The 60948-nt window shown below is 42.5% G+C and overlaps 2 protein-coding genes across 2 annotated transcripts in view; one reads left to right on the top strand and one right to left on the bottom strand.

Moving 5' to 3' along the window:
- The first annotated feature begins 7448 nt into the window (after positions 1 to 7448).
- On the top strand, positions 7449 to 28321 carry DLD (dihydrolipoamide dehydrogenase). Its single transcript, XM_070755157.1, has 14 exons — positions 7449 to 7723; positions 10993 to 11068; positions 11670 to 11749; positions 12975 to 13043; positions 14570 to 14639; positions 15354 to 15454; positions 17111 to 17254; positions 18620 to 18721; positions 20302 to 20492; positions 20677 to 20847; positions 23462 to 23651; positions 24995 to 25132; positions 25337 to 25426; positions 27929 to 28321. The coding sequence occupies exons 1-14, from the start codon at positions 7685 to 7687 to the stop codon at positions 27992 to 27994; spliced, it is 1527 nt and encodes a 508-aa protein (XP_070611258.1). The 5' UTR covers positions 7449 to 7684; the 3' UTR covers positions 27995 to 28321.
- Positions 28322 to 32575: 4254 nt separating this feature from the next.
- LAMB1 (laminin subunit beta 1) overlaps positions 32576 to 60948 on the bottom strand; it is an 87375-nt gene continuing 59002 nt past the window's right edge. The window contains exons 24-33 of the mRNA XM_070755150.1: positions 54964 to 55333; positions 51827 to 52011; positions 49962 to 50203; positions 43068 to 43271; positions 42192 to 42336; positions 41191 to 41398; positions 38812 to 38953; positions 36744 to 36920; positions 34225 to 34384; positions 32576 to 32971 (exon numbers count right to left, since the gene is read on the bottom strand). Of these exons, the coding sequence (XP_070611251.1) occupies positions 32838 to 32971; positions 34225 to 34384; positions 36744 to 36920; positions 38812 to 38953; positions 41191 to 41398; positions 42192 to 42336; positions 43068 to 43271; positions 49962 to 50203; positions 51827 to 52011; positions 54964 to 55333 (1967 nt within the window). The 3' untranslated portion in view covers positions 32576 to 32837. The remainder of the gene's footprint in view (positions 32972 to 34224; positions 34385 to 36743; positions 36921 to 38811; positions 38954 to 41190; positions 41399 to 42191; positions 42337 to 43067; positions 43272 to 49961; positions 50204 to 51826; positions 52012 to 54963; positions 55334 to 60948) is intronic.

Genomic DNA, 60948 nt, shown 5'->3' with positions numbered 1-60948 from the left:
TTCCTTTCTTTCCTTTCTTTCTTTCTCTCTCTCCCTTCCTTCCTTTCTTTCCTTTCTTTCTCTCTCTCTCTCTCTTTCTCCCTTCCTTCCTTTCTTTCCTTTCTTTCTTTCTCTCTCTCTCTCTTTCTCCCTTCCTTCCTTCCTTTCCTTTCTTTCTCTTTCTCCCTTCCTTCCTTCCTTCCTTTCTTTCTTTCCTTTCTTTCTGTCTCTCTTTCTCCCTTCCTTTCTTTCTCTTTCTCCCTTCCTTCCTTCCTCTCTCCCTTCCTTCCCTCTTTCTTTCTTTCTTTCTTTCTTTCTTTCTTTCTTTCTTTCTTTCTTTCTTTCTTTCTTTCTTTCTTTCTTTCTTTCTCTCTTTCGACTTATATGCTGCCCAGCTCCCAGTTACTGCTGTTGAGCTAAGTTTCACCTACTCTGTTTTTTTTTTAAACCTAAGTGTAAAAACCTTACTTTTTTTTCTCCATCGAATGTCACTTTGTTAGGTTACCAAATTATATTTCCCACGTCCGGCAGAAAAACATATTGGGAGAGTTAAGTTGAAGATGGAGGACGATGTGACTACATTGTTTGGTCTTCTGTGCTTATTGATCTCGCTGGTAGAAAAAAAATAATGATTAACGCTAATCGTCTGCTCAAATTTGTGGATTGATTACTACCGCCCAGTCTCAGTGCCTCTGCGACTTCTTTCGTCTTAATTGTTTCAGACAGGAAAGGAATGTAGATACCAGCACGAAGAAATCAGTTTGAAAATCTGGAGAGAAGGTTAAGTGGGAAGACAAAGCTAATTTAGTTGTCGTTTTCAGTGAGAGTCAAACAAGATGAAACACTCGATCAACTCTGGCTTAGTTGCATTTACTTGTACGCTTACTAAAAATAGCGGCTGAAAATAGCACAGGGCAAAGGGCTTTTAAGGGCTTAGCACAATTGTAACTTTAGTTACTAAATGAACTGTTGTACCTCGAAGACTAACTGTATAATAATTTTTTTCTCTGGCACTTTGAGATCTAGAGAATAAGGGAAACCAGCTTACAAAACTTTTGCCAGACCCATCCTCGAATACAGCTCATCTGTTTGGAACCCACATCGCATCTCAGACATTAACACCCTTGAAAATGTCCAAAGATACTTCACCAGAAGAGCCCTTCACTCCTCCACTCAAAACAGAATACCCTACAAGACTAGACTTTCAATCCTGGGCCTAGAAAGCTTAGAACTAAGACGCCTTAAACAAGATCTAAGTATTGCCCACAAGATCATATGCTGCAACGTCCTGCCTGTCGGCGACTACTTCAGCTTCAACTACAACAACACAAGAGCACACAACAGATTTAAACTTAATATTAACTGCTCCAAACTTGACTGTAAAAAATATGACTTCAGTAACCGAGTTGTCGAAGCGTGGAACTTATTACCGGACTCCATAGTATCATCCCCAAACCCCCAACACTTTACCCTTAGATTATCTACGGTTGACCTATCCAGATTCCTAAGAGGTGAGTAAGGGGTGAGTACAAGTGCACTAGAGTGCCTTCCGTCCCCTGTCCTATTGCTCTCCTATATCTCCTATACCTTTCTTCTATTCCTATATCTCTTCTTCTATTCTTTCATTGATATGTTCTATTACTATACCTTCTTTTCTATTATTTCTTAGATATATTTTACTATGAATATCTCCTCTATAACCCTCATCATGTATTTTACTATGTGTATATAGATATACTGTATACCCACTAAAACCCTCATTGTGTATTGGACAAAATAAAAAAATAAACAAAAATAAAAAAAATAATCTAATCCTACATAGCTTTTGCTCTGGAAATCTCACACTACTTAGCAGAGCATACAAAACTTTTGCCAGGCCCATCCTAGAATACAGCTCATCTGTTTGGAACCCATACCGCATCTCAGACATTAACACCCTCGAAAATGTCCAGAGATACTTCACCAGAAGAGCCCTTCACACCTCCACTTGAAACAGAATACCATATGAAACTAGACTTACAATCCTGGGCCTAGAAAACTTAGAACTAAGACGCCTTAAACATGATCTAAGTATTGCCCACAAGATTATATACTGCAGTGACTACTTCAGCTTCAACCACAACAACACAAGAGCACATAACAGATTCAAGCTCAATATTAACCGCTCCAAACTTGACTGTAAAAAATACGACTTTAATAATAGAGTTCTTGAAGTGTGGAACTCATTACCGGACTCTGTAGTATCATCCCCTAACCCCCAACATTTTACCCTTAGACTGTCCACGGTTGACCTCTCCAGATTCCTAAGAGGTCAGTAAGGGGCGTGCATAAGTGCACTAGAGTGCCTTCCGTCCCCTGTTCTATTGTCTCTCCTATATCCTATATATCTTCTCTTCTATCCCTATATATCTTTCTTCTATTCTCTCATTGATTATTTTATCCTATACTCTCTCTTCTATTCCTTCTCTAATTCTATTTCCTCGAAGGTGTCCTCTATTACCTTCATTGTGTTTTGGACAATAATACACAATGACCCAGGGGAAGAGCCTTCTCTGTGGTGGCCCCGGCCCTCTGGAACCAACTCCCCCCCAGACATTAGAATTGCCCCCACCCTCCTTGCCTATCGTAAGCTTCTTAAAACCCACCTCTGCCGCCAGGCATGGGGGAACTGAGATACTCTTTCCCCCTAGGCCTTTACAATTTTACGCATGGTATGTCTGTATGTATGTTTGATTTTATAATAAGGGTTTTTTAACTGTTTTAATATTAGATTGTTTATATGCTGTTTTTATTACTGTTGTTAGCCGCCCCGAGTCTACGGAGAAGGGCGGCATACAAATCCAATAAGTAAGTAAGTAAGTAAGTAAGTAAGTAAGTAAGTAAGTAAGTAAGTAAGTAAGTAAGTAAATAAGTAAATAAGTAAATAAGTAAACAAATAAACAAATAAACAAAAATAAAAAATAAAAAATAAATAAATAAGTTCTTATTCCTGTAGTATTTATGTGCCACTCGTGTATATAACCCAGGCAAAGTTCAGACATTTGGCTTTTACCTTTGAGACGCCTTATCGCTCAAGGGTTCATCATATCCATGGATGGTGGAATTAATGATAAGTGTAGGATCGGATCAGCTTGTCCCAGGGGTGAAATTCGAAGTGTTTCTCTACTGGTTCTGTTGGACATGGCTTGGTGGGCGTGGCAGTGGAAGGATACTGTGAAATCCCCATAATTCCCCATGATCAAGGAAATGGAGCCCCTCCCTTATGAAACCAGGTTGCAACGCCTTGGTCTCTTCAGCCTTGATAGAGGTGACTTGATCGAAGTGTATAAAATCATGCATGGGATAGAAAAGGTGGATAGAGAAAAATTATTTTCTCTATCACACAATACTAGGACGAGGGGGCCCTCCCTGAAGCTCATAGGAAGAAAGCAAGGACCAATCAAGGGAAATATTTCTTCACCCAGAGGGTCCTTGGTTTATGGAATTCACTTCCAGAAGAGGTTGTGACAGCTGTCAGCTTGGATTGCTTCAAGGCAGGATTAGACAGATTCATGGATACCAAGTGTATCGGTGGTTATTGAAATGGATGTCCAAGTGGCGCCTCTATGTTGGTTGAGGCAGGCAGGGTTCCCTTGAGTATCATTTGTTGGGGGGTCAAGGGAAAGGGAGGGTTTTACCTTCTTCTTCTTCTCAAGATTCCCATGGACAATTGGTGGGCCAATGTTTTGGCCTGATTCAGCATGGCTCTTCTTATGTTCTTATGCTCTTATTCCCTCTCCACTCCTGGGGAAGGATACTGCAATATCTCCATTCCCACCTAACTCTGGAGCCAGACAGAGATGGTATTTGCCAGTTCTCCGAACTACTCAAAATGTCCACTACCAGTTCTGTAGAACCTACTGGATTTCACCCCTGGCCTATCTCTTCTTTGCCAAGGCAAGGAGGGCAGATTGCAAAATAGATTCACCCAGCATCAACTTGTAAAAAAGAGCTGAAAATGTTGTAGCTCAGAATTCGACCATCATAACAAGATCATAAAAACTGGAAATGATCTCTATGATTTGGACTCCACCCAGCTGTAGGAATGCAGCTTTAGTTGAAATTGCACAACTAAACTTACAATCCTAGGTTTAGAAAGCTTAGAACTATGTCGCCTTAAACACGACCTAAGCACAGCCCATAAAACCATCTGCTGCAACATCCTGCCTGTCAACGACTACTTCAGCTTCAACCACAACAACACACGAGCACACAACGGATACAAACTTAAAGTAAACTTCTCTAAAGTCAATTGCAGGAAACACAACTTTAATAACCGAGTAGTTGATGCCTGGAACGCACTATTATTTATTATTATTATTATTTATTGGATTTGTATGCCGCCCCTCTCCGTAGACTCGGGGCGGCTAACAACAATGATAAAAACAGCATGTAACAATCCAATAATAAAACAACTAAAAACCCTTATTATAAAACCAAACATACACACAAACATACCATGCATAACTTGTAATGGCCTAGGGGGAAGGAATATCTCAACTCCCCCATGCCTGGCAGTATAAATGAGTCTTGAGTAGTTTACGAAAGACAGGGAGGATGTGGGCAGTTCTAATCTCCGGGGGGAGTTGGTTCCAGAGGCCGCCACAGAGAAGGCTCTTCCCCTGGGGCCCGCCACTACCTGACTCTATAGTATCATCACCTAACCCTCAAAACTTTACCCTTAGACTATCCACTCTTGATCTCTCCCGATTCCTAAGATGTCAGTAAGGGGCGTGCATAAGTGCACAAGAGTGCCTTCCGTCCCGTCATAATGTTTCTCTTTTACTTGTGTATATAAATATCATTATATCTCTGTATACCACCAATACATATTTGACAAAACAAATAAAATAAATAGAATGAAAAATGTAGACAGGAATGCAATGGGATAGGATAGGATAGGATGGGATGGGATGGGATGGGATGGGATTTATTGGCCAAGTGTGATTGGACACACAAGGAATTTGTCTTTGGTGCATATGCCCACAGTGTACATAAGAAGGGGAAAAAATACATTCATGAAGAATCAAAAGATATAAGAGTTAGTGATAGTCATAGGTTACTAAATAAGCAATCAAATCATACTAGGAAGTGGAATAAAACAATAAAAATTGTAAATACACAAGCAACAAGGTTATAGTCATAAACGGGAGGAGATAGGTAATAGGAAGCATGGGAAGAATAACAGTACTACAGCCTTACTAAATAGTTTGACAGTGCTGAGCGAAATATTTGTTTAGCAGAGTGATTGCGTTTGGGAAAAAACTGTTCTTGTGTCTAGTTATTCTGGTGGGCAGTGCCTTATAGCGTTGTTTTGAGGGTAGAAGTTGAAACTATTTATTTATTTATTTATTTATTTATTTATTTATTTATTTAGTTAGTTAGTTAGTTAGTTAGTTAGTTAGTTAGTTAGTTAGTTAGTCCAATACACAATACATATTGAAGAGGATAGATATGAAGTATTATATATAAAGAAAAGATATAAAAGTAGAGGAGAAGATATATGAAAGGAAGAAAAGATATACTGTATATGAGATAAGGAGATAATTTATGTCCAGGATGTGAGGGGGTCTGTATGTATTTTCACAGCCTTCTTTTTGACTCGTGCAGTTTATAGGTCCTGGCAACAATTATGGTAACTTTACAGTAAAGCTAATGTTAATGATAGAAACATAGATAGAAACATAGAAGTCTGACGGCAGAAAAAGACCTCATGGTCCATCTAGTCTGCCCTTATACTATTTTCTGTATTTTATCTTAGGATGGATATATGTTTATCCCAGGCATGTTTAAATTCAGTTACTGTGGATTTATCTACCACATCTGCTGGAAGTTTGTTCCAAGGATCTACTACTCTTTCAGTAAAATAATATTTTCTCATGTTGCTTTTGATCTTTCCCCCAACTAACTTCAGATTGTGTCCCCTTGTTCTTGTGTTCACTTTCCTATTAAAAACACTTCTCTCCTGGACCTTATTTAACCCTTTAATATATTTAAACGTTTCGATCATGTCCCCCCTTTTCCTTCTGTCCTCCAGACTATACAGATTGAGTTCATTAAGTCTTTCCTGATGATCATTTGGTTTCTTCCCTGGACTATCTTAAAGGACCGATAGCAACCTTTCTTACATGGAAAATCAGAACATCTCTTCTTCTGGCTGGACATCTGAACCACCAAGTGGAATTTGGAACAGGGACAGCAAAATCTACGCCGAACTGGTTTTAAACTGGTTGAAAGTCCCGGGAAAGGACTTAAATTAAATTACAGAGAAGAACCCTCTTCTCATTTATCAGAAAGGCCATCCAGGATTTCCCTAAGTGGCTTGAGACCCTCCATTATATAAATCCCCCCCTTTATTTTGGCTATAAAAGTGAACCACATCATAATTTCACCAGTTCTTTAAATAGGAGAAAACCAAAAAGAGGATTGAAAATAAGCAAGCAGTGCCATCTTGTGGAAGATGGCACCATCCACTATTAAGTGTAATATATTGTTGAGGTATAAAAATATAGATCTGGCTTTATTGTATAAAATAACACAAAAGAATCATCAGCAAAAGCAAAAGGTCTGTTTTATGGAGATTGGTGTAATGATGCCAAAAATATGCTTAGGAAGGAAGGAAGGAAGGAAGGAAGGAAGGGAGGGAGGGAGGGAGGGAGGGAGGGAGGGTGGGGGGAGAAGAAAAGGAAAAAATTGATGAAGGAAGGTAGGGATGAAGGAAGAGAGGTAGGGAAGAAGGGAAAGGAAGGAAGAAGAGGAGGGAGGGATGAAGGAAGGAAGAAAGAGATGGAGGGAAGAAGAAAAGGAAGAAAGGGGGATGAAGGAAGACAGAAGGAGGGAAGAAAGGAAGGGAGGGATTAAGGGGGAGAGAGAGGGAGGGAAGAAGGAAAAGAGAGAGATGAGAAGGATGGAAGGAAAGTAGAGAAAGGAAGAAAAGAAAAGAAGGGGAAGGAGGTTGAAAGACTGACAGGAGGAAAGAGGACAGAAAGAAGGAAAGGAAGGAACAAGGTGGAAGGAACGAAGGGAGGGAGGAAGAATGGAAGAGGAAAAAGGGGAAGGAAGGAAGGAAAAGGAGGACAAAGAGGAGAAAAGAAAGAGGTAAAATGAAAGGATGGAAGAGGAAGGAGAAAGAAAGAAAGAAAGAAAGAATGTAGGAAGGAAGGAAGGGAGAAAGAGATAGAGAGAGAAAGAAAGAAAGAAAGGAAGAAAGAGAGAGAAAGAAAGGAAGGGAGGGAGAAAGAGAGAGAGAAAGGAAGGAAGGAAGGGAGAAAGAGAGAGAAAGACAGAAAGGAAAGAAAGAAAGAAAGGAAAGAAAGACAGAAGGAAGGAAGGAAGGAAAGAGGATGAGGAGAAGGAAGGAAGGAAGGAAGGGGAAGGAGGTCAAAGGCAAGAAAGATAAAAGGAAAGAAGGAGGGAGGAAGAGGGAGGAAGGAGGGGAAAAAAGTGACAGGAAGAGACGAGGAGCAGCCGATTCTTTCGCCTAGAAGCGCCCTCTTTCACTTCCTGCCCCCTCTCATCACTTCCTTTTTCCGGTCTGGGGCCATCTCCGCCCCCCTTTCGCTCTGCCGCGCCTGCGCGAGTCCTCCGGGGCGTCCTTGGAGCCGCCGCTGCCAGGTTGGGGGTCTCCCCGAGAGACAAGGAGGCGCCGCCGCCCCCCGCCGCCGCCATGCAGAGTTGGAGCCGCGTCTGCTGCGCCCTGGCCCAGGTAGCGCCAGCGGGGAAGGGAAGCCGGAGGGGCCCCGGGGCCTGCGCATTCGCCCACTCGGGACACCCCCCCTCCTTCCCCGGACACGCGTGGGAGCTGCGGGGGGGGGGGGCTCTACAGAATTCGCTGAGCCCTGCAGAGTGGCCCCAACGGGCATTGCAAAGGGACTTCCAGAACTGCCCAGCCAATCTGGCCGAGGAAAGACGGAGTTGGAAGAAGGGGCTTGCGAGGTCATCTAGTCCAGGGGCTCTTCTATGAGTTATGGACTGCAACTCCCAGAATGCCTAAGCTAGCGTGATTGGCTCAGGAATTCTGGGAGTTGAAGTCCACAAGTCATAGAAGAGCCAACTTTGCCCACCTCCTGATCTAGTCCAACCCCTCTACCCAAGCAGGAGACAAGGGTAGGCAAAGTTGGCTCTTCCATGCCATGTGGACTTCAACTCCCAGGATTCCTGAGCCAATGATGCTAGCTCCGGAATTCTGGGAGTTGAAGTTCCACATGGCATAGAAGAGTCAACTTTGCCTACCCCTGCCTTAGACCAAACTTTGCAACTTTAAGACTCGGGGACTCCAACTCCCAAAATCCTCCAGCCAGCTATGATTTGTGGACTTCAACTCCCAGAATTCCTGAGCCCATCAGGCTAGCTTAGGAATTCTGGGAGTTGAAAGCTTAGGAATTCTGGGAGTTGAAGTCCATATGGCATAGAAGAGCCAACGTTCCTTACACCTGCTTTAGGTCAAACTTGGCAACTTGAAGACTTGTGGACTTCAACTCCCAGAATTCTCTAGGCACCTGGTTTGGGACACCTGCTTTTCGATAGGCAGAAGTCCCCAGCAATCCTGGTCATGATTGGCACAGCTGGCTGAATCCTACTACAATGACTAAACATCTGAACGGAGGCTTTATTTTATAGACTTTAAAATAATTTAATTTAATTTATTAGATTTGTGAGCTGCTCAATTCCTTTTGGACTCTATAGGAAGAATGTTGTGTAATGAAGATAAAGACTAGGGTAGAGGTCTTCAAACCTCTTTTTTGGGCATGGCTAGTTTGATGAGAAGAAGGACCAGGGGAGACATGATAGCAGTCTTCCAATATCTCAGGGGTTGCCACAAAGAAGAAGGAGTCAAGCTATTCTCCAAAGCACCTGAGGGTAGAACAAGAAGCAATGGGTGGAAACTAAACAAGGAGAGAAGCAACTTAGAACTAAGGAGACATTTCCTGACAGTTAGAACAATTAATCCGTGGAACAGCTTGCCTCCAGAAGTTGCGAATGCTCCAACACTGGAGGTTTTTAAGCAGATGTTGGATAACCATCTGTCTGAAGAAGTGTAGGGTTTCCTGCCTAAGCAAGGGGTTGGACTAGAAGACCTCCAAGGTCCCAACTTTGTTGTTGTTGTTGTTATAAACTTGGCAACTTGAAGACTTTTATCCCATGATGGGGGGAGAGAGGGGGAGGAAATAATTCTTTTCTCCCTCTCTCTCTCTCTCCCTTTCTTTCTTTCTTTCTTTCTTTCTGTCTTTCTGTCTTTCTTTCTCTCTTCTTTCTCTTTTCTTTCTTTCGCTCTCTCTCCCCTTTCTGTCTTTTTATCTTTTTTATCTCTCCTTTCTTTCTCTTTCCTTCCTTCTTCCTTCCTTCCTTCCTTCCTTTCTTTCTTTCTTTCTTTCTTTCTAATTTTACTTTGGCAGTCCTTTATTCTGTATACATCAAAATCAGACACGTGTCACTTTTACACAGTTTTATAAGGGGTGCTAAAGGCCAGTAGTACTAAAAGTCAGACCTCATACACCAATCACAATATATTTTGGGGGAAATGTTATTGCGTTTAGAGATGTTCTTAGATCACATGTCAAAGAAATACTGAAGGAACTGGCAATCAAATTGAACATTTAATGTAATTTATGCAATAAACGATGTGGCTTATGGGGCTTGAGTTTTGGTTCACCTTGAATTTCTTGAGAATTAATTTGAATGGTTAGCTTTCCCAGATAAAAGCTATAAGAATTGAATAGTTCTGCAGTTGTTGTTTTAAAAAAAATCAAGGCTCTCTGGTCTTTTTTCAGAATAGTATAATGTTTCATAATATTTTATGATCATATTATGATAAAACTAAGCTGGGCCTCCATAGGAACCTTTTATTTGCCTCTCCAAGGTTTGAGATAGTGGGAAATAATTAGCCCCGATAGCCTTTTTGATAATATTTTTCTGCTGTATAAACAAGATTTGAATGTGGCCTTGAGATTAATTGCAAGGACCAAGGTTTGTAAGGAAGAATTAGCTTATAAGATTTATTGGCACATAATAGACTTTGCTACTTGCAATCCCTAGTTGGGAGCAGGCTTAAGAATGGCTAATCGTTTCAGATTTTATTTTCAAACTTTTGTCTTAGTGGAATAAACAGAAATACGACTTAGGATAGAAGGAACAAGAATCAAGTTTTTTGCACAACTCTTCATATGGATATATTGTTCTCTTTGAGGGAATTTAGATACCAAAGAAGGCAAACGTTGAAGATATTTCCCTATTTAAGAGTTGTAAAGATTAATTAATTAATACAATTAATAAAATTTATAATCAACAAACGTCAAGAATACTAATACATGGGGACACAACTGATAAAATCCATATTATTATTATTATTATTATTATTATTATTATTATTATTATTAATTAGATTTGTCGACTGGCAGGCCCCAGGGGAAGAGCCTTCTCTGTGGCGGCCCCGGCCCTCTGGAATCAACTCCGCCCAGAGATTAGAACTGCCCCCACCCTCCTTGTCTTTCGTAAATTGCTTAAGACCCACCTATATCGCCAGGCATGGGGGAATTGAGACACCTCCCCCAGGCTTATAGAGTTTTATGTATAGTATGCTTGTGTTGTACGGCTGTTTTTAAATGATGGGTTTTTAGATGCTTTTTTTTAATTATTAGATTTGTTACACCATATATTGCTTTTATTATTGTTGTGAGCCGCCCCGAGTCTGCGGAGAGGGGGCATACAAATCTAATAAATAACAACAACAATAATAATAATTTAAAACCAATAAAGATATTAACTAAATAAATAAATATAAAAATATATTAAGAGTTGAAAAGAATAGAGGCAGACATATAAACTAAACTGAAAGATAAGGATTTAAAAAAAATGTCGTTAGAGTAAAATGAGTGACAGATAATTCTGTTGGGCCTTGTTGTAATCATTATAGAGCATCTTTATAAAGAATATAAACTTATTCTTCCCTCTTCTGTTTTTTTCCCTTCAAATTAGAGGGGTCATTTTAGCCGAATCCATCATGGCTTGCAAAGCATTTCAGCAGCTCCTGTGAGAACTTACGCCGATCAAGGTAAACAGTACATAGCTTTGAATTACATGGAAAAAATAAGATTTCTTTCTTCATAGAATCCACAGTTCTATCCAGGATGGGGATTAACTGCATTACTGTTAATTTGTTATATTAAATTTTCCTGGTCCATCTAGTCTGCCCTTATACTATTTCCTGTATTTTATCTTAGGATGGATGGATTGTACAATTCAATCATACCATACATAAACCATCATAGAAACATAGAATGTTGACGGCAGAAAAAGACCTCATGGTCCATCTAGTCTGCCCTTATACTATTTCCTGTTTTTATCTTAGGGTGGATATATGTTTATCCCAGGCATGTTTAAATTCAGCTACTGTGGATTTACCAACCACATCTGCTGGAAGTTTGTTCCAAGGATCTACTGCTCTTTCAGTAAAATAATATTTTCTCACGTTGCTTTTGATCTTTCCCCAACTCACCTCAGATTGTGTCCCCTTGTTCTTGGCTTCACGTTCCTATTAAAAACACTTCCCTCCTGAACCTTATTTAACCCTTTAACGTATTTAAATGTTTAAATATTTAATTTACAAAAGGTGTGATTGCTCTTCTAAAATTATGTTTGGGTCTTTTTGTCAGTTGATGCTGATGTGACGGTCATCGGCTCTGGCCCAGGAGGCTACGTTGCTGCCATCAAAGCTGCCCAACTTGGCTTTAAGGTGAGCAGAATCCCTAGGTAATGTCTCAATAGTTTGGAAAAGTTCGCCTGAAGTTCTTACCAACAAGCGAAAGAGTGGAAGATGAGTCACTTTGTGTGCAGGTAGGAAGTGGTTAAATATGATGGATCTTCAGTGATACCCAGATTATAATAGAATAGAATTCTTTATTGGCCAAGTGTGATTGGGGCCACAAGGAATTTGTCTTTGGTGCATATGCTCTCAGTGTACATAAAAGAAAATATAGATTATATTTATATATGTACTGCTCAAAAAAATAAAGGGAACACTCAAAGAACCCATCCTAGACCTGAATGAATGAAATATTCTCATTGAATACTTTGTTCTGTACAAAGTTGAATGTGTACAACAGCGTGTGAAATTGATTGTCAATCAGTGTTGCTTCCTAAGGGGACAATTTGATTTCACAGAAGTTTGATTTACCTGGAGTTATATTGTGCTTTTTGTGTTCCCTTTATTTTTTTTAGCAGTGTATTATCTCATATATACACTGCTCAAAAAAATAAAGGGAACGTTGAAATAGAAGGAAAGTGAATAGTTAAAGATTTGAGACCCAGGCAACAAAATTATTTGTCTCAGGGAGGTTATATTATATTAGTATAAAAATCTACCTAAAGAAGTGGCCTTCTCCGGGTCCCGTCAACTAAACAATGTCGTTTGGCGGGGCCCAGGGGAAGAACCTTCTCTGTGGCGGCCCCAGTCCTCTGGAACCAACTCCCCCCGGAGATTAGAATTGCCCCCACCCTCCTCGCCTTTCGTAAGCTTCTTAAAACCCACCTCTGCCGTCAGGCATGGGGGAACTGAGATATTCTTTCCCCCTAGGCCTTTACAATTTATGCATGGTATGTTTGTTTGTATGTATGTTTGGTTTTACAATAAGGGTTTTTTAGTTGTTTTAGTATTGGATTGTTACATGCTGTTTTTATTACTGTTGTTAGCTGCCCCGAATCTACGGAGAGGGGCGGCATACAAATCCAATAGATAGATAGATAGATAGATAGATAGATAGATAGATAGATAGATAGATAGATAGATAGATAGATAGATAGATTTAGATGCATAGATGTATTCACTTGGAAAAGAGTTAAGGTTAAACTTAAGTGAAGGGGATGTTTTTCTATCAATGCTTCTAAAAAATCCCAGAAGTGCATTTTCTGCAGCAAAACTAAACAGATATTTAGAATTAACTCTTGCTTTTAAATCCCAGACAGTCTGCGTGGAGAAGAATGAAACCCTGGGTGGGACCTGTTTGAATGTTGGGTGCATCCCTTCTAAGGTAGGTTCGTGATGAGTCTATCCTAGTGACTGCAAACCTTTCTTGGTTCATGTGCCAAAAGGGTGTGTGTGGCATGTGCTAGCGCACAGGCATGCGCCCACACCCATTCCTTCCACCCATGCATGCGCGCCCCCTATGCGACGCTTGCGCATGTGCACAATTCCTCCTTCGGTCCCTGTGCATATGCAGAGGCATCGCTGGAGTCTGGGACGGTGGAAAAACGGTGAAAAAAATGAAAAGTGAGTCCGTCTTTTGAAAAAAAAAAGGGGGGGCGTTTTTGCCTCCCCCCAAGCCCTCTGCACACCCTGGGATAAACATATATCCATCCTAATCTGTAGAGTCTGGAGGACAGAAGGAAAAGGGGGGACATGATTGAAACATTTAAATATGTCAAAGGGTTAAATAAGGTTCAGGAGGGAAGTGTTCTTCATAGGAAAGTGAACACAAGAACAAGGGGACACAATCTGAAGTTCGTTGGGGGAAAGATCAAAAGCAACATGAGAAAATATTACTTTACTGAAAGAGTAGTAGATCCTTGGAACAAACTTCCAGCAGACGTGGTTGATAAATCCACAGTAACTGAATTTAAACATGCCTGGGATAAACACATATCCATCCTAAGATAAAATACAGAAAATAGTATAAGGGCAGACTAGATGGATCATGAGGTCTTTTTCTGCCGTCAGTCTTCTATGTTTCTATGTTTATTTTAGCAGAAAGAGATCACCATGTTTAAGCCAACTTTAGTCAAATGTTGACATTCACAAAGAACTCATCACGAGACACCCCCTTATATAGCTACAAGGAGTGCCGAGTGCTCCTGGGGGCTCCCTTTTTGCAAAGGACGGCCTGCTTTTCGCCCATTGTTTTTTTTTCCACAAAAAGGGTGTTTGTGCCTCCCCCCCTGGAACACTCACAGGCCTCCCAAGCCTTCTGCCCACCCCATTTTTGCGAAAAACAGGCCCATTTTTCACAAAAATGGGACGCAAGGGCGGGGCTTCAAGGAGGCCAAAAATGGCTGAAGTTAGTTGGGGAAAAGATCAAAAGCAACATGAGAAAATATTATTTTACTGAAAGAGTAGCAGATGCTTGGAACAAACTTCCAGCAGACGTGGTTGGTAAATCCACAGTAACTGAATTTAAACATGCCTGGGATAAACATAGATCCATCCTAAGATAAAAATACAGGAAATAGTATAAGGGCAGACTAGATGGACCATGAGGTCTTTTTCTGCGGTCATTCTTCTATGTTTCTATGGCTGTATTTGGTGTATAAGACGCACCGACTTTTCCACCCTCTTTTAGGGAGGAAAAGGTGCATCTTATACTCCAAAAAAATTAAGATAAGACACCTCAAATATTAAAGGCAGAAGACTTCCCTTGAAGCTGTGAACATATAATCAGAGTTTTAAATAGTTTACCTGACTCTACAGGTGGTAGTTATTTTAGATGCTCCATTTTCTTTTAATGTGGCATTTTCGGAGCAGATTGTGTGTTTAATCGAAAACTGCTTTATATTATTACAGGCCTTGTTGAACAATTCACACCTGTACCATTTGGCTCATGGGAAAGATTTTGCTAGCAGGGGGATTGAAAGTGAGTACGCCGGACGAGTCTGTGGACTCGAAATTCTGCTAAATTTATTCCATTTGTTTATTTGTTTGTATCCGCCTTTCCCTCCTCCTCCTCCTCTTCTTTTTCTTCGACTATAGCAACCCTGTGAGGTGGCTTCGGCCAGTCACTTTCGGCCTTAGGAAGGAAGCAATGACAAAGCACTTTTGAAAGGAAATTGCCTAGAAAGTGACAGAAACCAATCAACCTTCCTTCCTTCCTTCCTTCCTTCCTTCCTTCCTTCCTTCCTTCTCTCCTTCCTTCCTTCCCTCCTTCCTTCCCTCCCTCCCTCCTTCCCTCCTTCCTTCCTTCCCTCCCTCCTTCCTTCCCTCCTCTTCCTTCCTCCCTCCCTTCCCTCCCTCCCTCCTTCCTTCCCTCCCTCCCTCCTTTCTTCCCTCCTCTTCCATCCTTCCCTTCCTTCTCTCCTTCCTTCTCTCCCTCCTCTCTTCCCTCCCTCCCTCCTTCCTTCCTTCCTTCCCTCCCCCCTCCCTCCTTCTTTCCCTCCTCTTCCTTCCTTCCCTCTTTCCTTCCTTCCCTCCCTCCTTCCTTCCTTCCCTCTTCCTTCCCTCCCTCCTTCCTCCCTCCCCCACCTGCTCGTTTATATTTCAATGTTTAATTCTTCGGTGAACTCCCTTTAAGAATGTGGGATGCCCAAGGATAACTCAGCTCCTTTCCAATTCATAATTTGTGTTTAAACAGTCACAGGTCTCCGGTTGAATTTAGAGAAAATGATGGAACAGAAGAGCGGTGCAGTGAAGGCTTTAACAGGAGGAATTGCCCACTTGTTTAAACAAAATAAGGTAACATTTTGGACAAAAAACAACACTGCTTTTATTTGCTCATCCCTAGCTGTTAGGTATTTTACACCTCTTGGGTCTGCTGGAGGAGGAGAGGGGCGGCATACAAATTTAATAAATAATAATAATAATAATAATAATAATAATAATAATAATAATAATAGGAAAAGGGAGATCCCTAGAAAATCCTTAGTAATTAGAACGGCTTAGAAAAAAACTAAAACAGATCGCTCTGATTTTTTCCCTATCAAATCCCTCCATAAATTATCAATTTTTTCAGAGTATAAGACGCACCTTATTTTTTTGGGAGGAAAATAGGGAAAAGAATCTGCTTACCAGGTATTCATCTGGCTAGCATCCTTAGCCAGCACATTATTTTATCCCCTGGTTAGGGCTTAAAAAAAACTTTATTCAGAGAGAGTAACAATGAAAGAGCTTGCAAGCCAGTAAGAGCTGGGAACATCGTTAGCACCTGGAAAGGAACATTCAGAGCAAGTAGAGCAAAGGAAAAAACCCTGGAAAGACTTAGGGCTAAGAAAACATTCTTCGAAGAGAGTAACAATGAAAGAGCTTGCAAGCTGGTAAGAACTCGGAACATCGTTAGCATCTGGAAAGAAACATGTAGAGCAATGGAAAAAAACCTGGAAAGACTTAGGGCTTGGGAAACATTCTTCATAGAGAGTAACAATGAAAGAGCTTGCAAGCCAGTAAGAGCTGGGAACATCATTAGCACCTGGAAAGAAGAGCAATGGAAAAAACCCTGCAAAGACTTAGGGCTTGGAAAACATTCTTAACTCCAAGATAACTCCTTCTTCCTTGCCGTTTAAAATCTGCTTTTCGTGATGTGTGCTTTTCTCAAATAAAGAATTTGATTTTATGATAAAATAAGTGACTTCTGAGTTGGTGGGTTGCTTCGAGGGCCGTGCACAGAACAGCACACATGCGCGGAACCAAAGAAATCACCAAGAAAAGTCGGTGAAATCTCTCACGCACGAAAATCCTCGTGGTGGGCATACAAATGCCCTTGAGACGAGGGAGGAAGCAAACCAGCAGCAATATATTTATTTATTTATTATTAGATTTGTATGCCACCTCTCTCCGAAGACTTGGGGTGGCTAACAACAATAAAAAAGACAATGTAACAAATCTAATATTAAAAAGTAATCTAAAAAACCCCAATTTAAGAGACCAATCGTACAAACAAGCATACCATGTATAAATTCTATAAGTCTAGGGGGAAGGGGAAAAAAAATTCAATTCTCCCATGCCTGATGACAGAGGTGGGTTTTAAGGAGCTTGCGAAAGGCAAGGAGGGTGGGGGCAACTCTGATATCTGGGGGGAGCTGGTTCCAGAGGATCGGGGCCGCCACAGAGAAGGTTCTTCTCCTGGGTCCCGCCAAATATAAGTCAGAACTCACCCCTCTGCAGGACATAAGCTGTTTCAAGGAAAGCTTCCTTTTGTAAATAATAATAATAATAATAATAATAATAATAATAATAATAATAATAATAATATATTAGATTTGTGTGCCGCCCCTCTCCGAGAACTTGGGGCGGCTCTCAATTGGCCGTTTTTATTTAAATGGCACTGGTGTTGATAACGAGAAATGGTTTCTTTGTTTTGTTGTTTTTAAAAAAAGGATTTTTCTTCCCTCTAAGGTAACCCACGTGCCTGGCTTTGGAAAAATAACTGGCAAAAACCAGGTCACCGCAACGAAAGGTGATGGCAGCACCCAGGTTATTAATACGAAGAACATCCTTATAGCGACAGGTTCCGAAGTGACCCCTTTCCAAGGAATTACGGTACGGCTCGAGTTTGAAGTTTGGCTGGCGTAATATTCTCCCGGAATATTATTGATGAGAAAATATTTTCCTAAACTACCACGTCTCTCTGAAGATAATATGATATGAAGATAGCATGATTTTTCATGGAGAATAAAATGGGATAGAATGCAGGATAGAATGGAATGGAATAGGATAGAATGCAGAATAGAATAGAATGCAGGATAGAATAGAATAGAATAGAATAGAATAGAATAGAATGCAGGATAGAATAGAATGCAGGATAGAATAGAATGCAGAATAGAATAGAATAGAATTTTTATTGGCCAAGTGTGATTGGACACACAAGGAATTTGTCTTGGTGCATATGCTCTCAGCGTACATAATAGAAAAAGATACATTTGTCAAGAATCATGTGGTACGACACTTAATGATTGTCATAGGGGTCAAATAAGCAATGAAGAAGCAATATTAATAAAAATCTTAGGATATAAGCAACAAGTTACAGTCATACAGTCAACATGGGAGGAAATGGGTGATAGGAATGATGAGAAAAACTAGTAGAATAGAAGTGCAGATTTAGTAGAAAGTCTGACAGTGTTGAGGGAATTATTTGTTTAGTAGAGTGATGGCGTAGAGTAGAATAGAATAGAATGCAGAGTAGAATAGAATAGAATGCAGGATAGAATAGAATAGAATGCAGGATAGAATAGAATAGAATGCAGGATAGAATAGAATAGAATGCAGGATAGAATAGAATAGAATGCAGGATAGAATAGAATAGAATGCAGGATAGAATAGAATGCAGGATAGAATAGAATGCAGGATAGAGTAGAATAGAATAGAAATAGAATAGAATGCAGAATAGAATAGAATGCAGGATAGAATAGAATAGAATGCAGGATAGAATAGAATAGAATGCAGGATAGTATAGAATAGAATGCAGGATAGAATAGAATAGAATGCAGGATAGAATAGAATAGAATGCAGGATAGAATAGAATAGAATGCAGGATAGAATAGAATGCAGGATAGAATAGAATGCAGGATAGAATAGAATAGAATGCAGAATAGAATAGAATGCAGGATAGAATAGAATGCAGGATAGAGTAGAATAGAATAGAAATAGAATAGAATGCAGAGTAGAATATAATAGAATGCAGAATAGAATAGAATAAGAAATGACTAGAATTGAATTGAATTGAATTTTATTGGCCAAGTGTGATTGGACACACAAGGAATTTGTCTTTGTACTTAGAAGAAAAAAATACATTTATCAAGAATCATGAAGTACAGCACTTAATGATTGTCATAGGGGTCAAATAAGCAATCAAATCATATTAGGAACCAGATCAATATAAATTGTAAGGATCCTCAATTTATTTAGATCGATGAAGACACCGTCGTATCGTCCACTGGCGCGCTGTCTTTGAAACAGGTTCCTGAAAAAATGGTGGTCATTGGTGCAGGAGTCATTGGTGTGGAACTGGTAAGAAATGGGCTCCCCCCCCCAAAAAAGTGCTTTTCAGTGTCTTTAATGGGATGCCACGGTGGTAAGTGGGACGAATCCACTATTAAAAGGATAACACCAATTTTAAAACCGCAGCACTGTTTACCTGCAGACTTTGGGAACTAAATTCCAGATTATTATCTAAAAATTGTGTGACACCAAAATACCAAAATATATCCCTGCCTTGTCAAAATGGAATTTGTCCTGAATTAAGGAATGAACAGCTCAAGAATGAACAGCTAGGGATGGGGGAGGAATCAAGCAAGGAATTAGCCTCAAATCACTGCGGTAACAGCACAGTAATAGGTTGAAGTTAACAGTAAAGAGTGAGTGCATAGTGTTTGAATTCATGCTTCTAGAGGCCTCTGGAGCTCGTTCATTTATATCCCACCTTTATTATTTTTTTATAAACAACACGAAAAAGGCAAATACATCCAATGCAGTGATTCTCAAGCTTTCTAATGCCGCGACCCCTTAATACAATTCCTCATATTGTGGTGACCCCCAACCATAAGCATAGCGCCAATTCTCCCAACAGAGCTTGAAGCTGATTGGCAGGAAGGTCAGAGGGACACGCCCACTGTAAACACCTGATTGGTTGGATTGTAAAAATATGTTCCAAGGCGCCAGAATAGAAGATTCAGTTCCTAACACCATGGGAAATTTGTCTTTTCCCACGGTCTAAGGCGACCCCCTATAATTCACCATCTCCCTGTGATTGGCCCAAAGTCACCCAATTGGCTTTCATGTCTAAGCAGGGTCTAGAACTCACCATCTCGTGTTGATTGGCCCATAGTTTCCGAGCTATCTTTTATGCCTAAGACAGGACTAGAATTCACAGTCTCCTGGTGATTGGCCCAAAGTCACCCAGTGGTCTTTCATGCGCAAAGTGAGAAGGTTGATGACTAAGTTGTCTGGCATAAAGTTTTGAAAATTTGGCATCGTATCATTAGATGGTGGGAAAATGAATTAGTCTCCTTCCACCTTGTATCACACAACATAAAAAGGGTTTGGATTTCAAATAATAATAATAATAATAATAATAATAATAATAATAATAATAATAATAATTTATTGGATTTGTATGCCGCCCCTCTCCGTAGACTCGGGGCGGCTAACAACAATAATAAAAACATCATGTACAATCCAATAATAAAACCAACTAAAACCCCTTATTATAAAACCAAACGTACACACAGACATACCATGCATAACTTGTAATGGCCTAGGGGGAAGGACTATCTCAACTCCCCCATGCCTGGCGGTATAAATGAGTCTTGAGTAGTTTACAAAAGACAGGGAGGGTGGGGGCAGTTCTGATCTCTGGGGGGAGTTGGTTCCAGAGGGCCGGGGCCGCCACAGAAAAGGCTCTTCCCCTGGAGCCGCCAAACGACATTGTTTAGTCGACGGGGCCCGGAGAAGGCCAACTCTGTGGGACCTTATCGGTCACTGGGATTCGTGAGGTATGTTGTAATTTCATGGCGGATGTTAAGCTTGGTTAGCGTCGAAGTTCGCTCACTGATTTTGGAAAGCTGTTTTGAAAAACCTGTCGATCGCAGGGTTCGGTTTGGCAACGTCTGGGTGCCGATGTGACAGCTGTGGAGTTCTTGGGCCACGTCGGCGGACTGGGCATTGATATGGAGATATCGAAGAACTTCCAACGGATTCTCCAGAAACAGGGACTTAAATTTAAACTCAACACGAAAGTAACGGGCGCCACCAGGAAACCGGACGGAAAGATTGATGTTGCGTAAGTATTCCGTCAGTAAATATACTGCTCAAAAAAATAGGCAGTATTCTTTTCCCTATTTTCCTCCCCAAAATATAAGGTGCGCCTTATATTCCAGTGTGTCTTATAGTCCGATAAATACGGTAAATTTTTGTTGTCATACGTTGAGGACTACCTGCACTGAATATGACCTTTTTTTCCTTAGAATTGAAGCCGCAGCCGGTGGCAAAGCAGAAGTAATCACTTGTGATGTCCTTCTGGTCTGTATTGGTCGCCGTCCCTTCACTAACAATCTTGGTCTGGAACAGGTGGGAATCGAACTAGATAACCGCGGAAGAATCCCAATCAACAACAGGTTCCAAACCAAAGTTCCAAAGTAAGTTGAAATAGTTAGCATTTTGGTTTATGTCAATTACTCCATTAAGCATGATTTAACTCTCCTTTTTTTAAAAAACCCAAACTAGTTCTAGTAAGCTTTGTTCAAATCAGGAATATTTTATTTCATTTATTTATTTTATTTATTCCATTTTTATGCCGCCCTTCTCCTTAGACTCAGGGCGGCTTACAACATGTTAGCAATAGCACTTTTGAACAGAGCCAGCCTATTTCCCCCACAATCTGGGTCCTCACTTTACCCACCTCGAAAGGATGGAAGGCTGAGTCAACCTTCAGCCGGTGATGAGATTTGAACCGCTGACCTTCAGATCTAGAGTCAGCTTCAGTGGCCTGCAGTACAGCACTCTACCTGCTGCGCCACCCAAATATATATACAGTAGTATCTCTAGATACGAGCTGCTCCACCTGCGAGTATTCCAAGTTATGAGCCGAGACGCGAGCGAAATTTCTGTTCGACACCCGAGCTCAAATTCGGGATACGAGCCGAGCTTCCACTAGGTGGCGCAAGAATCTCCTTGCTTCCAGTTATCTCGGCATGAAAAACAAAGTCTAAAGGCATTCGTTCAAGATGCGAGTTGATCGACTTACGAGCTCGGGTCTGGAACGAATTAGACTCGTATGTCGAGGTACCACTGTATAGTTGAATAATCAATTTTGTTTTTATTTTCCATCCCTTGGATTAACAAATAAAATTTGGGTCTAAATTCTATGAGAAAACAACATAGTTCAAATTTAAGTCATCTTTGCCTAAACACACACACACACACACACACACACACATATATATTTCGGGTTTTGCAGCAGCACGAAGCTTAAAACTTCAGCCTGATGATGGTGAATGTGATTTATATATTAATTCATTCTACAAAAAGCTGTCTTTCATGCCTAATAAGGCAGGACTAGAACTCACCGTCTTTTTGTGATTGGCCCAAACTCCTTCAACTTTCATTTCTAAGGCGGGGGTAGAGCTCAAAGTCTTCTTGCGATTGGCCCAAAATCCAGTGACTTTCATGTCTAAGGCGGGAGTAGAGCTCAAAGTCTTCTTGCGATTGGCCCAAAGTCATCAAGCCAGCTTTAGTGACTAAGGCGGGACTAGAACTCAAAGTCTCCTTGTGATTGGCACAAAGTCATCAAGCCAGCTTTAGTGACTAAGCCAGGATTAGAACTCAAGGCTTCCTTGTGATTGGCCCAAAGTCAACAAGCCAGCTTTTGTGGCTACGGTGGGATTACAATTCAACATCTCCCACTTTCTAGCATGGTGCCGTACCCAGTGGTGGGTTGCTCCCGGTTCAGACTTGTTGTAAGAACTGATAGCAGTGATAGGCTCCACCCACCAGCCCGGGATGCTTCTGCGCATGCTCGGAAACTTTGGCGCATGCGCAGAAGCGTCACACAAGCGCAAGTGCATTTGTGAATGGATAGTAAAGGGTTTTGGAACCCACCACTGACCTTAATCCCTAGACTTGTGATGGCAAAACTATGGCACACATGCCACCTGTGGCACGTGGAACATATCGGAGGGCACGTGAACCGTTGCCCTATGTCAGCTCCAGAGGTCTTGAAGAATTTAATTTAATTAATTTAATTTAATTTAAATTTAAAAAATTAATTTAATTTAATTTAAATTAAATTAAAAAAATTAATTTAATTTAATTTAATTCTTCAAGACCTCTGGAGCTGACATAGGGCAATGGTTCACGTGCCCTCCGATATGTTCCACGTGACACAGGTGGCAAGTTTTTAATTTAATTAATTTTAATTTTAATTTAATGTAATTTTATTTTAATTTAATTTAATTTTTAATTTAATGTAATTTGATTTAATTTAATTTTAATTTAATGTAATTCAATTTAATTTAAATTAATTTAATGTAATTTAAATTTAAATTTAATGTAATTTGATTTGATTTAATTTTAATTTAATTTAATTTAATTTAATTTATTCGATTTATAAGCCGCCCATCTCCAAACAGACTCTGAGCAGCATGAAACAAGAAAAGAGAAACAGGAAATGAGTGCGCAAGCTAACTAGCTGATTTTCGGTCTTGGGGAAGGCCGTTTTGCCGTCCGAAGGCTTCCCTGAAGCCCCAGAGTGCAAAAAAACAGCACAATGGGCAAACCGGAAGTTCAGAAAAACAGTCTTCCGGTTTGCCCGCTGTGCTGTTTTTTGCACTCCGGAGCCTTCAGGGAAGCTTCCTGAAGCCCCGGAGTGCGAAAAACAGCAAAATGGGCAAACCGGAAGTCTGTTTTTCTGGACTTCCGGTTTGGCTGTTTTTTTCCACTGTCCTAGGCTTCAAGTGAGGCCTGTGCGCATGTGCAGAGATGCGGATTGTGCACATGTGCAGGGGCAGCATGGGGTGTGCGCACATGCGTGGGGTGGAGAGAATGGGTGTGGGCACGTGTGAACCAAAAAAGGATCGCCTACCCCTAGCCCAGGGGTAGGCAAACTTGGCTCTTTTATGACTTGTGGACTTCAATTCCCAGAATCCCTGAGCCAATCATGCTAGCTCAGGAATTATGGGAGTTGAAGTCCGCCAACTTTGCCTACCCATGCCCTAAACCAAACCATCTTTGTTTTATTTTTTAACTTGGCAGCATTCATGCGATTGGAGACGTGGTCGCCGGCCCCATGCTCGCTCACAAAGCCGAAGACGAAGGGATTTTGTGCGTCGAGGGAATGGCTGGAGGCGCAGTTCACATCGACTACAACTGTGTGCCCTCCGTCATTTACACACACCCCGAAGTCGCCTGGGTTGGCAAGTCGGAAGAGCAGCTCAAAGAAGAGGTGCGCCTCGTAATTTTTCATTCTGCCGGCGGTGGTGGTAATTTGGGTAGGGTTGTTCATTCTGTTCAGTGCCGTCGTAACTTTGAACGGTCACTAAAGGAACTGCCGTAAGTCGAGGACCGCCTGTATTATTATTGGAAGATTTAGTCGTGTTTTTGTAACCTCTTTTGAGGGTAAGGTCAGATTTTGGATCAGTGGCTGTATCTGTTTTTGTCTTAAGAGCAGAGAGCAAAATTAGACCCTAGCTCAGTGCAAAATATATATATATATATTTTTAATTATTTATTCGATTTTTATGCCGCCCTTCTCCTTAGACTTAGGGCAGCTTACAACATGTTAGCAATAGCACTTTTTAACAGAGCCAGCATATTGCCCCCTACAATCCGGGTCCTCATTTGACCCACCTCGGAAGGATGGAAGGCTGAGTCAACCTTGAGCCGGTGATGAGATTTGAACCGCTGACCTTCGGATCTACAGTCAGCTTCAGTGGCCTGCAGTACAGCACTGTACCTGCTGCGCCACCCCGGCTCATTGGTTGTTGTTGAAAGTGAATGAATGTTTTTTAAAGTTCCGGGGGTTTTAGAGTAAGAACTTCTTACTCGGAGAGGGGCGGCACACAAATCTAATAAATTATTATTATTATTATTATTATTATTATTATTATTATTATTATTATTATTAATTATTTATTATTATTATTGGTCATTACCTATAAAGCCCTTCATGGCACCGGACCAGGGTATCTACGAGACCGCCTTCTGCCGCATGAATCCCAGCGACTGGTTAGGTCCCACAGAGTGGGCCTCCTCCGGGTCCCGTCAACAAAACAATGCCGCTTGGCGGGGCCCAGGGGAAAAGCCTTCTCTGTGGCGGCCCCGGCCCTGTGGAATCGACTCCCCCCAGAGAGTAGAATTGTCCCCACCCTCCTTGCCTTTCGTAAGCTCCTTAAATCCACCTCTGTCGTCAGGCATGGGGGAATTGAGACATTCTTTCCCCCTAAGCCTTTATAATTTATGCATGGTATGTTTGTTTGTATGGATGTTTAGTTTTATAATAAGGGTATTTTAGTTGTTTTTAGTATTGGATTTGCATGATGTTTTTTATTACTGTTGTTAGCCGCCCCGAGTCTACGGAGAGGGGCAGCATACAAATCCAATAAATAAATAAATAAATAAATATTATTATTAATTGTTATTATTGCTATTATTGTTATTATTATACTGTTTTTATTACATTGTGGGCTGCCCGGAGTCCTCGGAGAAGGGCGGCATACAAATCCAATTAGTAAACTAATAAACAAATAAATAAAATCCTGTGAATTTATAACGTTGGCTTGTTTTCAGGGAACGGAGTACAAGATTGGTAAATTCCCATTTGCGGCTAACAGCAGAGCCAAGACCAACGCTGACACAGATGGTCTGGTCAAGATCTTAAGTCACAAAACAACAGACCGGATGCTGGGAGCGCATATTCTAGGCGCAGTGAGTATGCCAAAGGATCCACTCATGTTGTAATATTGCGTAGCGTTGAGTAGTTTTACAGGGGGTGGACAAAAAGATGGAAACACTTGACTTTTTGGCATCATAATGTTTGGACATGTTCAAATCAATCAAAACTTGACATACTTTAATGTTTTTTTAAAATTCTGTTATTCTTATCAATCACTGCGATTATTTCTTCTCCAGGGTGCTGGTGAAATGGTTAATGAAGCCGCTCTGGCAATGGAATATGGTGCATCGTGCGAGGACGTAGCAAGAGTTTGCCATGCACATCCGGTAAGTTAGTACAACTTGCTCCGCCATGTTGACATTATGGGAATTTATTTAATTGGTCCCGCCTTTATTATGACTATAAATAAGTCGTGGCGGTAAATGAGTCCAGCTCATCTTCCTCCCCTTATTTGCCCCACAAAACAGTCCTGTGAGGTGGGTGGGACTTGGGGAGAGAGAGAGAGAGAAAGTGACTGGCCCAAAGTCATCCATTTGGCTTTAATGCCTAAGGAGGGACTAGAACTCGCCGTCTCCTGGTGATTGGCCCACTCAATTGGCTTTCATGGCTAAGGAGGGACTAGAACTCGCCGTCACCTGGTGATTGGCCCATTGAATTAGCTTTCATAGCTAAGGAGGGATTAGAACTCGCTGTCACCTGGTGATTGGCCCACTCAATTGGCTTTCATGGCTAAGGAGGGACTAGAACTCATGGTCACCTGGTGATTGGCCCATTGAATTGGCTTTCATGGCTAAGGAAGGACTAGAACTCACTGTCACCTGGTGATTGGTCCACTCAATTGGCTTTCATGGCTAAGGAGGGACTAGAACTCGCTGTCACCTGGTGATTGGCCCACTCAGTTGGCTTTCATGGCTAAGGAGGGACTAGAACTCACCGTCACCTGGTGATTGGCCCACTCAATTGGCTTTCATGGCTAAGGAGGGACTAGAACTTGCTGTCACCTGCTGATTGGCCCACTCAATTGGCTTTCATGTCTAAGGAGGGTCTAGAACTTGATGTATCCTGGTGATTGGCTTACTTAAGTGGCTTTCATGGCTAAAGAGAGATTAGAACTAGCTGCCTCCTGGTGATTGGCCCACTCAATTGGCTTTCATGGCTAAGGAGGGACTAGAACTTGATGTATCCTGGTGATTGGCCCAAAGTCGCCGAGCTGGCTTTCATACCTAAGGCAGGACTGGAACTCTAACCACTGCGCCACCCGGGCTCTAAGTTGTAGACAGTAGCAATAGCACTTAAGACTTATATACTGCTTCAGATTGCTTTTACAGCCCTCTCTAAGCAGTTTACAGAGTCAGCCTCTTGCCCCCAACAATCTGGGTCCTCATTTGACCCACCACGGAAGGATGGAAGGCTGAATCCATCTCGAACTGGTCAAGATCAAACTGCTGGCACTCGGCAGAGTTAGCCTGCAGTACCCCATTCTAACCACTGCGCCACGATGGCTGTTAGATCACAGGTGGCTCTCTATGAAAGTTCTTCATAATTTGTAATTGATGAAAATTCTACATTTCACAAAGGTGTTGGATTAAGGTGGTGCCGTGGATATTGCCTATCTGGACTTCAGCAAAGCTTTTGATACGGTTCCACATAAAGAGCTGATAGATAAATTAGTGAAAATTGAACTTAATCCCTGGATAGTTCAGTGGATTTCAAGCTGGCTGAAGCGTAGACATCAGAAAGTTATTGTTAATGGCGAGTATTCTGAGCAGAGACAGGTTACAAGTGGTGTGCCACAAGGATCTGTTCTGGGTCCTATTCTTTTTAATACATTTGTGAGTGACATAGGGGAAGGTTTGGTAGGGAAGGTTTGCCTATTTGCCGATGACTCTAAAGTGTGCAATAGGGTTGATATTCCTCGAGGGGTCTGTAATATGGTAAATGATTTAGCTTTACTAGATAAATGGTCAAAGCAATGGAAACTGCAGTTTAATGTTTCCAAATGTAAAATAATGCACTTGGGGAAAAGGAATCCTCAATCTGAGTATTGCATTGGCAGTTCTGTGTTAGCAAAAACTTCAGAAGAGAAGGATTTAGGGGTAGTGATTTCTGACAGTCTCAAAATGGGTGAACAGTGTGGTCGGGCGGTAGGAAAAGCAAGTAGGATGCTTGGCTGCATAGCTAGAGGTATAACAAGCAGGAAGAGGGAGATTGCGATCCCCTTATATAGAGCGCTGGTGAGACCACATTTGGAATACTGTGTTCAGTTCTGGAGACCTCACCTACAAAAAGATATTGACAAAATTGAATGGGTCCAAAGACGGGCTACAAGAATGGTGGAAGGTCTTAAGCATCAAATGTATCAGGAAAGACTTCATGGACTCAGTCTGTATAGTCTGGAGGACAGAAGGAAAAGGGGGGACATAATCGAAACATTTAAATATGTTAAAGGGTTAAATAAGGTCCAGGAGGGAAGTGTTTTTAATGGGGAAGTGAGCACAAGAACAAGGGGACACAATCTGAAGTTAGTTTGGGGAAAAATCAAAAGCAACGTGAGAAAATATTATTTCACTGAAAGAGTAGTAGATCCTTGGAACAAACTTCCAGCAGACGTGGTTGGTAAATCCACAGTCACTGAATTTAAACATGCCTGGGATCAACATATATCCATCGTAAGATAAAATACAGGAAATAGTATAAGGGCAGACTAGATGGACCATGAGGTCTTTTTCTGCCGTCAGTCTTCTATGTTTCTATTTTCGCTTCCTTTTCCTTTCTTGCATTCTCTCTCATTCATTTCTCAATTTGTTTTTTTTGTGTCTCCCCTACAGACCGTATCTGAAGCTTTCAGAGAAGCAAATCTAGCAGCTTCCTTTGGCAAAGCTATCAACTTTTGAAGTGAAGGCGCATCTACGGTGGTGTGAAAAGCACATTTTTTCCCCCCTCTGTGAAACCAACCGAAGATGGAAAACCAAGTCTTTGCAAGACTCCCGGGCCTTAATTAAGCGAACTTTTGTTCAAAAGAAAAAAAAGAGCCAAAATATTTAAACAAATGGGGTTTGGATTTAATTAACCAATAGCTGTATATTATATGATCAATACTATATTTGCATTATTCATTGTTCGTTCTTAAAAGTTTCATGGAAGAAAATAAACAGCTAGTTGTTGGAGTCATCTTAACGGTCCCATCATGTATTTCGTTCAAATATAATGTCTAATATTAACACCGTGTTGTTGCTTTGTCATTGTTGTGGAAATGGCACATCCTGACGATTTATTTTTGCACAGTGCAATTACCATTGAAGTGAAAGGGAGCGATAGACTTAAATTGGATTTATATATACACTGCTCAAAAAAATAAAGGGGACACTTAACACAATATAACTCCAAATAAATCAAACTTCTGTGAAATCAAACTGTCTACTTAGGAAGCAACACTGATTGACAATCAATTTCACCTGCTGTTGTGCACATTCAACTTTGTACAGAACAAAGTATTCCATGAGAATGTTTCATTCATTCAGATCTAGGATGTGTTATTTGAGAGTTTATTTTATATATACAGTGAACCCTCGAGTTTCGCGTGTTCAAGTATCGCGAAAGGGCTATTTCGCGAGTTTTCAACCAGGAAGTAAACTCCACCATCTGCGCATGCGTGCCCTTCCACGCATGCATAGATGGTGGAGTTTCCCCGCCGGGCAGAGGCTTCCCTGGGTCTTCCCCCTCTTGCCCCCGTAAGACCCCAGCGGCGGCGCGAGCAACGGCGTGGGCGGGCGGGCGGCACGCGCTTGGGGACATCCCAGCTCCGCTCCCCAGCTGGGGAAAGCGCGCGCGTTTGGGGACTCCCTAGATCCGCTCCCCAGCTGGGGAGCGGATATAGGGAGTCCCCAAACGCGCGCGCTTTCCCCAGCAACGCGCGCGCGGTGGGGACTCCCTAGATCCGCTCCCCAGCTGGGGAGCGGATCTAGGGAGTCCCCAAACGCGCGCGCTTTCCCCAGCAACGCGCGCGCTTTCCCCAGCAACGCGCGCGCGGTGGGGACTCCCTAGATCCGCTCCCCAGCTGGGGAGCGGATCTAGGGAGTCCCCAAATGCGCGCGCTTTCCCCAGCAACGTGCGCGCTTTCCCCAGCAACGCGCGCGCGGTGGGGACTCCCTAGATCCGCTCCCCAGCTGGGGAGCGGATCTAGGGAGTCCCCACCGCGCGCGCGTTGCTGGGGAAAGCGCGCGCGTTTGGGGACTCCCTAGATCCGCTCCCCAGCTGGGGAGCGGATCTAGGGAGTCCCCAAACGCGCGCGCACCCCAGGCGCGAGCAACGGGGTGGGCGGGCGAAGGGCGGGCGGCAGTGGAAGCAAAAACACCATCTGCGCAAGCGCAGATGGTGTTTTTACTTCCGCACCGCTACTTCGCTAAAAATCGATCATCGCGTGGGGTCCTGGAACGGAACCCTCGCGATGATCGAGGGTTCACTGTATATACACACCCCTTACTACTTCGCGGTTCATCTTTCACGGATTCGCTACTTCACGGGTTTTCAAAGGGGGCTTAAATCCATTAAATCCATTAAAAATTTTGAATCCATTAAAAATTCATAAAGTTCTTCTATAGTACTACTGCACTCTATTAAAGAAACTGGTAGGATGTCACATGATCGAAACATTTAAATATGTTAAAGGGTTAAATAAGGTCCAGGAGGGAAGTGTTTTTAATAGGAAAGTGAACACAAGAACAAGGGGGCACAAACTGAAGTTAGTTGGGGGAAAGATCAAAAGCAACATGAGAAAATATTGTTTGGCTGAAAGAGTAGTAGATCCTTGGAACAAACTTCCAGCAGACGTGGTAGATAAATCCACAGTCACTGAATTTAAACATGCCTGGGATAAACATATATCCATCCTAAGATAAAATACAGAAAATAGTATAAGGGCAGACTAGATGGACCATGAGGTCTTTTTCTGCCGTCAGACTTCTATGTTTCTATGTAGTTCCAGCTGAGAAACATTATAGAATGACTGTTTAATGCAAAGGGTGGGTTTTAAAAGTCCAAATACTAGTTAAATACATACAAAAATATCTTTACTTCACGGAAATTCGTTTTTCATGGGTGGTCTTGGAACACATCCCCAGCGAAAAAGGAGGGATCACACTCTATATATGAATATTTGAAACTTGATTCTTTTTATCTTTGATCACAATGTAGACTTTTAAACTTTTAAAATAGCCATGGACCTGTGCTATATCAGTAATCACTTGCAAACATTTTTAATAAGAGGGAACCCCTTTGTTTTAGTGACATTTTTTTAAAAATTACTAAGCTTTCATCAGTCCACTAAAATCCCCATTGAAGAAATGCTTGCTTTTATATAATGGGGATTTTAATGCTCTGATGACGTCAGTAGAAGACTGACGAAAGCTTAATAATTTTTAGTCGTTTTAAATTTTAAACGTTCTGGAGAGCGTGATGGCTATTGCCTCTACATTTATAACTATACCTGTAACTTATATTTTTAGGACAATTTGCTGTGTGTGTATGTGTGTATGGTGAAGCTTCTTGGTTTCCGAATTTTAAAACTATCATTAAAAATACAGAGGGAAAAACTTTTATGTTGGCTTGGGAATACAAAATGGTTTTATGTTTTATTATTCCCTGGGCAATGGTGGTGTCTGATAGCTTTTTTAATCTTCCCTTCCTGTAGATAAAGTACTATATAGTCAGATGGGTAGAGATTTTTTGTTGCTCATAACTGCCCCTGCCTTGTTTTGCACGAAGATTTAACTTAGAAAGGCACAAGAATTAGATATTTGTGTTTGATTCTTATATAAACGAGGAACTGTTCAAAACTCTGGGTTCATGTCGGCCACAGGAAAACAATATTCGGAAACAATAAAGATAAAATATGGACAATATACCCTTTTTTGAATGTAAAGGATAAACATTCTTTAGGGAACTGGAGACTAAAACATATGAGGAATGGTTACAGGATTTGCGTATATATCCTGCCCTGAGTCTTCGGAGAGGGGTGGCATACAAATATAATAATAATAATAATAATAATAATAATAATAATAATAATAATAATAATAATAATAATAATAATACAGTGGTACCTCGACATACGAGTCTAATTCGTTCCAGACCCGAGCTCGTATGTCGATCAACTCGCATCTCGAACGAATGCCTTTAGACTTTGTTTTTCGCGCCGAGATAACCGGAAGCAAGGAGATTCTTGCGCCACCTAGTGGAAGCTCGGCTCGTATCCCGAATTTGAGCTCGGTTGCTGAACAGAAATTTCGCTCGAGTCACGGCTCGTAACTTGGAATACTTGCATGTGGAGCAGCTCGTATCTAGAGGTACTACTGTAATAATAATAATAATAATAATAATAATAATAATAATAATAATTATTATTATTATTATTATTATTATTATTATTATTATTATTATTATTATGTCTACTTTATTGAAAAGGACTAATATTTGTGGGGCTGACACACAGAGGAGAGTGCTCAAACTATTTTCCAAAGAACCAAAAGGCAAGACAAGAAATGATGGATGGAAACTAACCAAGGAGAGATGAAACCTGGAATTAGGAGAAACTTCTTAAAAAATGAGGACAATTCATCAAGTGGAACAGCTTGCCACCAGACGTTGTGGAGGTTTTCAAGGAGAAACCGGACAACCACTGGTCTGAAAGTATAGTCATTTTTAAATATATTGGTTTAGAACACAATAATAAGAGTTGAAAGGGACCTTGGAGGTTGTCTAGTCCAACCCTCATTTATCTGAAATGGTAAAGTCTCCTGCTCGAGCAGGGGGTTGAACTAGAAGACCACCAAAGCCGCTTCCAACTCATTCTACGTTCTAAACCAATATATTTAAGAATAATGAGTACTTTTTTTTTTTAGAATCATGGGTTTAAAAATCAGTCGAGGTTGGATACCATTTTTTCTGTCCAGCTGGATCAATTATCAGAAAGAAAGACCCACACAGGCTCTTTCAAAAGTACCCGTAGGCAAAGTCTATTGGTAAAACAATTTCTGCAATAAAATGCAAGGAATTTCATGCTGGCTGTTTCTCTAATTAGCAGGAGATAAGGAGTCTTGGGATGCAAGCCTGATAGAGTCATAGATCTCCGCCAATGATATGTCTCCGGTAATTTAACTACAGTCACAGTTCAGGGATTTTAACAGCTTATGCCAGTGTTTCCCAACCTTGGCAACTTGAAGATATTTGGACTTCAACTCCCAGAATTCCCCAGCCAGCAAATGCTGGCTGGGGAATTCTGGGAGTTGAAGTCCAAATATCTTCAAGTTGCCAAGGTTGGGAAACACTGGTTTATGCAACGGGCAGGAATCGAAGTCTCCACCATGGTCATAGACATGAGATGGACATGAGATGGTTTCACTTATGTGCTGGATTATTCTTTTATCGAAAGGTTGGGCATCCTCGAATCAAAAATTAAAGTGGTGAAAACCCCCGTGTTTGATGCTTGGATTTTATTAGCAGAATCAAAAGGGTTAATGACTCTCTGGAATAATAAAAATAACATTGGAATGAAGCTAACTAGGGTTCAATGAGGCATATATACTTGGTTACAAAGTAAGTGTTTTATTTTACAAAACGAGAAAAACGCTGGTGTCGGGTTGGATTACGATAGGTTCCGTTTATCCGTTGAAGACCTATCTTCAAAGGAAATATATTCTCTTTGGTTCCCGTTCCCTGCTTTGTTTCTTCTTCCGATTTCTAACAGGTGCTATAAATCACAACCTTTTGACTAATGGCTTGCAACAGGCCCCTGACGGTGTCTTCCAGCTCCATGACTTGTTTAGCTTTGTCTTCCAGGATTTTTTGATTTTTTTCGTATGTGTCTTCCAATTCTGCAAGATGGAGAGAAGAAGGAACATTTTAGCAGGGTCACGTGTGGGATGGTGTTGTGGTTAGCTCTGGCCCAGCTCCTCCCCCAAGGAATGTGGAGGTGGATGTGGGGGAAACATCCACATGCCACAGGCCTGTTTTGCTCCTGATAGAATCTCCCGACGAAGGCTCCTCTGACCAAGGAAGTGTAAGTGATAGGGAAGAGGGGAGTTTGGCAGACAGCCCAGGAGGAGATCAATCTTCCTTATCATCCCTGGATTCTGAACAAGAACTTATGACAGACCCACACATGCGTAGAGTGATGCATAGGAGAGAACAACTGAAGGATTATTACAGGAGATAAGTGAGGCCACCTGTGGTTGGGTGGGGCTGCTGTAATTAGTGCTACAGATAAAAAGAGCAGAGTGCTGGTTTAGCCTCGTGGAAGTTTATCTGATTCATTGTTTCGTCAAGATCGTGGTTTTGCTATTTCCCTGTTCTAAGACTGTATGTGGACTTTCTGGACTTTGGAATTTGGACTCAATTTCCCAGTTACTGGGTGAGAAATTGGACTGCATTTAACCTGTGCCTTGTGTGTACCAGAAAATCCCTTTGCCATTTAAAAAGGGAGTTTTTTCTGCTTTTTTTTTCCTTTTAAATTTTTTAATTTTTTAAAATTAATCTATATTTTATTTCTTATTTTATTATTTTTTGTGACATCCTTTTGTTATAATTCTTGAATTGAAACGTATATGTTTCCCATATTTGTATTCTTTTTATTTCTTAAGAAATCTAGAGCTAATTCAGGAGAGCATGAAAAATACCGATACGGAAAACCCCTTATTATATTGTTATTATATTATATTGTTTATAATATAATATATTATAATATTATGTTGTTTATAAAAACATAGATTTATTTATAAAACATAACAAGGAAAGAAAGAGAGAGCGAGGTATCTCTCTAATTTTTTTTAAAACGTGTACATATTTGTATTTGCTTTTTTGTATGGTGTATTCTTTAATAAAAATTTAAAAACTAAAAAAAAAAAAAAAAAGCTTTTTCAAGCATGCAAATTAAATCTTTTCTCCCAATGTTTTGGCTTCATTAGAGAGAGAGAGGACAAAAACCTCCCAGCTCCCTTTCATGATGGATGTTTTGCATTGCCCAAAATGCCAGAAGGGAGAGAAAGAGGACTCTCCTATAATTAAAAAGTCTTTTTTTTTAAAGGAAGAAAGCAAGAAAACGGCAACACCTTCCCACCCAGTGCAATACCTTTGAGAAGCTTCAGTTTGCTGTTCGCTTGCTCTAACAAAACCTTCGCTTCGTTTTGCAGCTCCTCCGCTTTCTTTCTGGCGCTCGCGGACTCCCCTGTTTTCTTGGCAATTAAGCTTTCTACCGTTTTGTATTTCTCGTTCACGCTGTCGTCTAGGATCTATAGTGAGAGAGAGAGAAAAAAAGGTTTCCTGCCTAGGTTGGGGGTTGGACTAGAAGATCCCCAAGGCCCATTCCATTCCATTCTATTCTATTCTATTCCATTCTATTCTAATTTTCTATTCTATTCTGTTCTGTTCTATTCTATTCTTTCTCTTATTATTCATGTATTATTCTATTGTCTTCTATTCTATTCTATTTCATTGCATGCACAGAAACTATTCTATTCTATTCTAATTTTCTATTCTACTCTATTCTATTCCATTCTGTTGTGTTGTGTTCTATTCTTTCTTATTGTTCATGTATTATTCTATTGTGTTCTATTTCATTACATGCACAGAAACTATTCTATTCTATTCTAATTTTCCGTTCCATTCTAGTCTATTCTATTCTAATTTTCCGTTCCATTCTAGTCTATTCTATTCTAATTTTCCGTTCCATTCTAGTCTATTCTATTCCAATTTTCTATTCTATTCTAGTCTATTCTATTATGTTCTATATTCTATTCTATTCTATCTCTTATTATTCGTGTATTATTCTATTGTGTTCTATTCTATTCTATTCTATTTCATTGCATGCACAGAAACTACTCTATTCTATTCTAATTTTCCGTTCCATTCTAGTCTATTCTATTCTAATTTTCTTTTCTATTCTATTCTATTCTGTTCTATATTCTATTCTAATTTTCTATTCTATTCTATCCTGTTCTGTTCTATTCTGTTCTATATTCTATTCTGTTCTATTCTATTCTTTCTCTTATTATTCGTGTATTATTCTATTGTGTTCTATTCTATTCTATTCTATTTCATTGCATGCAGAGAAACTATTCTATTCTATTCTAATTTTCCTTTCCATTCTATTCTATTCTAATTTTCTATTCTATTCTAATTTTCTATTCTATTGGCAACGGCACGTAATCTCACACCACACACCCCAAGGAGCTGTAAGTGGGTGGGTGGGAAACTCGTGTTGTGGTGCCACAATGCTTCTTTCATCCTTCTTCTGCCACCTTTCGACCTCGGGCCTCGGTTCCGCGTTATTCAAATCCTCCGCCTGAGCCTTTTTGAACTTGGAAGAGCTTCGTGTAGGACAGGGGTCCCCAAACTTTTTACACAGGGGGCCAATTCACTGTCCCTCGGACTGTTGGAGGGCCGGACTATAAAAAAACCCTATGAACAAATCCCTATGCACACTGCACATACCTTATTTTAAAGTAAAAAACAAAATGGGAATGTACTATTTAGAGGGGGGGGGGAAGAAGTCTGAAATTCATATATGTTGATGTTTTGTTTTTAATTTTCTTTTGTTAGCATCTGATTGGCTATACAAGGTTTTCTTGGCTTATAGAAAAATGTATAAAGAAAGAAGGAAGCACTTTGTCATAATGGTTAATGTTGTGGTTCCGTCTGAGGCCCCTCCGGGAACGGCTGACCTTCTGTCGGTTTCCAGCTCAGAGGGAGAGGCTGAGGAACAGGAGGTGCAGACAGACGAGGAGGAATCCCAGGCTGAAGAAGAGGGAGGACAGCCAGAGTCCCACCAGGGGGAGCTCTCCTCAGCAAGCAGCCTGGATTCCTTAGAGGAAAGTGCACAAGCCATAATTGATCTGCGACAACGAAGAGCTAATCAGAGACGGAGTCAATTGGCTAAATACTTTCAGCACTAAAGTGGCAGCAGCTGGGTTTGGGTGTGGTGCTCTTGGGAAAGGCTAAAAGGCAGACCCACCCTTCCTGGCTTGTGGAGTTTTATCTTTGAGAGTCGTGGGACCTGACTGTGAACTTTGGTGTCTTGGAATCCTGGTTTGTGCCTTTGACTATTGAAACCTTGGGGGGGGGGGTGCCAGCAAGAAGCTTGCTGTATTGACTGGACATCAGGACCCTGCTGTACCGTATTATATCCTGTCTGTTGGGAAGAACAGGTTTTCCTCTGTGCTTATTTTTTCCAGTTATAAAATACTTTTGGCTTTTACCAGAGTGTCTGGCTGTTTTTTCCAGTTGGTGTTGAGGTCTGGGGGAACCCAGACAGAACAGGTTAATAAGTTAGAAATATAATTGGTGTTGCACTTTTTTGAGGAGAGAATTTAATTAGAAGAAAATGAATGTAACGGGATGACAAAATTAGAAAAAAAAACCTTTGCAACTTTTTTGATGATTGATATTAGTTACTTACAAAATGCCGCATTTTATTCATGGAAAATTAGATGTGCTCCTGTCACTCACTCGCGGGCCGGATAAATGGCCTCAGTGGGCTGCATGTGGCCCGCGGGCCATAGCTGGTGTAGGATAAGCAGAATCTTTCAGAAGAACGTAAGAGCAGCTCAGGATGTCGGAAACCCTCAAACCCCGTGAGATTTCAATGCCTACCTTTTGAACGTCGGTGGTCATTTGATTCACCGCGGCGATATTTCCTTCCGCGGCTTTGACATCTTCTGCGTTGGTAGCAGCCTTCAGTCTAAGCGTTTCCACGTTCTTCTCTAATTCGGCAATGCGCAAAGTGGCATTCTCCAAACGATCTTCCACTGAGCCGGTTTCAGATGCAATCTAGCACCGAAGAGATGAAGGGAGAGAGAGAGAGAGAGAGAAAACGCATGAATTTCTTCTCAAAATGTTGTGTTTTCTAACTAACATTAAACTTAATTAATATTTGTATTAATAAGGTTAATAACAATAACAACGATAAGAAACATAGAAGACTGACGGCAGAAAAAGACCTCCTGGTCCATCTAGTCTGCCCTTATACTATTTCCTGTATTTTATCTTACAATGGATATATGTCTATCCCAGGCATGTTTAAATTCAGTTACTGTGGATTTACCAACCACGTCTGCTGGAAGTTTGTTCCAAGGATCTACCACTCTTTCAGTGAAATAATATTTTCTCACGTTGCTTTTGATCTTTCCCCCAACTAATTTCAGATTGTGTCCTCTTGTTCTTGTGTTCACTTTCCTATTAAAAACACTTCCCTCCTGGACCTTATTTAACCCTTTAACATATTTAAATGTTTCGATCATGTCCCCCCTTTTTCTTCTGTCCTCCAGACTATACAGATTGAGTTCATGAAGTCTTTCCTGATACGTTTTATGCTTAAGACCTTCCACCATTCTTGTAGCCCGTCTTTGGACCCGTTCAATTTTGTCAATATCTTTTTGTAGGTGAGGTCTCCAGAACTGAACACAGTATTCCAAATGTGGTCTCACCAGTGCTCTATATAAGGGGATCACAATCTCCCTCTTCCTGCTTGTACCTCTTACACCTTCCTGCTTGTACCTGCTTATACCTCTAGCTATGTAGCCAAGCATCCTACTTGCTTTTCCTACTGCCCGACCACACTGCTCACCCATTTTGAGACTGTCAGAAATCACTACCCCTAAATCCTTCTCTTCTGAAGTTTTTGCTAACACAGAACTGCCAATGCAATACTCAGATTGAGGATTCCTTTTCCCCAAGTGCATTATTTTACATTTGGAAACATTAAACTGCAGTTTCCATTGCTTTGACCATTTATCTAGTAAAGCTAAATCATTTACCATAACAACAACAAAAACAACAACAACAATAACAACAATAACAATAATAGTAATAACAATTGTTGTTTTGTTGTTATCGTTATTATCATTATCATTATTTAGATTTGTATGCCGCCCCTCTCCGAAGACTCGGGGCTGCTCACAGGATATAATATAAAACAGTGAATACAAACACAAATCTAATTAATTAAAAACACATAAGCTAAAAAACCCAATATATTATAATCAATCAAACAAATTCAATCACAGCCATACATCACATTTATTGGCCAGCGGCTCTAGATCTAATTACCCCAAGCCTGGCAACATAAGTGAGTCTTGAGACTCTTGCAAAAGGCGAGCAGGGTGGGGGCAGCGCGAATCTCTGGGGGGAGCTGATTCCAGAGGGCCGGGGCCCCCACAGAGAAGGCTCTTCCCCTTGACCCCGCCAAATGACATTGTCTGGTTGACGGGACCTGGAGAAGGCTGACTCTGTGGGATTTAATTGGTCACTGGGATTCATACGGCAGAAGGCGGTCCTGCAAGAATTCAACTTCTGCCTATGTTTCAAATTTCAAACCTTTATTGTCACTGCACAACATTTGTTGTATGTGCAGAGGGTTTTTTTTTTTGGCAAGCTGTGGCTGACTGGAGAACCAATTTGGGAGCATGGACCGCCAGTCATCGCTACCAGTTCAGCGAGAGGCGGTAAATTTCCGCTAAGGGTTCAAAAGAACTGGTCCGAACGAACGGTGATGACCAGCGGTTCACACTCCCAAACCCATCCTCGGGTCACTGTGACTTGCAAAAAAACCCTGCTGGTTCGGCGAGTGGCGGTAAATTTCCGCTACTGAAGTAGCAGCAATACACTCCTACAATGACCTTAGCTCCCCATTTCTAAATAATGTAGCAAGAACTCAACTTACAGAGGCGAGCAAGCCTTGTGTTCCTTCAATATCTTTCTCGGCTAGTTTGATGGCGTCTTCAGCGGTAGTTTGGGCTCTTCCCGCTTCTTCTAGTGCCTCTCGGACCATATCCGCCGTGACTTTCACATCCGTTGCACTTTTGCTGACCAAGGGACATCAACAGCGTTAGATTCTTTTAAAGCAAGGATTGGTTCTGTTCTGTCTTGCAGCTGGCCAGGAATTAGCCCCAAATGAAAGCTCAAACACAAAGGTTTTGAAATGAACAAGGGTCTATTTACAAGGACGTTTGTTGAACTGCACAAACGCGAGCCAAACAATGTCTTTCAGTTGCCAAAATCCAGGCATGGGGCCAAGTTGATAAGATAAATTCCCAAACAGTTGCTTCTCGAGCCAAAGTCTACTTACAAGAAATTAACTATAAATGTCCAGTACTGTATCAAGGTTTGTCAGGTAAAAACACTCTACACAGGCTCTTCTCCTCCGGAGGCACGGACGTTGGCTTTTTGCAAAGAGCACCTTCCAACTCCTCCTCCTTATATACTCTCTGGGAATGTAGACTATGCTCAGCTGTGCTCCCTTCCTCTTTCTGAGCTTCCTTAACTGCTCCTGCCTCCCCTGCATCCTTCTTACCCGTACATTCAGGACCAGGTCCCTTATCTCCTCTTCTACCTCCTCAGACCTTGGCAACTCCCCAGTTGGGGGTTCTATAGCCTGTGTAGGCCTCTTTGTAGGTGCCTCCAGTCAGCGAAGCAGTGGAAGTGATGTGCCGGTGCCTGGAGGCTGTTGGGGTCTGGATGGGTGTCAACAGACTCAAGCTCAACCCGGATAAGACGGAGTGGCTGTGGGTTTTGCCTCCCAAGGACAATTCCATCTGTCTGTCCATCACCCTGGGGGGGGGGAGTCACTAAGCCCCTCAGAGAGGGTTCGCAACTTGGGCGTCCTCCTCGATCCACAGCTCACATTAGAAAAACATCTTTCAGCTGTGGCGAGGGGGGCGTTTGCCCAGGTTCGCCTGGTGCACCAGTTGCGGCCCTATTTGGACCGGGGGTCACTGCTCACAGTCACTCATGCCCTCATCACCTCGAGGCTCGACTACTGTAACGCTCTCTACATGGGGCTACCTTTGAAAAGTGTTCGGAAACTTCAGATCGTGCAGAATGCAGCTGCGAGAGCTATCATGGGCTTTCCCAAATTCGCCCATGTCACACCAACACTCCGCAGTCTGCATTGGTTGCTGATCAGTTTCCGGTCACAATTCAAAGTGTTGGTTATGACCTATAAAGCCCTTCATGGCACCGGGCCAGATTACCCCAGGGACCACCTTCTGCCGCACGAATCCCAGCGACCAGTTAGGTCCCACAGAGTTGGCCTTCTCCGGGTCCCGTCGACTAAACAATGTTGTTTGGCGGGACCCAGGGGAAGAGCCTTCTCTCTGGCGGCCCTGACCCTTTGGAACCAACTCCCCCCAGATATCAGAGTTGCCCCCACCCTCCTAGCCTTTCGTAAGCTCCTTAAAACCCACCTCTGTCGTCAGGCATGGGAGAATTGACATGTTCTCTCCCCCTAGGCTTATAAAATTTATGCATGGTACGCTAGTATGTATGATTGGTTTTAATTTGTGGTGTTTTTTAAATTAACTTAAATATTAGATTTGTTTTACATTGTATTGTTATTGCTGTGAGCCGCCCCGAGTCTGCGGAGAGGGGCGGCATACAAATCTGATTAAACTAAATTAAACTAAACTAAACTCATATCCAGACTCTCCCTCCTCTTCCAGCTCGCTGTCTCACTTCTCCAACAGCCACACAGGCCGACCGTGCCCAGATGGCCCAGTTCATCAGGCTCAAAGTCCGTTGCCAGAGGACGTGGTTGCGAGCCAACCACAAAACTTTCCTATTTCAGAGAATATGCCTCACTGTTTCAATTTGCTCCTTGCTTTTATTGTTTTAGAGGCTACAACTCGGTGAAGGACATCTGCCCTTGGAATAGGTCAGAGGTTGGCAACCTTAAACACTCACAAAGGTCCTAAACAAAAGCTCCCCATTCAATTCTGGAGCCGACCAAAAAACTCAGTTAACGAATGCCCTCGCTTAGCAACGCAAGTGTTGAGCTCAATTGTGACCATAGGTTGAGGACTACTTGTACTACAAATTGTTGAGTATCTTTAAGAATTTCAGTCAATTGATCTATCTGTCTGCACCAGGGAGATCTACCTCTTCCTAGTTTAATGTCATCCATCAAAAAACAATTTCAATAATTGAAGGTGCATGGGTTTAAAAAATAGTAAAAATAACTTTTTACAAAAACACACACAATTTCTTACATTTCTGCAAAAAAAAAGGTCTACTGGCGGAAAAAAAGAAGGCGTTTTTTTCATACCTGGCTTTCTTAGCTTCATCTAACAAGGTCTTCGCCCTGGCGATATCTCCAGCGCTCTGCTGAAGGACGGTCTCCACATCAGATAGACTTTCGACACGTTCACGGATGTTATCTGCCAGGGTTTGCAGCTGCTCTGGTGTGCTGGGCATCTCCAGCTTGAGAACATCGTTAGCGACGGCTTCAATGCTATCCAGATCAGCCCCATCTTCTGTTAGGACGAGGAATGGAAACCACTGAGTGACACAAATGGAATCCATGCTCCTCAGAAGCTGTGGGTGTTTCAGGAACAGATCCCTTCCTCTTCCTATTCTTTGTCTTATTCCTGATTCCATTCCATTCCATTATTCTATTCTATTCTGTTCTGTTCTGTTCCGTTCCATTCTATTCCATTTCTATTCCATTTCATATTTTCTATTCTATTCTATTCTATTCTAATTCTATTCCATTCCATTCCACTCTCTTCTTCATCGGCCCTTCAGGGCAGATCTGACCTGGTTCCAATTGGCTCCAGGTCTCCTAGCAGCTGGGATTTGGGATTCCCTGCGGAGCGCAGAGGAAACCCGTACCGCTGCGTTGTTGGCCATGCTCCTTTCAACCATCTGAAAGTACAGTGTTCCCTCACTTTTCGCGGGGGATGCATTCCGAGACCGCCCGCAAAAGTCGAATTTCCGCGAAGTAGAGATGCGGAAGTAAATACACTATTTTTGGCTATGAACAGTATCACAAGCCTTCCCTTAACACTTAAATTGCGATTTCCCATTCCCTTAGCAACCATTTAGATTATTACTCACCATGTTTATTTATTAAAGTTTATTTTAAAAAATATTTATTAAAGGTGGACCAATGTTTGGCGATGACATATGACGTCATTGGGCAGAAAAACCCGTGGTATAGGGGGAAAAACCGCGAAGTATTTTTTAAATTAATATTTTTGAAAAACCGTGGTATAGACTTTCCGCGAAGTTCGAACCCGCGAAAATCGAGGGAACACTAATACTCACTCATTAAAAAATCTCTGATCTGATGAATCAGATTCCTGAGGTCCTTGTTGCTCCTGTTCACCAGCTCCTTGGTGCTGTTGGTCTTCCGCAGTATGTCTTGGGCGTTCTGCTTGGCCTCGTCGGCCCTTTCCTTGGCCTCAGAAACCTACGTGAGATAAACAGGCCTGTATTTACCATGGCTAACAAATTCTGTCTCTCGTTGAAAATAAATACCGACAGAGACACCTGAAAGGATTCTGAAGCTCTGAGGGCGATTTTTAAGAATTCCCTGACAATTCTCAACCGAATGATGTTGAGACTGTAGAACAGGAGCGTCAAACTCAACTGAGGTCTCATCAGGGATGTGGTTGACCTCAGGGGGCTGGGTTGGTGTGACTGATGGCGGGTGGGTGTGGCTGACAGTAGGTGTGGTGGATGTGGCTAACTGTGTGGGCGTGCCCAGATTGACGCCACTCCCCAAACTACTGGCATGTTTCCTCTTTGCATTGGGTAGAATGGGCCTAAGCGACGCAAACTGGCCTATTACATTTTCCAGGCTGGCTCTGACCACATCGCAGCCCAGATGTGGCCTGCAGACCTTGAGTTTGACACCTCTGCTCCAGGGGCGGATTCCTATTACCGTTGCTACTAGTGCGCTGCACATGGAGGTTTAGTTAGTTTGCATGTGCTCACGCATCCCAGCGTGGTTTTGCAAGGAAGCAAAATCTTGTGAGGGGATGTTGGATGCATGTGAGAGTTTGGGAGGGAGGGGGGCGTGAAATGTTTACTTCTTCCTTGGGGAGGAGGGCGTAACAGAAAATAATTGAGGAACACTGCATTAGATGAACCACAAAGTCCCTCCCAACTCTGTTATTCTGTTGCACTTAAACAATTTACCATTTTGGAGAGCTGTTCAACTTCCGCCAGAGCACCCAAGATGTCTCGGTCAAAATCGATGGCTTTTTCCCAGGCGGTGTGGGCCACCGTCACTAGGCCTTCGCACTCGGGACCTCCGCATTTTAGGAGCCCATCTTCGGTTTTACAGCTCAACCCACCACAGGGGGAATCGGCACAGGAAGTCCCCAGGGGAGTCCCACACATCTGTAGTGGAAAAGACGTTTTTAAAAAATCAACGGTTATCACTTTCCAAACATAGAATTGCCAAGTATTGTGGCCCGCCAGCAGCCCGAGTGGGTGGTGACGAATCCCACCTGAGAAGAGGCCAATGTGATGTACCAGAGGCCTGTGCAGCTGGCACCTGAGTCGGATAGTGTTGTGGTTAGCTCTGACCCAGCTCCTGCCCCAAGTGCACATGGATGTGGGGGAAACATCCATATGCTGCAGGCCTGTTTTGCTCCTGATGGAATCTGCCGACAAAACCTCCTCTGACGAAGGAAGCGTGAGTGACAGGGAAGAGGGGAGTTTGGCAGACAGCCAAGGAGGAGATCAATCATCTGTATCATCCTTGGATTCTGAGCAAGAATTAATGACACATCCACACATGCGTAGAGTGATGCATAGGAGACAACAACTGAAGGATTATTACAAGAGAAAATGAGGCCACCTGTGGTTGGGTGGGGCTGCTGTAATTAGTGCTACAGATAAAAGTGCAACCTGGTGTTTTAGCCTCATGGCAGTTTATCTGATTCATTGTTTCATCACGATTGTGGTTTTTGTGCTGTTCAAGATTGTGTGTGGACTCTCTAGACTTTAGAATTGGACTCAATTTCCCAGTTATTGGGTGAGCAATTGGATTGCATTTAACCTGTATCTTGTGTCTACCAGAAAATCCCTTTGACATTTAAAAAGGGAGCTGTTTCTGTTTTTCTGTTTATAAAAACTTTTGGGTTTTCCTTTTATAGTGTGGTGTGTGTCTTCCTGGACTAATTACCCTGTAATTACGGGCAGTTGAAACACATCAGCAGAACAGATAGGGAGGAGGCTGGTGAGAATTCAGTGCCAGAGGTTCAGCCAGGGCCTTCAGACTCTCTAGCACCTCACATCAATGATGAAGAAGAGATGGAATGGTCATGAAACGCTAATACTACTACTACTGCTACTAATAATACAGTGGTACCTCTACCTACAAATGCCTCTACTTATGAACTTTTCTGGGTAAGAACCGTGTGTTCAAGATATTTTTTGCCTCTTCTCAAGAACCATTTTCCACTTACAAACCCGAGCTCCGAAACTGTAACCAGAAAAGGCAGGGAGAAGCCTCTGTGGGGCATGTCTTGGATTCCAGAGGGCCGGGGCCGCTACAGAGAAGGCTCTTCCCCTGGGTCCTGCCAGACGACATTGTCTGGTCGACGGGACCTGGAGAAGGCCAACTCTGTAGGACCTAATCGGCTGCTGGGATTTATGGGGCAGTAGGCGGTCCTGTAAATAATCTATTCATCTCTGCACAATCTAATGTTTTTTTTAATTATCTTCTCCTCTGTAGGAGTATCCTCATTCTTCCAATATTGTGCAAATACAGTTCTGATCTGTGATGCAGGGTAACTATCTAGATCAGTGTTTCCCAACCTTGGCAACTTGAAGATATTTGGACTTCAACTCCCAGAATTCCCCAGGTGGGGCATTCTGGGAGTTGAAGTCCAGATATCTTCAAGTTGCCAAGGTTGGGAAACACTGATCTAGATGCCGTAGTTGCTGAGGTAAAACCACCATGAATTAGGCTACAGGTAGGCCTCGATTTATAACCACAACGACCACTGAGGCAATTGTTTGATGAGTTTTGCCCCATTTCACGACGTTTCTTGCCGCAGTCACCTCAACTTTGGTCATTAAGTCAAGCCACTAGCTCCCAGGACATTTTACATTATCTCTGAAAGGAGAAAATAAGAGAGAAAACGGCCATTCTGTTTTGATTTCGGGCTTTCAACAAAATTAAGTGAGACAGTGACCACCATGAAGCAGTGTCTGGACAGAGGAAATGCACAAATGCTCAATTGAAACTAGACAAAACATTGTCTTAAACGCATCCGGCTTCTCTTGTTCTTTCAGTAGGGAGTTACTTAGCCTCAAACATCCCCTCTTTTTTAAATACGGAAAATTCCTCTCTCTCCAAAATTGGAGGATTCAGTCAGATGGTTTTTAGAGAGGATTACCAGCTTCTCCTTCAATTATAAGGTGGAGCTTTTAGGGCAGAAATCTACAGCAGGTTTTAATCTTTCCAGGCCCCTACGATGTAATTTGCTTTTTCCTCGCCAGTCCAAAGCATCTTTGTTTCCATTTTTTCGTGGCATTTTAATCCATCCATTTTTAAAACCATGTTTACCTCACGGTTTTTGCATCGATGCTCATTTTTTATATGCCCATATTACACCAACACTCCACAGTCTGCATTGGTTGCCGATCAGTTTCCAGACATAATTCAAAGTGTTGGTTACGACCTATAAAGCGTCCTCCTCGATCCACAGCTCACATTAGAGAACCATCTTTCAGCTGTGGCAAGGGGGACGTTTGCCCAGGTTCGCCTGGTGCACCAGTTGCGGCCCTATCTGGACCGGGATTCACTGCTCACAATCACTCATGCCCTCATCACCTCGAGGCTCGACTACTGTAATGCTCTCTACATGGGGCTACCTTTGAAGAGTGTTCGGAAATTTCAGATTGTGCAGAATGCAGCTGCGAGAGCAATCATGGGCTTCCCCAGGTATGCCCATGTTACACTAACACTCTGCAATCTGCATTGGTTGTCGATCAATTTCCAGTCACAATTCAAAGTGTTGGTCATGACCTATAAAGCCCTTCATGGCACCGGACCAGAATATCTCCGGGACCACCTTCTGCAGCATGAATCCCAGCAACCGATTAGGTCCCACAGTGGGCCTTCTCCGGGTCCCGTCAACTAAACAATGTTGTTTGGTGGGACGCAGGGGAAGAGCCTTCTCTGTGGTGGCCCCGGCCCTCTGGAACCAACTCCCTCCAGAGATCAGAATTGCCCCCACCCTCCTCGCCTTTCGTAAGCTCCTTAAAACCCACCTCTGCCGTCAGGCATGGGGGAACTGAGATATTCTTTCCCCCTGGGCCTCTACAGTTTATGCATGGTATGTCAGTATGTATGTCTGGTTTTTATAATAAGGGTTTTTTAGTTGTTTTATTATTGGATTGCTACATATTGTTTTTATCACTGTTGTTAGCCGCCCCGAGTCCACGGAGAGGGGCGGCATACAAATCCACTAACTAACTAACTAACTAACTAACTAACTAACTAACTAACTAACTAACTAACTAACTAAATAAATAAATAAATAAATAAATAAATAAATAAATATGACTCTGTGTGGTATCACTTTCTGCTTCTTCATATTTCTGCTTTGTTTTAATCTTGGGCGGTTGCAAGCTCGATCTAAACTCTTCCTCTTGGAGATGTTCAGAGATAAAGACTTTTTTAAAAAAAATGCAGATATAAATAAATAATGCTGGGTGGGCCCTTATACTAATTATTTTGCTATTTGTCTGCCACAAGGTGGGTGGCAACTGGGGATAAGGTCTTCCCTGCTGAAATGTTGCATCTCTGGAATGTGTTTTGGCACCAGGCGGAGATAATCTTTGTCTGATCAGGTTTCTCCAGTATAATCCTAGGATTATTGCAATGCTCTCTACATGGGGCTACCTCTGAAAAGTGTTCGGAAACTACAAATTGTGCAGAATGCAGCCGCGCGAGCAGTCACGGGCCTGCCAACCACTGTTCCCCGTAAGCTGCGCGCAACTGCGCGTATGCACCCCAAAACACCTCCCGCGCACCCCTTTCCAAGAGAGAAAGAAAGCAAGAGAGAGAGATGAGAGAGGAAGGAAGAGAGCGAGAGAGAGGAAGAAAGCAAGAGCGAGAGAGAAGAGTGGAAGGAAGAGAGAGAGAAATTATCGAAAAAAGGGGAGAAAAAAAGAGAAATGAGAAAATGATTGAGGCAGAGAATGACAGGAAAGAGAGAGAAACAGAGAGAAGTGACTCTTGATTTAAAGCATATGGTAAAAGCACTTAAATAATAACAGAGAAAAAAAAACCCCAGCCCTCACCTGTTTTTATTTAATACAGTAATACCTCATGATACGAACTTAATTGGTGCAAAGAGGAGGTTCGTAAGACGAAAGGTTCGTAAGACGAAACATTGTTTCCCATAGGAAACAATGTAAAGTCAATTAATCCGTGCAACCAAAAAAACCCCCTCAAAAAAACGGCTTTCGGCGACTGCTGGGAAGCCGCGCGGCTGTTTTAAAAGGTGACAGCCGGCCTGGGGGGCTTCCCAGCACCCCCCTGAACTCCGAACCCGGGTTCAGGGGGGTGCTGGGAAGCCCCCCAGGCTGGCTGCGACTTTTTAAAACAGCCGTGCGGCTTCCCAGCTGTCCCCCGAAGCAGAACGCCAAAGCCGAACTTCCGCGTTCGGCTCCGGGGGACAGCTGGGAAGCCGCACAGCTGTTTTAAAAGGTCGCAGCCGGGCTGGGGGGCTTCCCAGCAGCCTCCCGAACGGAACCCGGGGTTCAGAAAAATCGTTTCCGAGCCCTGAGTCTTCGCAAGGATTTTTCCCCATTGGTCTAACTTGCTCCAAATGTCTCTTTCCAGCCCTCACCAGGTGCTAATGATGTTCCCAGCTCTTACTGGCTTGCAAGATCTTTCATTGTTACTCTTTCTGAATAAAGTTTTTTAAAATTCAATTCAGTTCAATTTATTAGATTTGTATGTCGTCCCTCTCCGAAGACTCGGGGGGCTCACAACAATAATAAAAACAATATTCCAGCGAAAACAAATCTAATATTAAAAAGCACATAAAACCCTATCATATTTAAAAAATCAAACAACATATACATACCCAAACATAAATATAAAAAAGCCTGGGGGAAAGGTGTCTCAACTTCCCCATGCCTGGCGGTATAGATGGGTCTTGAGTAATTTACGAAAGACAAGGAGGGAGGGGGCAGTTCTAATCTCCGGGGGGAGTTGATTCCAGAGGGCCGGGGCTGCCACAGAGAAGGGTCTTTTCCTGGGGCCCGCCAAACGACATTATTTGGTCGACAGGACCCGGAGAAGGCCAACTCTGTGGGACCTTATCAGTCCCTGGGATTTGTGCGGTAGAAGGCGGTTCCGGAGGTATCTAAATGTCATAAGCAACACTTTGAATTGTGACCGGAAACTGATCGGCAGCCAATGCAGGACATAGAGTGTTGAAGAAAGGTGGGCGAATCTAGGAAGCCCCATGATGGCTCTCGCGGCCGCGTTCTGCACGATCTGAAGTTAAAGCCCTAACCATGATGTGCTGAAGCTGACCACACTAAGGTCGCTAGCCAGATGAATATCTGGTAAGCAGATTCTTTTCCTTATTTTCCTCCCCCCAAAATAAGGTGTGTCTTAAACTCCGAAAACATTTCTCACAGTCACTCATGCCCTCATCACCTCGAGGTTCGATTACTGCAACGCTCTCTACATGGGGCTACCTTTGAAAAGTGTTCGTAAACTCCATATTGTGCAGAACGCGGCTGCGAGAGCCATCGTGGGGCTTCCCAGATTCGCCCACGTATCTACAACACTCCGTGGCTTTCATTGGCTGCCGATCAGTTTTCCGGTCACAATTCAAAGTGTTGGTCATTGTTGTGATTCCGTCTGAGGCCCCTCAGGGAACGGCTGATCCTCTGCCGGCTTCCTGCTCAGAGGGGGAGGATGAGGAACAGGAGGTTCAGGCAGACGGGGAGGAGGAATCTCAGGCTGAGGGAGAGGGAGGACAGCCAGAGTCCCCCGAGGGGGAGCTCTCCCCAGCAAGCAGCCTGGATTCCTTAGATGAAAATGCACAAGCAATCATCGATCTCCGGCAGAGAAGAGCAACACAACGAAGGGGACAATTAGCCAGGTACTTTCAGCACTAAAGAGGCAACAGCTGGGTTTGGGTGTGGTGCTCTCTGGAAAGGCTGAAAAGGCAGACCCACCCTTCCTGGCTTGTGGAGTATTATCTTTGGGAGTCCTGGGACCTGGCTGTGATCTTTGGCGTCTTGGAATTCTGGTTTGTGACTTTGAATACTGAAACCGTGGGGGAAAAAGGTGTGGGTCTTATTCTCTACAGTGGTGGGTGTGCCAGCAAGAAGTCTGCTGTATTGTCTAGCCGTCAGGACTCTGCTGTGAAGTCTCATAGCCTGCCTGTTGGGAAGAACAGGTTTTTCTCTGTGTTTATTTTTCAAACTATAAAGTGCCTTTGTTTTTACCAGCGTGTCTGGCTGTTTTTTCCAGTTGGTGTTGAAGTCTGGGGGCACCCAGACAGAACAGTCATGACCTTTAAAGCCCTTCATGGCATTGGATCAGAGTACCTCCGGAACCGCCTGCTACCGCACAAATCCCAGCGGCCGATAAGGTCCCACAGAGTTGGCCTTCACCGGGTCCTGTCGACTAAACAATGTCGTCTGGCAGGCCCCAGGGGAAGAGCCTTCTCTGTGGCGGCCCCGGCCCTTTGGAATCAACTCCTCCCGGAGATTAGAACTGCTCCCACCCTCCTTGTCTTCCGTAAACTACTTAAGACCCACTTATACCGCCAGGCATGGGGGATTTGAGACACCTTTCCCCCAGGCTTATTATAATTTATGTTTGATATGTATGTGCTGTTTGGTTTTTAATTATGATAGGGTTTTTAGTTTTCTTTAATATTAGATTTGTGCCAGTATAATATTGTTTTTATCATTGTTGTGAGCCGCCCCGAGTCTTCGGAGAGGGGCGGCATACAAATCTTATAAATTATTATTATTATTATTAACTATGGTATTTCACCCTCGTCCAAGCTCAGCTACGGACTTCGCAGGAGCGCCTACCTTCTCCGACACTTCCGCCAAATCCAGACTTTGCAGCTTTCCCGCCAGCTCATCCAAGAGGCGGGACTGCTCTTCCTGTGTGGCCTTGAAGGAGGCCGCGGTCCCGTTGATCAAACTCTCCACTTCCAGCCGCATTTCGGCGGATTGTTCGATGAGGCTGCCAGGAAGCAAAACCGAGGCGTTCGCTCTTTTTTCCGCCTCCAGTGACATTTGGAAATATTTGGTGATACTGTCCAAGGCACCTGGAACCAATCAGAGGTGAAACCGGTTGAGCATTCCATGGTCGGTCTGGCTTTACGGCGTTAATAAAGGCAATCCTTGATTTACGACCCCAAGGGAGCCCCAAATTCCTGTCACTAAGCAAGATGGCTATTAGAGTGAGTTTTGCCCCGATTTACGACCGTTGTTGCCCGTGTTGTAAAGTGAATCACTGCAGTTTTAAGTAATATGGTTATTGAGGGACTCAACAGTTTTCCCATCGACTTGGCTTGTAGGAAGTTCGCAAAACGGGATCTCTCTGTCAAATATTTGGACCGGGATTCACTGCTCACAGTCACTCATGCCCTCATCACCTTGAGGCTCGACTACTGTAATGCTCTCTACATGGGGCTACCTTTGAAGAGTGTTCAGAAACTTCAAATCATGCAGAATGCAGCTGCGAGAGCAATCATGGGCTTCCCTAGGTATGCCCATGTCACACCAACACTCCACAGTTTGCACTGGTTGCCGATCAGTTTCCGGTCACAATTCAAAGTGTTGGTCATGACCTATAAAGCCCTTCATGGCATCGGACCAGAATATCTCAGGGACCGCCTTCTGCTGCATGAATCCCAGCGACCAGTTAGGTCCCACAGAGTGGGCCTTCTCCGGGTCCCGTCAACTAAACAATGTTGTTTGGCGGGACCCAGGGGAAGAGCCTTCTCTGTGGTGGCCCCGGCCCTTTAGAACCAACTCCCACCAGAGATTAGAATAGCCCCCACCCTCCTCGCCTTTCATAAGCTTCTTAAAACCCACCTCTGCCGTCAGGCATGGGGGAACTGAGATATTCTTTCTGCCAAGGCCTTTACAATTTATGCATGGTATGTCTGTGTGTATGTTTGGTTTTTATAATAAGGGTTTTTTTTTAGTTATTTTAGTATTGGATTGGATTGTTACATGTTGTTTTTATCATTGTTGTTAGCCGCCCCGAGTCTATGGAGAGGGGCGGCATACAAATGTGATAAGTAAGTAAGTAAGTAAGTAAGTAAGTAAGTAAGTAAGTAAGTAAGTAAGTAAGTAGGTAAGTAAATAAATACATTTTAATTTTTTTAATGTCGTGACTTCCCGAGACATGGCAACCGTCATAAATGCAGCCTCAATGACCACAGTTGAGCCCAATATGTCACTAAGTGAGATATTTGTTAAGTGAATTGTGCCTCATTTTATGACCTTTCTTGCCATCAGGTGTGTCCAGTGAAGGGCTCCTGGTCGCCGGTGCTACTGGTCTGCCCCCCATGACCAGCGCCTACGTGCACATTTCTGGTGTGCGCATACACTAGTGCAAAATTCAGCTTCTGCACATGCGCACGAAGCAGAATCTCACACGAGGATGCTTGCATGTGTGAGATTTCGGCGCTTTCCATCAAAAATCAGCAATTTTGGAAAAAACAGGGGAGCTCGTTCCACCGAAATCCATGTGATTTTCATGATTTAAAATATTTTCATCGCGTTTCAAGCCAAATCCTCCCTCAAGCTTTTAGTCTGGGTTCGATTCTGTTCAATGTTTGCGAAATGTATCTGCTTAAGCTTCCCTCGCACAGTTTCCTTTCTTATGAAAAGCCAGATTTTTACCCCCACCAAAATTCCTTGAGGCCTAACATACAAACCCCGAACATCCGAGATCTTTATGAACTCCAGCTGTTCAGCAAGCTCTTTCACGGCGTTGTGTAAACTCTTGGCATCTGCCTCTAAGGCCGTCAGTCCAGCCTCCGCGATGCTGCTTTCGTTGGCCACGGTAGAGATCTTTTCCTCCAGTTCGATTATCTTTTGGGCCACATCTGCTTTCAACTTCCTGCAAACCCAAGAAAACGTCCCATTATTGCAAAAGCCGATGGGAGTTAGCAGAGATGGCTAAATGGACTGCTTTGATCAAAGGGGGGAAAAAATACACACATACACAGTTATTGTGGTTTCCACTTGGTTGAGATGGGGAAAAAATGAAACTCTGATTTCCACTTTTATCAATTAGGTAGATTTGTCAGTTTTTATACCATTGTGGAAAAGTAAAAAGTTGAGGTTTGATATTACTCTCTTATTCTGTCAAACTCAAGGCCCGTGGGCCAAATGTGGCCGACCATGTGGTCAGATCCAGCCCATGGGGCCGTCCTGGTCTATCTAGTGCAAAGTGGAAAGATCAGGTCAGCGTGATTTTAGTCTGGTCTACCCAATGCAAAGAGGAAAGTTCGGCCCAGCCTGACTTCGGCCCAGTCTACCCAATGAGAAAAGGAAAGATTGCCCTAGATTGTCTTTGGCCCGGTCTACCCAATGCGAAGAGGAAAGATCAGCTTAGATTGTCTGTGTCCCGGTCTACCCAATGCAAAGAGGAAAGTTCGGCTTAGATTGTCTGTGTCCCGGTCTACCCAATGCAAAGAGGAAAGATCAGCTTAGATTGTCTGTGTCCCGGTCTACCCAATGCGAAGAGGAAAGTTCGGCTTAGATTGCCTTTGGTCCGGTCTACCCAATGCAGAGAGGAAAGATCGGCTTAGATTGTCTGTGTCCCGGTCTACCCAATGAAAAGAGGAAAGATCGGCTTAGATTATCTATGGACCGGTCTACCCAATGCAGAGAGGAAAGATCGGCTTAGATTATCTATGGACCGGTCTACCCAATGCGAAGAGGAAAGTTCGGCCCAGCCTGACTTCGGCCCAGTCTACCCAATGAGAAAAGGAAAGATTGCCCTAGATTGTCTTTGGCCCGGTCTACCCAATGCGAAGAGGAAAGATCAGCTTAGATTGTCTGTGTCCCGGTCTACCCAATGCGAAGAGGAAAGATCGTCTTAGATTGTCTGTGTCCCGGTCTACCCAATGCGAAGAGGAAAGATCGCCTTAGATTATCTATGGACCAGTCTACCCAATGCAGAGAGGAAAGATCGTCTTAGATTATCTATGGACCGGTCTACCCAATGTGAAGAGGAAAGATCGTCTTAGATTGTCTGTGTCCCGGTCTACCCAATGCGAAGAGGAAAGATCGGCTTAGATTGTCTGTGTCCCGGTCTACCCAATGCAAAGAGGAAAGATCGCCTTAGATTATCTATGGACCAGTCTACCCAATGCGAAGAGGAAAGATCGGCTTAGATTATCTATGGACTGGTCTACCCAATGCGGAGAGGAAAGATAGGCTTAGATTATCTATGGACTGGTTGGTCTACCCAATGCGGAAAGATCGGCTTAGATTATCTATGGACCGGTCTACCCAATGCGAAGAGGAAAGATCGGCTTAGATTATCTATGGACCGGTCTACCCAATGCGGAGAGGAAAGATCAGCTTAGATTGTCTGTGTCCCGGTCTACCCAATGCGGAGAGGAAAGATCGGCTTAGATTATCTATGGACCGGTCTACCCAATGAGAAGAGGAAAGTTCAGCCCAGTCTGGCTTTGGCCCAGTGTACTCAATACGAAGAGGAAAGATTGGGTTCTTTCCTTATAGATAGGTTTTATTTCAGGATTGTTTTGTAGTTAACAACAAAGCAGAAAAAAGCTTGGGAAAACAGCACACTTCTATGAGATGCAACTCTCCGCATTCCAAACAGCTGCCGTAACGTACTTGGATATTGCCAATTGTGTATGTTACATTGGCTCATGGGCCTGTCCCTAATTTGTTTCATGCCCCGTATAATAAACCGTCTGTGAATAAGAATATTTTTCACAGGCTGTAAGACTAGCATATTCTGTGCATGGAAATGTTGCACAATGGAGCCTTTTAAAGTCTCCAGGACGTCTGAAAAAAGACGCAATGACAGAAATATTAGAGAAACAGCTGGGGAGAAAATTTACTCCGAGTGGAATCGGGAAGACTTGACGCCCTGTCTCTTAACCCCACTTGCCACCTCTGCCTGCTCTTCTCCTGCATAGAGGGATTCAGTAATCTTGCCATTTTGCCTCCCCAGTTGAAAAACAAAAGAACAAAAACAAGAAAAACAGAATAAACAGAATAAAGGATAGGATAGGATAGGATAGGATAGGATAGGATAGGATAGGATAGGATAGGAAAGGAAAGGAAAGGAAAGGGCAGGGTAGATAGGATAGGATAGGACAGGACAGGAGAGGACATAATTATAAAACAGAATCAGGAATAGGAATAGTAATAGTAATAAGAGGGAAGAGAAGGGGAGAGGAGAGAAGAGTGGAAGAATAGAAGAGGAGAGAAGAGAAGAGGACAGTATAGAATAGAAAAAGAACTGAGTAGAGTAGGAGTAGAATAGAGTAGAGTAGGAGTAGAGCAGAATAGAGTAGAGTGGAACGGAGTAGAGTACTTATTTACTTACTTTCTTACTTACTTACTTATTTACTTATTTACTTATTTACTTATTTATTTACTTATTTATTTATTAGATTTGTATGCCGCCCCTCTCCGCAGACTCAAGAGTAGAGCAGAGCAGAGTAGAACAGAATAGAAAATAGTAATAGAATAGTATAGAAGCGTATAGAAGAGAACAGAATAGAAACGGAATAGCATAGAAATAAAATAGAATGGAACAGAACGGAACAGAACAGAACATAGGAATAGAATCGAATAGAACAGAATAGAATAGAATGGAACAGAAACAGAACGGAACAGAAAGAGAACGGAACAGAAACAGAACAGAACAGAACATAAAATGGAAACAAAATGAAATGAAACTGAAACAGAATGGAATGGAATGGAACAGAACCAGAACGGCACAGAACATAAAATAGAAATGAAATGAAATGAAACAGAACGGAATATACTTTTACTTATATATACAGAATATACAGATACTTACTCGGCTTCTTCAAAGAGGTCGCCAATGTTCTTCAGGGGCTCAGTGGCGGGATTTTGAGCAATGATGCGCTTGATCTCATTCAGCTTCTCCTCCACCGAGTTGAGGGTCTCTCGGTAGGGGCCGCTCACCCCCGTGATCTTCAGGACTTTGGCCCTTTCCAGGAATCTGTGGGTCTTGTTGGTCAACTCAGCGACGATGACGTCCCAGAGAGCAAAGCACTGATGGCACGGAGCACAATCCGGGAAGTTTCCCGAGTAGCCTCGGGTGCACTTATCGCAACGGACACCTTCCACGCCGTCCTTGCAGATGCACTGGCCAGTTGACCGGTTACATTGGAGCGTCTGGATGCCTCGTGAATCGCATTCGCAAGCTGAACGAGACAGAAATAAACATTTTAGTGCTGCAAATCTGGAGTGCGGAAACTGCTATTATCGACCTGTAACAAATAGAAGTACAGTGGTGCCTCTACTTATGAACTTAATTTGTTCCATGACCAGGTTCTTAAGTAGAAAAGTTTGTAAGACGAAGCAATTTTTCCCATAGGAATCAATGTAAAAGCAAATAATGCGTGCGATTGGGGAAACCACAGGGAGGGTGGAGGCCCTGTTTCCTCCCAGGAGATTCCTAGAGAGGCCCCACAGAAACTTCTCCCCACCTTTTCCACCTTGCTTCCTCCCAGGAGATTCCTAGCGACGCCCCACAGAGGCTTCTCCCCGCCTTTTTCCGGCTCTGTTTCCTCCCAGGATCTTCCTAGAGAGGCCCCACAGAAGCTTCTCACCACCATTCCCAGCCATGTTTCCTCCCAGGAGATTCCTAGAGAGGCCCCACAGAGGCTTCTCCCTGCCTTTTCCGGCCCTGTTTCCTCCAAGGAGATTCCTAGAGAGGCCCCACAGAAGCTTCTCACCACCATTCCCAGCCATGTTTCCTCCCAGGAGATTCCTAGAGAGGCCCCACGGAGGCTTCTCCCTGCCTTTTCTGGCCCTGTTTCCTCCCAGGAGATTCCTAGAGAGGCCCCACGGAAGCTTCTCACCACCTTTTCCAGCCATGTTTCCTCCCAGGAGATTCCTAGAGAGGCCCCACAGAGGCTTCTCTCTGCCTTTTCCGGCCCTGTTTCCTCCCAATGTTAGAATAACAGAATTGGACGGAACTTTGGAGGTCTTCCTGCTTAGGCAGGAAACCCTATACCTGTGATCACGGGGGTTGCCACTCCTGCTGCTCCCAGTGCACAGCTCTGTGTCTCTGGCGTACCCATGCAAGCGTCCGAGCGAGATTTTGCTTCTGCGCATGCACAGTAAGCAAACTCTTCTGAGGGGAGCCGTGCATGTATGAGATATTGGTGATATTTTTTTTTGCTTCTGTGCATGTGCAAAAGTCAAACTGATGGCAGTCGGCAGAAGTAGCCTGCAATACTGCAATACGAATCCCAGCGACCAATTAGGTCCCACAGAGTTGGCCTTCTCCGGGTCCCGTCAACTAAACAATGTTGGTTGGCGGGCCCCAGGGGAAGAGCCTTCTCTGTGGTGGCCCCGACTCTCTGGAATCAAATCCCCCCAGAGATTAGAACTGCCCTTACCCTCCTTGCCTTTCGTAAACTCCTCAAAACCCACCTTTGTCGTCAGGCATGGGGGAATTGAGATATCTCCCCCGGGCCTATATAATTTATGTATGGCATGTTTGTAGGTATGTCTGCTTAAAAATGGGGTTTCTTAACTATTTTAAATTTTAAATTGTAAATTATTAGATTTGTTATAAATTGTTTTATTGTGTTGTGAGCCGCCCTGAGTCTACGGAAAGGGGGCGGCATACAAATCAAATCAAATCAATCAATCAATCAATCAATCAATCAATCAATAAATACATACATACATACATACATACATACATACATACATAAATACATAAATACATAAATACATAAATACATAAATACATAAATACATAAATACATACATAAACAAACAAACAAACAAACAAACAAACAAACAAACAAACACTGCATTCTAACCACCGGGCCACCAGGACTTAAATTGGTTTCATTAAGATTTTTTACACAATTCTTAATCTAAGTCTCAGTTATGAGGGCAGTTTAACGCCCACTCCGATCGACGACAAAATTTCCACCCATAGAAATGGTTCTTGATCACATTCATCGGGGACCTAAAAAGAGAATTTGCAAGCAACAGGGGAATTTTTTGTTTAGTCTACCCCCAAACTGCCAGATCTGATAAAGCACAGCTGGAAATTGCTACCAAAACTTTGTTTAAACAAAGACCAAAACTAATTTTGCCTGGCCTTCCCACCCCTGCGTGAAAAATCAGGCTTTCAGTCTCAATTATACCCAATGTAAAGGATGTGTGTTCGTCTTTTTATTTTTACAGTTATAATGTACGTTGAAGACAGCATTTAATTTCGTTGTCCCATGTGCAATGATTATAACATAATATAAACTAATGGAAAGAAGGACTCGGGGTGATAGGGTAGCAGTCATCCAATATTTCTGGGGTTGCCCCAAAGAAGAGGGAGTCAAGCTATTCTCCAAAGCACCTGAGGGTAAAACAAGAAGCAATGGGTGGAAACTAAACAAGGAGAGAAGCAACTTAGAACTAAGGAGACATTTCCTGACAGAACAATTAATCCGTGCAACGGCTTGCCTCCAGAAGATGTGAATGCTCCAACACTGGAAGTTTTTAAGATGATGTTGGATAACCATCTGTCTGAAGTGATGTAGGGTTTCCTACCTAAGCAGGGGGTTGGACTAGAAGACCTTTAAGATCCATTCAATTCTAATTCTAATAATTCTATTCTATTCTGCTGGCTTCAAATCTTCTCCTTTCCCATCTCATCCCGCTATTAATACATTACAAAATAACAGAAAGAGTTAGACTTGGATGTCTTTTAGATAACAAGGTCCCTTCCATCTCTATAGTTGTTGCTGTTATTGTTGTTGTTGTTATATTACTACTACTACTACTACTACTACTACTACTACTACTACTATCATCATCATCATCATCATCATCATCATCATCATCATCATCATCAACTAAATACTAGTTATTGTGGAACAGACTCCAAATGAGATCATTATATACTTATTATCTCATTCAGAGTCTGTTCCACAATAACTGGCATTTAGTTAATAATAATAATAATAATAATAATAATAATAATAATAATAATAATAATTAAAAACAGCCTATAATAATAATAATAATAATAATAATAATAATAATAATAATAATAAAAAACACGCTGGGCGCAGTGCCAAAGGATCTCAGCAGACATTTGAAAACCATCGGAATTGACAAAATCTCCACCTGTCAATTGCAAAAGGCCGCTTTACTGGGATCGGTAGGCCCATGTTACACCAACACTCCACAGTCTGCATTGGTTGCCGATCAATTTCCGGTCACAATTCAAAGTGTTGGTTATGACCTAAAAAGCCCTTCATGGCATTGGACCAGAATATCTCAGGGACCGCCTTCTGCAGCACGAATCCCAGCGACCGGTTAGGTCCCACAGAGTTGGCCTTCTCCGGGTCCCGTCAACTAAGCAATGTCATTTGGCGGGACCCAGGAGAAGGGCCTTCTCTGTGGCAGCCACGACCCTCTGGAACCAGCTCCCCCCAGAGATCAGAGTTGCCCCCACCCTCCTTGTCTTTCGCAAGCTCCTTAAAACCCACCTCTGTCATCAGGCATGAAGGAATTGAAATTTCCCTTCCCCCTAGGCTTATAGAATGTATACATGGTATGCTTGTATGTGTGAGTGGTTCTTTAAATTGGGGGTTTTTAGATTGTTTTTAATATTAGATTTGTTTACATTGTCTTTTTATATTGTTGTTAGCTGCCCCGAGTCTTCGGAGAGGGGCGGCATACAAATCTAATAAATAAATAAATAAATAATAATAATAATAATAATAATCGACAAACATAATTTGCCGCTACATCACGCAGTCCTAGGTGCTTGGGAAGCGCCCGACTGGTGATGAAATACGAAATCCAGCATAGTGATCTCGTTTGCTGTGTTGTACTGACATAATAATAATAATAATAATAATAATAATAATAATAACAACAACAACAACAACAACAACAACAACAACAACAAAACAACAACAACAACAACAACAACAATAATAATAATAATAATAAATATATGTCACTTTTCAGACGTTCCTTGACATCTGGCAAATTAAAACGATTAGAAACGCAGAGTCTTATTCAATGCTCCCTGATAAATTTATGTCTGAGGGGTTCATAAATATTTTAAGGAGTCCTTCTGAATTTTTATTTTCAAACTTTCTGTTTGCAAGGCCGGGATTGTGGAAGCCTCTTCTTTTTCTCCCAAACATGGGTCAAAGTATTCATAAGAAACATGACATGACCAAAAGAGAAGGAAGGGGGGGGGGATTCACCATTTATTTAAATGTATTCACATTCTTTAGTTTGCAAAAGGCCACTTAAAGGAGCAAATTACCTCAAACAAAACCCCCTGTTCTCTTCTGAAGAATTTGATCAATTGTGGGGGTGCAATTTTAACAAAGTGGCCTTTTTGTTCCCAGAAATAAAAGTGCTTTATTTTCTTCAAAGCCTCTTCCAGCATCCCTACTGTGAACACTTGGCTATGGAATGTATCTCCCCTCGGGCAATTCATTTTGCTTTCAACAAAAATTTGGGGGTGGGGGTGGACATTGTGGGTGGGTGGGGAGGTCCCACTTAACCCTTAAATGGTTAGTTTTGGAAAAATGACTCCGCCAATCAATGAAATTCCCAAGCTGGGTCTAAACCAGTGATTTTCAACCTTTTTTGAGCCGCGGCACATTTTTTACATTTACGAAACCCTGGGGCACATTGAGCGGGGGGAGGGTGGGGGCTAAAAAAAGTTTGGACAAAAAAATTCTCTTCCTCCCCTTCACTCCCTTTCTCTCTCCCTCCCTCTTTCTCTACCTTCCTTCTTTCTCTCTCTTTCTTTCTCTCTCTTTCTTGTTCTCTTTCTCTCTCTTGCTTTCTTTCTCTCTCTGAGCTTCGCGGCACACCTGACCATGTCTCACGGCACACTAGTGTGCCGCGGCACACTGGTTGAAAAACACTGGTCTAAACAAACATTGGAGCTATCAACTGAAGGTTTCTTGAAGACAACTAGAGGAGAGGGGCGGCATACAAATCTAAATAAACATAAACTAGACACAAGAACAGGGGTTTTTTCCCGAACGTCCTCACTCTGCTAAACAAATAATTCCCTTTTGCATTTTTGTGAGTGAAGGTTAGTACCAAATTATTGCAGCGATATGGAAAACCAATCTTGTCAATGGAAAACATCTCATTATTCTGCTTTATTTAAGTATAAACAATTATATACAAGTGCACTAGAGTGCCTTCCGTCCCCTGTCCTATTGCTCTCCTATATCTCCTATACCTTTCTTCTATTCCTATATCTCTTCTATTCTTTCATTGATATGTTCTATTACTATATCTTCTTTTCTATTCTTTCTTAGATATATTTTACTATGAGTATCTCCTCTATAACCTTCATCATGTATTTTACTATGTGTATATAGATATATACACACTAAAACCCTCATTGTGTATTGGACAAAATAAATAAATAAAAAATATATTCTCTATGTATCTAGGGTAAAGGTTATTTGCTTATTCAAGCTCTTCTTTAGTTCTAGCTAAGCAAAGATTAAATCAGCACTGATTGGATTAAAACCTACCTGTTTGAATTAGCCTAAGGAGATAGTTATTCATTTAAGCTTCCATTTTACTTAAGGTAACTTCTGTTTGTCTAGCGCAAAAACTAATTAACTTATTTTTCTGTTTATTTTTAGTCATCTGGCTGACAGGATTACTATGGTTGCTTGCTATGTGTCACAAATTAATCATTCCCATTGTAGAAACATAGAAGATTGACAGCAGAAAAAACCCCTCATGGTCCATCCAGGCTGCCCTTATACTATTTCCTGTATTTTATCTTAGGATGGAT

Source organism: Erythrolamprus reginae, chromosome 6 (assembly GCF_031021105.1).
Source record: "Erythrolamprus reginae isolate rEryReg1 chromosome 6, rEryReg1.hap1, whole genome shotgun sequence".
NCBI classification, from domain to species: Eukaryota; Metazoa; Chordata; class Lepidosauria; order Squamata; family Dipsadidae; genus Erythrolamprus; species Erythrolamprus reginae.
The sequence above is the reverse complement of the archived record's forward strand: the minus strand, read 5'-3'. Positions and strand labels throughout refer to the sequence as shown.

Bases quoted from the DNA above. Each gene is read 5' to 3' on its own strand.
- DLD (XM_070755157.1), top strand. From the start codon at position 7,685: ATGCAGAGTTGGAGCCGCGTCTGCTGCGCCCTGGCCCAG. The intron at 17,255-18,619 runs GTACGGCTCGAG...CAATTTATTTAG, and splicing joins CCCCTTTCCAAGGAATTACG to ATCGATGAAGACACCGTCGT. The intron at 25,427-27,928 runs GTAAGTTAGTAC...TCTCCCCTACAG, and splicing joins GAGTTTGCCATGCACATCCG to ACCGTATCTGAAGCTTTCAG.